Source organism: Schistocerca cancellata, chromosome 2 (genome assembly GCF_023864275.1).
Source record: "Schistocerca cancellata isolate TAMUIC-IGC-003103 chromosome 2, iqSchCanc2.1, whole genome shotgun sequence".
NCBI lineage: Eukaryota > Metazoa > Arthropoda > Insecta > Orthoptera > Acrididae > Schistocerca > Schistocerca cancellata.
This window is the reverse complement of record NC_064627.1, coordinates 672039743-672111831: the sequence shown is the minus strand read 5'-3', so window position 1 is coordinate 672111831 and position 72089 is coordinate 672039743. Positions and strand designations below refer to the sequence as shown.

Here is a 72089-nt window from a genome sequence, read left to right as displayed (position 1 = left end):
CTACAACACTCAAAAAGGCATGTCAACACGCACCTACACGTTTCGAGATTCATGTTCTCATAACCTGACTGACCATGTTTCAATCATAAATGTGACATATTTCATCATCATCATCATCATCATTTATTGCCTTATCGGGCCTTTAAGGCCTACAGCAAGAAGAACAAAAGGAAAAGTAAAGACAAAAAGACTTACAAAAGTACTCTATACAGTAGTAAAAGTTACATATGTACATTACAGCTTAAAGAAGAAACGAAAAAATAAACAGGGCATTCAATCAAAGGTTTAAAAGGCAAGAGGGATACATTACAGAAACAAAAAACAAAAAAAAAACACACACGCAGTGTCTGTCAATTACACGAGAGGAGGGAGCTGTTGCAGATGGCAGTCCATCTCATCCGGTCGTTGGCGTCCTCCTCCACGGCTGCTGGTTCCACTTCTTTCAGGATCGTTGTTATCCTATCCTTCCATCGAGTTCTTGGGCGTCCTCTAGGGCGTTTTCCTGTGGGTTGAGAGTGGAGGACTCTGTTTGGAAGGGATCCGTCTGCCCGTAGGATGTGGCCAAACCATTGGAGTCTCTTCTGCGCCAATATTCGTCCAATGTGTGGCTTTCCATACCGCTGGTATAAATCTTCTTTTTTTCTTCGTTCCCATTTACCTTCCATGGCATTGTAGATGGGTCCATATATCTTCCGAAGTACCTTCCTTTCAAATGCACATATTGCTTCTTCTGCTGTTGCTGATGTTGCCCAAGTTTCACAGCCGTATAAAAGTACTGGTCTCACCAGTGTCGTGTATAGGTGGATCTTGTTCTTCTGCGATATCAGCCGAGATCTGAAAAGATTGTTCAGGCTAAAGAACATGCGATTAGCATTTGTTATACGTTGCTGTACTTCTTTCGTTACTTCACTTCTATTTGTTAGTATGGAGCCCAGGTACTTGAACTCTTCAACTCGTTCGAAGGTATGCCTGTCGACATCAATGGAAGGAGGGAGATCTCGGCGGCGTGATACAACAAGATATTTAGTTTTTTCCTCGTTCACCACCAGCCCAATTTTCTCTGCATTGTGGAGGAATCGGGAAGTATCCCTGCGTACTTGCTCTAGAGTGTCGCCAAGGATCACAACATCATCAGCAAATGCCAAGATTGTGTCTGCTCCCACCATCTCCATCTCTCTGGTTCGACAAGTGTCACGGCTTACTTTTTCCAGGGCCAAATTGAATAATATTGGCGCCAATGGATCTCCTTGTCTCAATCCATTTTGTATACTGAATGCTGGTGATAGTTGATTACCAAACCGCACTTGGGCCGTAGACTGAGAGTAGCAAGCAGCAATTAAGCGGATGTATTTTGATGGGATGCCAAGTTCCTCTAACGTTTCCCATAACGTGGCGCGGTCAATGCTGTCATAAGCTTGTCGAAAATCGATGAAGATGAGGTGTAGATCCTTATTGAATTCGTAGAATTTTTCTATCAACTGCCTCAGAGTAAATATGTGATCAATTGTCGATCGTCCAGCAACGAACCCACATTGATAGGTCCCTACAATTCCTTCAGCCAGTGGTTTCATGCGGTTTAGTAGCAGTGTTGTAAAAACTTTGTAGCCAATTTCAAGTAACGAAATCCCTCGGTAGTTGGATACATGAGTAGCATCTCCCTTCTTGAATATGGGACATATGATTGCTCCCTTCCATTCCTCAGGAATAACTTCTGCTTCCCAGATGGTAGAAATTAATCGTTTCAAAGCACCCACCAGTGTTTCCCCTCCCAAGCGAAGCATCTCAGCTGTGATACCACTACCTCCTGGAGCCTTGTTGTTCTTGAGTGCTTTTAGGGCAACACTGATTTCTTCCTCAGATGGTTCAGGGACTTCAACTCTGTCAAAACGGGCATCCGTCTGTGTTGTCCCTACTGGTGGGTTGTCGGGATTCAATAGGTTTTCAAAATGTTTTTTAAATAGGGTTGCTTGCTCTTCTGGCGGTACAACTTCACCCGTCTCACTCGTTAGGACCAATGTACGTTGTCTGTATGCGCCTCTGGCGAATCTTGAGGCCTGGAAAAACGAGCGTGACGACTTTGCTTCTTCGACTGCAATCAACAGACTTTTGTGGTGGTCCCGTTTCTTCTTTCTCATGAGTTGGTCCGTGTTACGCCTCGCTTCGTAGTAAGCTACCCTTGCTTCTTCCGAGAGTTGCTGTAGCCATTTTATCCTCTTCGCTGATCTAATCTCAACAGATTCTCGACATTGTTCATCGAACCAAGGTTTACTTCTTCGTTTTGCATCGCAAACTAGTTCTTCATTTGCACTTTCTATCACTGCATTCCTCAGCAGCATCCATGCGTTCTCCACACTGGTAGGGTTCTCTGTTATTGTGAGATGTTCTGCAATTTTTTCTTGATAGCGCTGTCTCACTTCTACATCTTTCAACTTATTCTTGTCGAAGCGGACCATCATTTCAGAATTTCTTCTCCACATGGTTGAAAGTTTCAGACGTAGTTTGACTACCACTAAGAAATGGTCTGAATTCATATCTGCCCCGCGAAAGGATCTTACATGCTCGACACTACAATGATGTCTTCGGTCAACAAGAACGTGATCGATCTGGTTCATCGTACTTCCATCTGGGGATATCCAGGTTACTTTATGCACTGCTTTGCGGGGGAAGTATGTGCTTCTAACGATCATTCTCCTTGTATCGGCAAGGTTAATTAATTTGATACCATTCTCGTTGCTTGTTTCATGGATACTATCAGGCCCTATCGTTGGACGATACTGCACTTCTCTTCCCACTTGGGCATTGAAGTCTCCCATTATCAACTGAATTGAGTGTCTTGGGAGTTTGTCTACTACATTCTCTAGTTCTAGATAGAAGTTATTCTTTGTTTCTTCATCGGCATCCTCTGATGGGGCATGACAGTTGACTAGGCAGATCTTATATGGTTTAGCGTGTAAAATCATCCAACAGATTCGGTCGTTTACAGGAGACCATTTGTTGACAGCCGATATCATTTTATTGTGTACAGCAAAACCAACTCCAGAAGTCCAGGCTGGGCTTAGCTCATTGCTGTTAAAGAGCGTGTGAGTATCTCCAATCTTCATAACACCCTGAGGAAGTCTTGTTTCTTGAATTGCTGCCACTATGCATTGATATTTACTCAGTTCTCCTCCAAGTTGTTTCATTCCCCCCGTCATGATTGACCTTACATTCCATGTTCCAATTCTAAATCCAGAAAATCCATTTACGTATCCAGTTTCGTCACCATTTTGATCCGTCCAGTTTTTCCTTTTGTCTTTTTCTTTAACCAGAATCTTTTTTTACAGAGGATGGGGGGTTGGCCCATCCTCTAACCCTCCTCCTTTCTCATCCGGGCTTGGGACCGGCAATGGCGGAGTTAAATGTGACATATTTGCGGAGTTAAATGTGACATATTTGCATATATAAAATAGTAGTCGTACAATATCTTCCAAGTACGCAATTTCAAAATGAGCCATTTTTGTGGAAATAGCTGGCTTGTTCTATTTTATAGTTTAATCACGTCTCTTCATATTATGAGAGCGTGACCACAGTCTCTGTTTGAACAACCTGAGCGAGGTCCGATCTATTTCTTGTTAGTAAAACCTAACATACTGTCCACAAAGGGTGGTTTTGGAACTATGTGTTGTGGAGAATTTTCTTAAGAGTTCGGCAGGAAGTCCAGATTCGTTAGTCATTTACGAAGTTAAAAAAAAATGGTTCAAATGGCTCTGAGCACTATGCGACTTAACTTCTGAGGTCATCAGTCGCCTAGAACTTAGAACTAATTAAACCTAACTAACCTAAGGACTTCACACACATCCATGCCCGAGGCAGGATTCGAACCTGCGACTGTAGCGGTCGCTCGGCTCCAGACTGTAGCGCCTAGAACCGCTATGCCACTCCGGCCGGCTTTATGAAGTTATAAATCTATTGTGGGGCTGTTGAAACTTCCTTCAGATAATTTTATTTCGTAGTTTTGGAATATGCACCAGTCAACTAGTCTACGAAGTCGTCAGTTACAGCTGTTCTTCCCCAGACTCATAAGATTGCCGACCACTGCTACGACTACATCGCACCTGTAGCGTGTCTTATTGGTAAACAGCTTTTAGTGAGATTTTTCAGACGAGCCTATGATTTTCTGGATTTAAAAAACTTGACTGCAATTATTACATGAACCCCAATAGCGTTCCACATTTTTCGAACTGTTCGACAGTTGATAAGCAACAAGCATCGATTAAGACTATTTCCTGGAGTCTGATATGAGTATTTGGCGATCTCTGCTGCAATTTTTATTCTGGCTGCATTTCATTAACTGTGTGACGCACCTCCCACAGTTTACGGGGAGCCTGCAGTTTTTATCACTACGGCACCAGTTTCGGAAATCAAAAATCTAGGTTCTAACAGAATCGCCGGCTAATTTTGCTACTTTGGTGTGGAGCCTCAGTCATATAAAAATTTTTGAAATATATAACCGCCATTTGACTGTACAAGAGGTTTTAGTCCACGGTCTAGATTTAGGTCTAAGGCCGTTATCAAGTGTTCAAGTATAAAAAATCATTGCAAAGATGGTTTTGGATGCTTGTAACACTTGGTAATGGCGTAAGGACGAAATCTAGATTGTGGAATAAAACCTGTTCTACAGTCAAACGGCGGTTATATCTTTCAATAATCAATCGCCAATGATTAGCCTGCCACTCCGTTTGAAACTAGGATCCACTGTCAGTTCTGAGAATATTGTGGCAGACTGCGAGATCCAATGAAACACCACGAACAATGTTGATCATTTTATCTTTCTCTTCCAATTAACGGAAGGACTCGAGAAATGCGTCAGATCCAGCCAATAGAATCGCTTATTACAACGTGGGCTACAATCTTCAAATCGCTGTAACCTGTATCTTCAGTTCCCGCGGGTGACAGTCTTCTTCTTGTCCGAATGAGTCGCCGGCTTATGTTTGTTTAATATGAGGCAGTTCACCCAAAGCATTGCAGCAGCTTCGAGTTCTTGGGCAACTCTGTGTAGGCAGCTTTCAACTATACATAAACTTAAACCAAATCATTCCGTGCCTGATAACAGTATTCTCAGAAGGTTTCCGTTCGAATGGATATCTCAAAGAGATAAAAAAAAAACTTATTTAGAGACACTAACATAAAATTACGATCCTTGTCATTTATTGAGATCTTTTACCTTAAACCAGATAGATTACTAAACTAGCTTCACTTGCAGACTAAGTAAAGAGTAAGAATGTTTACGTCTAAAATACATGTCAATGTAGCGACAAAGAACGATAATAGGTATAAATACAGTGCCAATAACAGAAACAGATAGCGCCAATTCACAACAAAAGAATAGGAGTTGTAGTAAACGAATGTAAACCAGTACAGTCTCTGTGAAAAACTACGACAGAAAGCTCTTGGCATGTGCTTAACGGTTCGGGCACATGATCGTCCATACAAACCAAACGATTGTTATTCGAGTTCGAGACCACCACAAAGTTTGAAACTGTCATGAACTTAGCGTATATGCAACTGTTGGATAAAATATTCACTACTCCAGGTCACAAGTACATCTAATTGAGGTACTAGGATAAGGGTACTAATCCTAAATAAAGGGCAATACAGAAGTTAACTCAGCCTCAATGAACATTCACTACTCCAGGTCACAAGTACATCTAATTGAGGTACTAGGATAAGGGTACTAATCCTAAATAAAGGGCAATACAGAAGTTAACTCAGCCTCAATGAACAAAACAGAATTTATCCAAAATACCTCAAACTTAACAAGAGGGAAATTCTCCAGGAAATTGGTCAATCAAACGCAACGAACTGGAATGAACTTGCAGAAGTACTGAAAAACACTATGAAATTGGGCAAACCCCCAAGAAAGAGAAAACACAGATGGTGGAACAGTGCATGTGATCAAGCAATAGAAGAAAGAATACAAGCTTGGAAAACTTACAGTAGCAACAAAACTAGAGAAAAATGGCAGGAATTTTTGAGAATACAGAAGAGTTCATCAAAGGCAATTCGAAGAGAAAAACGTAGATACGATAAAAGCCGGCTTAAAGAAATTGAACAAAAATTTATCAAGAACAACACCAGAAATTTTTACAAAATTTTCAAAGCATACCTAACAGCGTATCAACCACCTAATCTGTGCTTTCGCCATTCCGATGGATCACTGGAAACCAACCCTAAAAAGAACTGTCAAATTTTAGCAAAATATTTCCACTTACTTCTCAACTGCGAGCCTCCGACAGAACAACTAGATTTCGAAAAAGCCATATGCAATCCCGATTCAAATCCACCATCACTTAAAGAGGTAAAGGAAATAATCAATTCTTTGAAGAACAAGTCTCCAGGGGAAGACGGTATCATAGCAGAAGTATGGAAATTAAATGACAATAATCTCACACAAGCAACCCACAGAATTATATCAAATATTTGGGAAACTGAGCAAATGCCTGCAGAGTGGAAATGTGCACTAATTCACCCTCTCAACAAAAAAGGTACAAAAACTGATCCAAATAATTACTGGGGAATTTCACAGCTCCCCGTGATACACATAATTCTTTCAAAGGCCCTGTTGAACAGACTAGAGGAACAAGCGAGCCAGTTAATAGAGGAGTATCAGGCAGGGTTTCGCAAAGGTCGATCTTGCATCGAACAGATATGTAACTGAAAAACAATTTTGCTTATGAGAAGATGTAGAAATACTGTGGTAACTTTTGTCGATTTTGAAAATGCTTATGATTCAATACATAGACAAACATTATTTCACACCTTAGAAGAGTTCAGGATTGACAGGAAAACAAGGTCAATTATTCAACAGGCATTAACAGATACAACTTCCAAAGTTAAATTCATGAGAGAAACATCAAAAGCATTTCATATCCATACTGGTGTTCGCCAGGGAGATGGAATGTCCGCCATTCTGTTTAACATGGTTCTGGAAAAAATTGTGAGGACATGGGAAAAGGAAATAAAAGGAATTCAGCTTGGGATTAAAAAAGAGCAGAGAATTAGGATGAAGTGTGTGGCTTTCTTGGAAGATCTTGCCATTCTAACCAACAATAGACAGAAAGCCAAACTTGCATTGGAAAAACTACACGAATCTCACAGAAAACTGGGCTACAAATCTCCTACGAGAAAACACAGTATATTTATTTATTTATTATACACATCAAAGCCCTCCAGTGGGAATTATGAAACGCTGTTCTACTCCACTAAACAATAGGGTATTCGAAAAACAGTGTAACTACAGTAGACACCAAGGCAACGAGTGTAATTTGTGGATCATTTTTGTGTACCCATTTCATTCAGATTCTGCGTATCAATACCGTAAACGAAAAACGAATCCCACAGACTTCGGAGGCGATTTCCAAGGACTGACGAAGGCTCGTGGGATTATTAGACAAGATATTCTCTTGGCGCCGACGTTCGTCCACGAAAACGTCATCCTAAAGAAGAAAGGTCACGAATTTCCCGTAGTGAGTTCGCCATTTGTGAAGCCTGATTTGGATAATTGTCCGAAACACAATAAGCACGCTGAGTTTATGAGCGTTGTGTATTTTATATACACGGGATGATTTGTTACAAAAATATTGTAGCTTCATTTTGCCTTCAATTCGAGAGTTTACTTAACAGCTTGAAGGATGAAATGCTGCAGCTTAGTGTCCCAAGACGACAAGGTCGTTGGAGGATACGATGTAGTAGTAGCTCATTTACGTATGGACGCCGAAGGAAATGGCCATGGCTTTAATGTGGAGGTATTGGGAAAAAATCACTGCCAATCTAAAACAGGATATCTGGACGAGAATGTGAACACTGCACCTCTTGAATATGTCCCCAACGTCTTGACCAAAGGATCACATCGCTCGGTTTTTATAACTGAATGTTACTGCAATGACAGAAGCAATGTAGCATAAAGGTCTACAGTAAATGCTGCCACTAATCCTCAGAGCTTCTAGGTAATACTGCTGCATCTTTCTCCATGACGATTTTAATTCCTTTGTCTGTACTTAACCTGTTATATATAACAGCTTCAACAACAACACCGAAAGATTTGGAAAAAGCTCACCCTGAAGAAACAGGTGGACAGGCTATCCGCGAACTTTGAATACACATTACAAGAAATTAAAATAAATTAATGACGTTGATGACAATGGTGTTAACAGGTAACCACTACCACGCCAAAGTCTAGCAAACAGTAAGAGAAGGTCTCAAGAAGCACACTTAACTCGAACGGCGAAAACGAAGTCTGTGATGTTGTTTCGGTAGCGGAGTTCTTGTGCAAACACGCGGCGGTAACGAACCGTTACTCCCAGGAAATGCCATTAACGCGACAACGGTCGGGTCTTCGTCAGGTATTTGCGTTTCTTAGGGAGATCTTGTTGATAACATTCAAACAAGAGGTTCTGCGAGTGCCATCTAGACTGCAATATACAGTGCGTGGTAGCCACAACCTATCCATCGTCCAGAGAGAGGTTAGCAGAATAAGACTTACAGTCCTTTTGACGACGTTTTTCAAAGAGGGCGTTATCAAATTACGAAGCAATTGCTGACCAACATAAAAACGTCTGTACTTTTAAAGGTGACGTATTCCTTCGTCGTTACGAATATACAAAACTATAACGAAGGAAAAAGTGGTAGGTTAGATTAAATGGACCGTGGCAGGGTCTATCGCAAACAACTTGCAGACGTTCGTCGTGGAACGTATATTTACCAGATCCTAAAATGAGTTAATTGTAAACATATTCATCGTAAAATATCTTTCTTATATAACTTTTTCAAAACAATAGGAAAAATTATAATTATGGATGGTTCATTATGTCCACGTTGATATATAAAAAACTCGTTGCAATGCCTCTATGTTTGCTTGCCGCCGATTGGAAATTGAGGGTTTAATTTTAGGGAAATTGAGGGTTTAATTTAATGGTTCAGTGTCTTACTGAACCATTAAATTTCGTACTTTCTCACTTGGTGGCACTACCACAAGCCCGTCTCGTTGGTTATAAGATTTTATATTGTCTTCATGTTGTGAAAACCGATCTTGTTTTTCCCCATTCCACGCTAGAGACAATATGTATTATAACTACAGCTCACGCTATACATTCCATTTTAGCTGTGACGAAATACACTACATTCCGTGTAACGTTTTCGTATAAGCTGAATGCTTGCTTTAGTAATACTGCAAGTACAGCGAAGAATAATGGGAAGATGGCAAAGCAGTTGAGAATAAAATCTGTAATTCATAAAACCTATACATATAAGTCGGCAAAAGATGGAGTACGTCGCACAACCGATAGAACCCCTATTTCTTTTCAAGGTGAATGGGCAGTTTAATGTCACGTGCCTTACTTGCATAGCTAAACAATTTCGTTTTGCTTCTACTTCAATTTACAGTAAAACGTTTTAGTTACCCTAGTAGGACGCTTGACTGAAGTCCTGAAAGAATAGAATGCAGTAAATGGTGCTCTTAGTAATTTCACATAAGATAGGAAAAATCCTTTTTGGAACAACGCAAGAGGATAATCCCGGTCTTGTCTTCCCCATGCTATGTAAGAGGCAATATACGAGTTGAGTGTGCGTGCTTACTTTAGGAACACTGGAACTCTTGGGTTATTATCGTTGAAGAGTAGGTCGTACTCTTTGTGGGATTCAAATTTTGTCATGTTTTGTTGAATAGCTTTGATAACAAGGCGTTCAAAAAAGTTAATTTCTGTTACACCCACTACACGATAACCATCTTTGTGACACTGTCTAAAATGATGTTGGGTAGAGGTACAGACAGAAGCTGGAAGAAGACTTAAGAACAGATCAAAATGGACTTCCTCAAAGGCATGTTACTTAAAATGTCGTCCGATGAGGAACGATATCAAGAGACCTGTCCGTAAGGTGTATAAAAATGGCGCGGTTTCAAAACATATTTACTGCAGTCAAAACATTCTCTTCGCAGTGTTCAAAATATCTCCAAGGCAGTTTAGTAAGGACCATGTCACACTGGCGTCTCGTGAAATTATACGTCAGAACACACAATCCTTCCTGGAAAGAGCGAAAGACGTAATTATGAAAACAAAACATGAACGTAGGAAAAAAATGGTTCAAATGGCTCTAAGCACTATGGGACTTAACATCTGAGGTTATCAGTCCCCTAGACTTAGAACTACTTAAATCTAACTAACCTAAGGACATCACACACATCCATGCCCGAGGCAGGATTCGAACCTGCGACCGTAACAGCAGCGCGGTTCCGGACTTAAGCGCCTAAAACTGCTCGGCCGGAAAACGTAGGAAAGAAAAGGGCAGTGAGCAAAGACGGAACGAATAATGAAGGTGAGGAACCTAGCAGTGCATCTGTCTAGTACTAGAGAAATATTTTTTTCAGCTATTTTCACGAAATAAAGGCCATCACATTTTTACTGCGTAGTTACCAAGACCAAATACAGTATCCGAGTTGCGGGGAGGGGGGCTCATATTACTTTCTCGGTGAACAGCGAAATAGATTTTGAGACTTCCCAAAACCGCTTCTGTGTGCTTGCTACTAATCAGTGTCCATTAAAAGCTCCGCCTTTCTTCAAACTGATACTGAAATGATGTTCGTACCGGAACAGGATCGAGTTCGGCTGATGTAGACTATTTTATTTCGGATGAAAGGGAGTTGCGGCAACTAGTTCCCCCCCCCCCTCCCCCCCCCCCCGCCTTCCCTCCCCTGCTGGGTACGGCCATGATAGTTACTGACATTTACTTCCAATTTTTCTGTATCCGCTTAAATTTCAGTATTAAAATCATTGAAAAGAGGAATACAGATGAGAAATTAAAAAATGACTACAAATACACCATTTTCGGTTCAGTTGGCCGGACGTATTTCGCCGATTAATAGGATAACGAACTTATTCCTTTAAAAATGCTAAAATATAGTACGACTAAGAATGCCTGATGTCTTCGATTTAAACACAATCCTGTAATTTTAGCGGCTGTACTTGTGTACGCACAGTGGAAAGAAACTTCAAAAAATGTTCAAATGTGTGTGAAATCTTATGGGACTTAACTGCTAAAGTCATCAGTTCCTAAGCTTACACACTACTTAACCTAAATTATCCTATGGACAAACACACACACCCATGCCCGAGGGAGGACTCGAACCTCCGCCGGGACCAGCCGCAGAGTCCATGACTGAAGCGCCCTAAGACCGCTCGGCTAATCCCGCGCAGCAAAGAAACTTCAATCCAGAATTTGCATAAATCGTGCATCTCACAATTAAATCAGCTTCAAAATAGTAGTCTTCACAGTTTAAGGGCAAAAAGAAAATAATTTGGTAAATTTAGTGGCTTCAAGTGGCTCTTGAGCACTATGGGACTCAACATCTGAGGTCATCAGTCCCCTAGAACTTCGAACTACTTAAACATAAGTAACCTAAGGACATCACACACATCCATGCCCGAGGCTGGATTCGAAACTGCGACCGTAGCGGGTAAATTTAGTGTTTTGGGACAGTGTGTACGACCTCTCATTACCCACGATCCGTGCGACTTTTAATATTGTGTATATTCTACAGCGCGTCTGGTTAAACTTAAGTATACTCACTGCGCTGTGATACCACGAAGAAACCTTCGCTGAATGACTTTAAAGTAAGACTTGTTTCCAAACAATGGGAATAAAGGATACGCTAAGTGCACAAGGAAACAACGGGGTTGGTGAAAACGAGAAACGCTGCCCGATTTTTGACAGTGTTTGTGGCAGAGCACAGCAACAGCGCTGACACGACGTAGCAGCGAGAGAGGCTTGGCGGGTAAAAAAGGTCTCCGTGGTGTTGTTTACCCGGTCGGCGCCGGCGGCCGGGGTTTTTTCCCGACTCGGCGCCCCTGGCCGGCGGCGGCGCTGCCGGCGGCCGCGCAGCGGAAGGGGTGGGGGATGCTGGGAGCGGTGGTGGGGGTGAGGACATGCGCGTGATTCAGCCCGGCGCGGCTGCTTCAGTTGCAAACCGGCCTGCGGCTGCCACACGACAGTGCCTTAGCGAGCGAACACCAGCGCTCACCGTCTGGACTGCAGATCGATACGCAGCTCTCGCTCCCGTCTTCGACCGTCTTTCTTCACACTCTCCGAGGCTGGAGGTAAGTTTATGCCGCCGTCGCGCACAGCATATCTGCGAGCTTTTTATCAGCATTCTCTTTTATCTATACCTTGTCTTGCATTACAAGAAACTAGCTCCTTCGTTGATTATATATGTAGCTGGTAGCACCTAGCAAATAAAATAATTTAGAAAGCAAAGCGCGAAGCTTTAACAGTTGTGTAAAAATGACATGACTTTTTAGTTTATTTACGAGTATTTATTAGAAGCATCGGTGTTAATTTGTTCCCCGTAACGTGATTCCAACGAAGTACGAAAATGCAACTACATTTCGATCTGTTGTAGCACCTACTATGTGTAAACACAGCGTGGTAATTCAATTTATTTAGCGTTATAAAGCGGTATAAGAAAAAAATTGATGGCACATTGCACTTCTGCTGTAGTTCTGTTGTTAATTTTATAGTTTTTTCCGTAATTTACTGGGCGTGTGCCGTTGTTTTTTCTCTGGGTAGTAAAGGGACATCAATCTAAGCTTAAAGTAGTGATATAAAGAAAATAAATAATTCACGGCTAATTTTGTTGGTTTCGGACCGCAAGCGTTATTAATACAACGTATTAAAACGATTTTGTTTTGGTCTAGCGCATCAGGTGTTTCAGTTAAAAAGATATCGTTGAACTACCACTGTGAGTAATTAAATTTCCTTCTTTACGTTTACATCGTTAATAACTGCGCCAGATTTTTCCAAATATTTGTCTGTGTTGCAATTTCATGAGACTTTTTGCCCTGCTATATCTATTACGTATTCGTCGATCATTTCCCGAATTTATTAGCGATGCGTTTTTACTGTTGCCGATTTTGAAGCATAAAAAACGGCGAACAATCTTTTTGTGTACGCCGTAATTTCATCAGCAGCTATTTTAGTAAAACTACGTTCTTCGCATGCTAATACCTCGTTGATACACACAATCGGTTCTAAGGGTTCGCAAATAAAAACCTCTTGAAATCAGCACATTATTATTGAGACTTGTTGCTAAAAATTCATAGGCTTTGTTACAGATCCGAAAATGATTACATGATGCACCACGTTCATTATGAACTCCGTTGCCATAGCTTCCACGGGATGTCCTTCGTCAGGACTCTTGTTTTCCATACTCCGTTGTTACCTATCGCCCTTTAATATGCTGTCGTTTCGTAGAAGTGTGTTCTGCGTGAGAACATACAGTGTGCGCGCTAACATTCAAGAGAATGTCACAGACGATCAAGAGTGTAGAGTGAATCGTTGACTACATTGAGCTAACAAAGTATATAACTCCGCGGCTGTTTTAGTAGCCGCAGGATGAACGTGTAAACCCCGTATTGAACTGTAAAATAGTTGTATTTAAAGATAATTTATAAAATCTTCGATGTACTGGGATACTTCTCAGTTTGTGAAATTGGAGCGTGCTCCTAGTTTTTGTAAAAATATTTGTCAATTAAGTGCAATAACGACTTCGGTGCAACTTGTCACTGAAGTGCTGGCGTGAGGCAGCATTTAGCAGCTTGAGTGCTACTCTGTATGTTTTCATAATTTCTTACAGCAAGTGAAGATTGTAATCTCGACCCAACCGCGATCAACGTTTTGTCTGTTATTTTCCCGAGTATTTCCTCATGCCATGCCCGTTTGGCTAATGGTGTGGGACGCTTCCTCTGGCACCGGTTGCGACACGTTCAGTGTTGTTTAATCACGTCTCCGCTGGGACGTCGTCTAGAAAAACACTGGAGTGATTTCCGCTGTAAACTTCTGACGTTTCCCGTCTCGGCGCAACGGTGTTACATAATTTTTTTTTTTTTTTCCCTACAGAATACTTCTGCGGGAACTGCTGTCGTTATTGTGAGGCTGATAGTTTTAACCATGTTCTTGACAGTTCGTGCTCATAAATAGTGGCGAAAACGATCGATTTTACGCCGGAGAGAAAATTATAAAATCGGTTGCACGTGTGATTTCACATTAATCTTTTTCTCATTTCAATACGCTGGCAATAGCTGTGAAATTCTGCTATTTCTATAATTGTAGACAACTCTGATATTTAAATATCTTCGAACCGTCCAAGCTTTCCGCCGAGTAGAGTCTTCTCGGGAAGGTAATGCACAGGATATCTGGTAATTCAGCACCCGTGACCCTAACTTTCGGCTGCAGACTTTTTTCCAGGCTGTCATTGCTGACGAGGTCTTCTTAGGTTGGAATCATTTTTCTTAGGTGAAGATCACGGCTGCTTCAGGCAAGTCAGTAATCTGGACGATGACGCTGTTAAGGCGAATTCGTCACTTGGCCGTTTCATAAAGCATATAAAAATTATTTTTGTTACACCTGGTGGTTACGGCGACACTCCCATCAGGTGGAGCGTGCGTAACGAATACCCGTGTCTTGGCGGCTTGTGGGACGTCACCAATCAGATGGTAGAAGTGGAGATTACTGGTTGTAGGTTCAGGTGACTGGAGGAACAGTCGTCACAGAAGGCAAGTGATAGCTTTCTTCTGCGTGGGGAACTGAGTAGAACTCGGTGTGCGGGCCGGCGTTCTGCCCCTGGAGGTCTTTCGGCCAGCACCGGATAATCAATGTTCCAATCGAATCAGCGTATAACTCACAGGTGGCATCAAACGTAACTGTAGCGAGCATGGGCGAGCATTCTTGCCCATGTGTAGAATAATTTTGATCAAGCATTAGGACTGTACTAGCAGTTTGATGCTTGATCCAATTTTGATTAGATTTAATTTTTATTTGGTCATCTTAATTTACACAAAGAACAAAGATTATGCTATAATGTGAACACGTGATAGGATGAAATATTAATTTACACAGGCTTGATATTTTCTGGTATACAAACTAATGCTTGTACACCAATGCTTGCGAAAGCGCACTTGCCTATGCGTGGTTGTCAAGCATACAGTTCCGTCTGACCACCTTAACAGACTGAAAGGGATCTCAAAAATGGGTGACTTCTTATAGTTAAGCACTGTGCGGAGTGTTAGGTACGGTAAGAGAACATGTAAAAAGTATATAAAGGCCTATCTCAGTATAAAAAAGCCTGCGAAATCACGTCGTACTATAGCTGTTAAAATAACCAGTTACGCTCAGACAGACTCCTCCACCATAAGAACACTAACTGCCACTTATTTATGGTTGACGGTCTGTCGTAAATATTTAAACGCTGTAAATCGTCGCCTCCATAAAACGAAAAAAAAATCGATGCTAGACTTATTAGAACCATTATTTTGAAGAAAGTAATAGCTCTTTCGCAACAGTCTAGTACTGAAGCGCCAACTTGAACTATCGTCTTTCGACCTGTTCCCCCACAACTAAGGGTTGCCTAGCAAGAGTGAGGGGATAAAGAAATTCAGGGCATCTGAACAGTCGACATCAAATATTCAGTGCCGAGGACGAAAATATGTAGTATAAACAGGAAAACTCGAAAGCATCGTTTATATGCCTTCGACATGTATGTTTACAGCAATGTACAAAGGAATGAGAAAAATCCACCGTGGTTTGATAGTCATTTTAGAAAACTGCTCTGTCAACAAAGAGTATCACAGACTCAAGGAAAGTCAAAGCCAAGTTGAAAAACAAAAACTGAACGGGGTGAAAATGAGAGTAAAGAGCAGAGAGACAAGCGTTCAATGACGTTGAAAATAATTCTTTCAATCTCTCTGACAAGAAACCATAAAGTTTTGGTCTCCCGTAGGACCAGCAAGCAGTTCTAAAGCATCTAGTAGTGAAGTGACCATAGTAGCACCAAAGAAAGAGAAGACCGATATGCTGGATTCGGTCTTCCGATAGTCTTTCACCGCAGAAGATGGTAATTCGATCCCTCCTTTAAATAGTCGTACAAAAGTCGAAATAGCAGATATTGAGACAGACGATCGCGGAATAGAAAAGCGGGTACAATAGCTTAACAGCGGAAAGGCATCAGAACCAGGCGGGGTACTTGTGAGGTCCTACGAAGATTACGCTCCCCTTCTAGCAGCAGTTCACCGTAGTCCGCAGGGCACCTAGCGACTGAAAAAAAGCACAGGTCATTTACTGTTTTCAAAAGGAATGTAGGGCAGGTGCATGTAATTATAGTCTTATATCGTTAACGTCAGTCTATTTTAAAATTATGTAACTTTATGTTCAAGAGTTGTGATGTTTTCGGAGAACGAACGTTTTCTCTATAAAAATCATGGATTCCGCAAACAGAAATCCGGCTAAACTCGGTTCTCTGCTCCTTCATGACATCCATAACGCTGTAGACAACGGCGCTCAAGATGATAACGTGTTATTTAACATCAGGGAGGTATCTGACAACGTCCAGCAATACCGTTTAGCGAAAAAAATAAGACCTTCCGGAGTATCGGACCAGATTTGAGACTGGATTAAAGGGCTCCTTCCAGACAGAACTCAACACATCGCCCTTCACGGAACAAAATCGACAGATGTAAAGATAATTTCCGGAGTACCTAAGGGAGTGTGATAGGGTTGTTACTGTTTGCAATGCATACTCTAACAAAAAAAAAAACGACGCACCACGTCGGAATTATCCAAGAGGGAAGGAAATCGGTAGATGTGCTGTACATGTGCAGACGTACAAATGATCAGTTTAAGGACAAGTGGATGATTTATTAAAGAGAGCTTCACAAATTTAGCAAGTCAACAGCGCTTTGGTCCAACTCCGATCCTAACGCAAGCGACTGTTGTGTTTGGCACTGGTTGATAGTTGTTGGACGTCCTCCTGAGGGATATCGTGCCAGAATCTGTAAGAGTCCTGCCCATAACGCTCCAAACGTCTTAATTGGAGAGACACCCGTCGACCTTGATGGCCGACGTGGAGTTTGACGAGCACAAGGACAAGCAGCAAAATCTCCCGCCGTCTGCGCGCGGACACTATTTTGCTGAAATGTAAGGCCAGAAGAAAGTCGTATGTAATATGGAGATATTGGCACAAATGGAAAGAAGTACACCCGCTTGATGTCGATAAAAGATCTTTGATGAAATTTCGGTGATTCAAAGCGTACATAAGAACACAAGAAACAAGTGACAATGATGTCTGAGCTAGTGTTTCAGCTCCACATTCAAGAGGGCAGGAATGTCATCCACCATAGCGGTATGCTCACGCATCGGTATTAGGGAGCTTCCACTGCCCCGTCCCTCCTAGTATCGATGCGTGAAGATACCATCGTAGATAACATTCCTGTCCTCTTGAGTATGAAGCTGAAACACTAGGCCGGAGACCATTGCCAATACTTGCCTGGTGTCTTCTTACGTGCACTTTCCTTCGTTAAAATCTAGTATCAAATATATTTTTTCGACAGTATGCTCCTATGACCTTCTTTGTTAATATCATCTCATTTCAGTTAGTCCCCACTTCCCAAAATCAGCCTGTATATGAACCTCAACTCAGGGTGTCAAGAGCCTGTTTTCCGATTCCCGTTACACAGCTGTGACACTCAGACTGCGCTCGGATTTGGGTGCAATAACTGGCATAACACTGTAATCTACACCCGTGCTCCGCAAGCTTCCGCTCTGATTGTGGCGGAGGGTACACAGCAGCTACTCATTTTGCTGCGCAAAATGTTATGTCTACGCGAATTTATTTGTGTCTCCTAGTTCTTTTGCTTCCAGGCTCGCCTTGTAGGTCCGGAAGAAGTGTGTGAGAGAGAGACTGCGTTACGTATCTGTCTTAACAATCCTGTTGTATGGCTCGTATCACACCCGTGTCTGAGGGCTAGTTTCTGCCGGTCCACAGACCACAATGTACTACAGAGGCGCGTGGCGAGGCTCCACTGCTGTCTGCTGCATTCCGACCAAATAAGGGGGAGCGCCGTTTATAAGTCTGCTCCACGTGGGCGGCCATCTTCCACACACTGTCCACTGTAGATTATATGCTTCTAACATCTACACAAAAAGTCACTAAGTCCTGTAGATTGACGGTTTTCACAAGAATCAACGTAGTTCATTTTTCTAAGACTTTTGCAAAATGAAGTAGGTACTGCATTTTTCAACTTCTCGCGGCGTAATTAATAATCCATTAAATTTCGGGCATGCAGCCGCGCAAATAAAATTTCCTCCACTGATATTTCGGCTGCGTATCTTCCGGCCATCCTCAGAATGAGTCACAAGACTCATTCTGTGGATGGCCGGACGATACGCGGCCGAAATATGGGTGGAGGAAATTTTATTTGCGAGGCTGCATGCCTGTTTAAAAGAATTTTCAGGCAAGGCTCGATGAAAAATTTGGTTCAAAATGGTAGAAACGCACTCACTAATTGTTATAAACCGCCTCCAAAATTAGTTTTAGATTTCGAACTACGCTGTATGTCTCACGCATGGGAGAGGCGCGAATGTACAACGTAACAGGTTCTCTACCGATGAGCCCACAGATAGAAATCGTAATATACAAAATTTCTAATAAAGTAAAATTCATGACAGGCGGTAAACGTAGGCAGCGACAATGGTACTGATTTAAAGGTCTATTATTTGGCACCGAACGACGTTGTCAGTAGTGTGGAATGACACTAGTGGCAACATGGAATGTGTAGACGTGTCTACAGGGCCCGACGCACTTCAGGTACAGTCTTGCTTTCGCGTTCGCTGGTTTCGTCAACTCAAAATCAGTCACATTCAAACCAGCGTGATACTAGATAGAAAGCACACAAATTCTTAGCGTGCCTATATGCTAGCTGCGGAAAGGCACTTAACCTAGCTGGAGCCAAGGTTCCGCAGACACTCCGCACAAATGTTCAAACCCTCAACTCGTAAAAGTAAAACTAAGTTGCTCGTTGCATGCGGTGAGCCTCGTGCTGATATTTTCGCGTTGTGGCAGCGTATCCTCGATAGACTTCGTTTTAACAGGCGTCACGTCAGAACCGATAATGGAAGCTGCCGCTCCATACAGCCAATGGTACCGTCCACACGGGTGAGTTTCGTAAATATCGTTTCTCGCAGTCTGTATATTTCTCCTGGTACCAGATTGTTCAAAGACTGGTCGACGACTGGCATATTTACGGCGTTAAACGGTACACCTTCTAAGAAAAAACGACGCACCACGAATGAATTATCCGAATGGATGTTTCTGTACGTATAACTTTCGGTAATATAATGCCCGCCCGCGAACGGCGAGATATCCTATTGCCTGTCTTAGAGCTTGCCAAACATCACAATGACCAGCAAGGTCGCCGGATCTCTCACCAATGTGAACGTCTGGAGCATTATGGGCAGAACCCTCCAACAAGCTCGGGAGTTTGACGATTTAACGCACCAGACGGACAGAATTTGGCACGATATCCCTCAGGTGGACATAGTGACTCTTCATCAAACAACGCCAAACCGAAAACCTGTTGACCAGAGGCGGACCAACGCGTTATTGATTTGATGAGTTGTGAAACTCTCTCTTGAATAAAAGATCCAATTTTCTGAACTTGTAATTATTTGTTTATACACGCACATTATACATACCGGTTTGCTGGGCTCCCGAAAGATCACACGTCTATGTAATGTCAGACCAGTTTCAACACGAGATAGTGGTACAGATGTATTTAAACTGCTTGCAACTAATATTTCCGAAGGCAGCTAATTCAGGGAGCTTATATAATAAAATGTTTGTCGCTGCGTTGTAAGATTTCCTTCATAATCCTGTGTCACTGTCACACTTTCTCGACGGGCTCTGTCGTCAAGGATCCTAATCGCTTTATATTTGTGACATTTCTTCTCTAGTCATAAAGCACTACACCATTTTTGCATTTAGAAATAATTGCTTCGTGTTTTGGTTTCACAGGAACGTTGGGAAAGTCACATTGGCATGCGCTTCCAGTAATCAACTATCCCGTTGACAAAAACAAAACTGTAAATGAACCATTACAAAAACTGTACATGAAACTGTACAAAACTGTAAATTACAAAACTGTAAATGAACCATTTAGAAGTTAACCAGGGTCTGAATGTTGCTCTTGTATGACCATCAACGATAACATTTCCGAATTTGTCGGAGCTGTATTTCCTTGCATTAGCGAAAGGTCTAGGAAAACAATTACATGCTCTTCAATTATTTAAAGATTTGAATGCAACCTTCTTTTCTTACGTGGTTTTGTAACGAAGTTTGCAGATGTCAGGGCTTGTCTTTCCCTGAACAGACAGTAGTCTACCCATCTCGGAACTAAAGTCTTCTAACTACGTTTCGTGGCCAGTTATACGAATCCAGAAGTATTTCATGGACACGGACAGTTACGGACTCCGTTCATTACACATGCGGCAGTTTCTGTGTAAAAGATGTGTGACTGCTGCTCATTGCGTGCGGCGACGAAAAAGGAAAGTTGGAGGGAGGAGGCATAACGTTATCAGCGTGGTGACTAATGTCGCCGGAATTCGTCCTGTGCTTCTTTCCCGTTCCTCACTTCCCTACAGCGGCCATTTTTACTGATGCAATTGTGCACGTTACGTCGCACCGTTCCTCAACTTCCGGTGACGATTACGTGCTGGCATGGCGTCCCCACACTTCGCCTTTCTAGCGTACAGCAGAATTTGATCCATTTATAAAGAGATTGATGCCTGCCAGCTCATCGAAATAGGAAAGCGTTTAGCCGATATGTGTTCAGTCATTCTCGTTTTCTGGGGAGGATTATTATTGTTATAGTCCATCGTTGGCGCGTTTCGAAACGCGTTACAGGGAAGGCGGGGCAAAGGTGCGCACAGGACAAAGATTGGAATCCAGAGTTTTTCCTACTTGTGAATGTAGTGCGGTAGCCCTGCTTCTTCAGTGGGGAGCTTTTATGGTAGAGGATTAATGCGTGTTATTGGTTTGCGCTTCGAAGCTTGAGACATGAGGAGCTTTCGATCTAATTATTTACCTTGTAAATAATGGCTGTCTGCTATAACAAAATGCCAAAGAAATACCAGTAACTCGCACATAGGTACGTAATCTAGCTCAAGCGTTAAGATCGTTTAACAAGTTGTTGTATATGGCAGCTGACACGAAAAGTTCATAATCAGCACCGCGGGACAAAGGTCATATGAACTAACAAGAGAAAAGGTCCGCATGCGTACTGTTGCCCCAACACGTTTTGTCATTTCTTTCTTCGGTTTTCATGCTGAACGCGTAGGATTATTTAACACAGCATACCTGGATGAGCACGTTCAGATCCGTTCTAGAATGATTCAGTGGCAAAAGGGTGGGTTTCTATCGTCGAGGAACTGAAAGATTGGTAGAACGTTCGAATCATTGTTTACAGCCTTTGATTAGGTTGAAAAATAGTGTCATATATTCGTCTCACTTTGAAGTGTAGTGCAGGATTTATTTGAAATGTATATCAGTGTTCAATAAATTACTGGCCTGTCATAACAGTGTGTAAATTATTTTTTGAAATCCCCCGTAAATTCTTCTTGTGAACTGTGACAAATTCAAAATCTGTGGTCTGGCCTGCTTCAATTTACTCCAGTTGCAAGGAACTCTGTGCAAAGGATCTCCAGTGTCTGGTGTATCGGCCTGTGTAGTCAGTTCCGTCCGCGTGGCTTGTAAGCGGGAGATAGCGGTAGATGCAGATGTACCGTTACTGCTCATTAGGTGCGGGAGCAAATCACTCCCGAAAGCAAACTTCGCAGGGCCACGGACACGCCGGGTCTCGCTAGGGAATTAGGCGGCGACATTTTGTACAGAGATTCGGAGCGGAAACTTAATGACACAACATAAATGACGGCAGTACTTCAGGCATAACGTTCGTGGCTACTGTTCAAAAATGTGTGTGAAATCTTATGGAACTTAACTGCTAAGGTCATCAGTCCCTAAGCTTACACATAACTTAACCTAAATTATCCTAAGGACAAATACACACACCCATGCCCGAGGGAGGACTTGAACCTCCGCCGGGACCAGCCGCACAGTCCATGACTGTAGCGCCTGAGACCGCTCGGCTAATCCCGCGCAGCGGTGTGCTGCTAAAATGGCTATTGAGGCAGCAGTTCATCGCATTATATACTGTCCAGTCACGCTGCAAGTTGTCAGGGAACAGTGTCTTCAAAACGTAGCGATGAAATGCACTATACGAACTCTCTCCACGCTTAAATAGGAGGAGTTACCTATCTCTTGCCAACGGCCTTGCCGCAGTGGTGGCAATGGTTCCTTTTAGATCACCGAAGTCAAGCGCTGTCGGGCTGGGCTAGCACTTGGATGGGTGACCATCCGGTCTGCCGAGCGCTGTTGCCAAGCGGGGTGCACTCAGCCCTTGTGAGGCAAACTGAGGAGCTACTTGACTGAGAAGTAGCGGTGTGCTGACCACATCCCCCTCCATATCCGCATCCAGTGACGCCTGTGCGCTGTGGATGACACGGCGGCCAGTCGTAACGTTGGGCCTTCATGTCTTGTTTCGAGCGAAGTTTAGTTTACATGTCTTTTGCAGACTAGACATTAAAAACTAACCTACCACAGAAGATACCTACTGCTGTTGTAGCCTGTAACCATTGCGTCAATGGAGCGAAGTAGCACCTAACGATGAGATTATTTAAAAATCGACAGATGCGAAGCTAATTTCAGGACTACCCAAAGGAAGTCTGATGTAGCAGATAAAGTTGAAAGTACTAGGAGACTAATCAGTGTGATAGTAACGCGAAAAAACCGTAGTGAAATGCACTAACAAGGAAACATCACCAACTCGACGTATTTTGCGGAGCAAAAATACACTTGCAAGATGTCAGATCCAGCAATCGGCCCAACCCCTCCCCCCACCCCCCAAAAAAATTTGGCGCTTAATTTTAATACTACGCGGTTATGACTTCCTGAAGTGACAGCTTATAAACTTTCGCACGCACCGGTTGTCAGTCCCGCCACCCCGCTGCAGCCACCCAATGCCCGAGACAGCAGTACTATACGGTGAAGTTAAGAGGTTTGTAAAATACATTGGTAACAAGCTTTGTTCACTGTGCCAAAGTATGCGGTTTCTAGCCTGTAGCTGGTGCCAGAGATCTCTTTGCTATGAACAGTTTTATGCTGCAATTCACAAATAGCGTGTAAATGAATTGGCGTGTATTTATTGACGTCGCTATTGCGCGTCACGTTCTTTGGGTTTTAAAGCTGTACTGTTACAGCAATTTAAATTTGCAGGATATGAGCTATTCTTGAACGTGATCGGCATGGTTAAACTATTAAGTCGTTATCATTTCGTAATTAATCTTCATTTACGTACGTTTATTAATTTTGATTTTTAGTAGTATACACGGTGTGATTCAAATTTCTATTTCCGGGTTTCTATGGGTAGCAGAGGAGACTTAATAGACGAAATTTTTATACGGAAGTCGTGACAGGGCCGCGGGGAGTGGCCGTGCGGTTTGAGGCGCCATGGTTCAAATGGCTCTGAGCACTATGGGACTTAACATCTGTGGTCATCAGTCCCCTAGAACTTAAAACTACTTAAACCTAACTAACCTAAGGACATCACACATATCCATGCCCGAGGCAGGATTCGAACCTGAGGCGCCATGTCACGGACTGTGCGGCCCCTCCCGTTGCAGGTTAGTCCTCCCTCAGGCATGGTGTGTGTGTGTGTGTGTGTGTGTGTGTGTGTGTGTGTGTATGTACGTGTGTGATTAGCAAGTTCGTTTAAGTAGTGTGTAAGTTAGCGACCCCCCCCCCCCCACACACACACACACACACACACACACACACACACACACACACACACACACACACACACACACACACACACACACACACACACACACACACACACACACACGCGCGCGCGCGCGCGCGCGCGCGCGCGCGTGACTGTAAACAGATCGTTCTGATGTAAAATAAGTGTGAAGATCGGATGGACTTTGAACTCTCTCGTCAATCCCTGTTGCAAATATAAAATCGCATTACCCTTTCGTCCGGCTAAAACAGCTGCGAGGAACTTAAGTTCGAAACTAGGAGCGTTGGCTGTGGTTCCCCACGGACGCGCTGCGCTCTAGACTTCGAAGAGGACGTCCTTCGTCACTTACGAGAGAATCCGAGGACAAGCACTCGAAACACTGCCCACGCCATGTACTCCTACAGCTTACAGGTCAGAGCTCACCGTCTACGCTGTATGAGTACCGCGAAGCAGGAGATTCGAAAGTAATCCGATCCTGAAACAGTTTATACATACTAAAGCTACATTTACGACATTGCTTATCAAAGCTTTAAAGCTTTATCTAAAAAGCCTCCACTGGAAGCCCTAGAAGCCTGTAATAGGATTTTGAATTAACCTGTATAGCTGCTGTATAGCAATCCGTATCCGTGAATATTGTTAAAATTTTGAAACTATGCATGCGTGAAGTTGACTTATTACATACTCATATTATTTCTAATGTATTGTGTAGAATAACAAGACTGATTTCAAAACACGATGGGCAGAAGTGTATCCACCTCTCCCTTCCTCTACCCTCGCCTTCCCCGCGAATACCAAGGATTGTCATGCCGCTCTATAGTATTTCGCGCTCGGACATTTGGAGGCTGCCGTAGAGCGGAGCGAATGGCAATATGTGCACGCGAAAGTTTAGAAGTTGTACTTTCAGGAGGTCATAATTGCGTCCTATAAGAATTATGGCTCAAATTTTCGAGCGGGATTGATTGCTTGGGCCGATATCCTTTACAGTATTCTTTGTCTCCTTAAAATATTGGGTCGAGTTGGTTTCCTCGACAGACGTGCAGCGCTGCGACAATTGGCGCAGTAGCTGACTCTGAACGTAACAGATCTAATGTACTGCGCACAAGAGATGCTGTGCTGTCACACTATTGGCGACAACTCACTGGAAGCAGTAATTAGTACAATATACCTAGGAGTAACAATCCGGAGCAATAAATTGTAGGGAGTAGTAGAGGACGGTTTGCGTTCGTTGGGAGAGTTCTAACGTAATTTATTCACGAAATACGTGCACCAGTCTTCCTCACATGTTCTCGAATGGAACTGAGAAAACTGTATCAGACCACACAGCGTAAGGTGGCCTTTGCACCGTGTTTTACAATGGCCGTTAACGCTATTTCCCGGGGGCGTTAAAGCGCCGAGTAGAGTGACGCGGTAGTGGCGTTAGTTTTTTTGTCGTCGGCACGCGACGCAGACAAATGACGTTGGCGCCGAGCGGAGCAATCAGCGGAGGGCCCGCCCCTCCCCTTCCCCTCGCCGAGCGGCGCTCGCCAATCAGGACGGAGCGCGCCCAGCTTTTTGTGCTTTTTACCGCGAGGCGGCCGCACTGCGATGGAGGCCTCCCAGCGCACTGACTCTAGACCGATAGCTATCCTTTTTCTCCTGCTGTACGACAGCGAGAGTGGCCGAAACAGTATCTTACACCAAATAAAAAACTTGTCTAATCAAGAGCATCATACTATATAACTAGACATGTGTTCGTACTGACTTCTTTTTATATTATGACAACTCGGCAGCCAGTTTCATTACAGATTGTTGCAATTCCTTAAAGACGGTTAAAATAGTAGCAAAACTATCAAATAGGCCGATTTTTTTGTTTGTCTGGAGTCCGACAACATCATTCACATTAGTTTGCAAACATGAAGGTCAAATCTATTGATTTGTTGAAATTGGCGGCTCTTCCAAGAAAATTTCTTTTGGCTGCTCTTGGTACAAATGGCTCTGAGCACTATGGGACTTAACAGCTTAGGTCATAAGTCCCCTAGAACTTAGAACTACTTAAACCTAACTAACCTAAGGACATCACACACCCATGCCCGAGGCAGGATTCGAACCTGCGACCGTAGCAGTCCCGCGGTTCCGGACTGCAGCGCCAGAACCGCTAGACCACCGCGGCCGGCTTGGCTGCTCTACTTCCATCAAGGTGGCGAAGCTAAAAGCGTAAGAATCACATTAAGTCGTGGGTTGGGCTCTGGTAGGACGGCGTACTTAGTGTAATGTTCAGTTTTCTGTAACACCGACGTTGATGAGACTGATTTAGCTCGATTCGGAGTATCTCGCGGTGGAGTTTAAACGAACACATTTCGCAGAGCATGTGCGCAATACTGAAGCGATTTACCATCATCAAATTTGCAGAAAAATTCGTCGTTGCCATATAACGACCGTATAGTAAATCTTCATTCATTTTTGTTTCAGCGTTAATCCCCGGTCCGATGGCCCTAGTAGTCTGGTCCCTTCAATCCCACAAAACAACCAACCGTTAATCCCGTTTAGTACGGGCTCCGCTGTATTCACGATCGGACATTTTTTTATTCATTAAAGTTCGCGGCCGGGTGTCCTTCCTGTTACCTAAGGGAGGGAAGTCGTGTGCGCCATCTCTGAGAATTGTGTAAACCATTAAAGCTGCCCGATGTGCAAACCGGTGGGTAATCCGTCACGCGGATACGACACGAGTGTAACCATCCTGTCTCGCAAGCTACCGCATGCGCGTTATGCTATATGAACAGGTGCAATATAGCTCAATTGCAGTCCTTCTCAGCTGTATGACAATACTGATGCAGAGAAATACTTAGTCCGGAGTTCCCATTAATTTGTTACATTTTTATTGAACTTTTTATCACTTTTCCAAGAAGAGAGGAAGTGTTAACAAACATCGCAGCGATTAAGCAAGTCGTAAAACTAGTTCCCCCGCGTTGGTAAAAAACCAAAGCTTTTTGAAATAGGGCGGCAGAAAGCAACAGCTAGTTATGATTTAACTTCAGGTACTCACTTTGGTCCAGAGTGGCTGTAATTATTGTACGGCAGCGAAACTTGGTAGATATTCTAATGCTTTAATGCAGAACCGATTTACGCTGAAAACCAGTTCCAATATTGGCCACCAGGGCAAATCTGGCGCTGTGACTACAATAAAGATGTCTAGACATATTTGCATATGTAATGAACTGGGAACGGAACATGGGCAGAGGTGGTCGACCAAGTGAGAAAAGCATAATACTGATTATATTATATTTACACAATTTGTTAAATATGAGCACCAGAGACGTTGGTGAGATGCTGTTCAGCGACAGATTTGTACGTGCTGACCAAAATTGGAACTTTTTTTTCTGGCGTTAATTGGCCCCGCATTATCATACAAAGTTTCGCTGCCATACGATGATTATCGCCCACAATGGGCCTCTGAGTAGCTGCACTTTAACCATGCGGTATTTCTGTCAATGATAAAGTCCTTCATAAGAAGCTCGAATGGAATCACCTAGTGAGCTGTCAAACTGGTACCCAAATCTAAGGCTTTTTTTTTCCTACGAGTAAAAACTTAACAAAATATTTGTTGCGGGACACAGTAGGAGCTGTATTTGTGTTGTGACAGAGTACCTGTGAAGCACCGTTGTCGACATTCTCGGGAGAAAACATATTATGCTCGCCCCAGGCGGAAAAACACTCGCCGTAAAACGTGAAAGCGTTGTCGGCGGGACGCCGAAGGATGTCCACACTCTGAAAGATATGAGTAGCTTTCATAAACAGCGCCAGAAAGCTGGCTGGAATGAAATGTTTGGAAATACTGCTCCACCGACTGGCTGCGTAACCAGTGCGTTAAAAAGTATCGGCTAAAGCAAGCATGGAGTCGCTTCTCCAAGCAGTCCACCCTGCCGCGTCTCCCCACAATGTCCTGGAACTCAGCACTTCTTAGTCTCTTCTGTCTTCGTAGTCAAAGTAGCACTCTTAAAATTTTGCTCCTCATTTTCTATGTAAAAACTATTAGCGATACTGTGCATGTTCAAACCGCAGCGTTCTTGCTAATACCAGATGTTGTATTGGTAACAAACTTGCGTTAGCTAGCAACAGCAACTTCTGTGGTATACTCGGGGTAGGGTGACGTCACACAATGGGTGTTGGATTCTATTGTCTTCTGTGGTCGAGAAGGTAACATGACTTGCACATAGCCGGCCGGAGTGGGCTTGCGGTTCTAGACGCAGCAGTCTGGAACCGAGCGACCGCTGCGGTCGCAGGTTCGAATCCTGCCTCGGGCATTGATGTGTGTGATGTCCTTAGGTTTGTTAGTTTTAATTAGTTCAAAGTTCTAGGCGACTGATGACCTCAGAAGTAAAGTCGCACAGTGCTCAGAGCCATTTGAACTTGCACCTAAGCAACCCGCTGGACGTTTAATTTCACCGAGACTTTACTTCGCGGTGTCACGACAGTTTCCTCGTTGCATCTTCAAGGTATTGAAGTTTTTATTTTTAAAACTGTGATATAACATAGCTTCAAGCAGGGCGTCTGACGTAGAGAACTGTACGAAAGTAACTGGCACGTCTTTCTCACTAAACAAATGTTTATCAGAAATCCGCTCGCCTGGTATGGACACACGCGTACGATGATGATGATGATGATGATGATGATGATGATGATGATGATGATGATGATGATGATGATGAGCCATCCTCAGGAAAGATGACCAACGGTCACCTGGTTGGATAGTGTAAAAGAGGTCACGAGGAAAGGAAAAGAGAAATAGGAAGAAACGACGTCCAACCATGGGAAGATAGAAACCGATGGCGACAGATCTGTTGGATGCGGCGACAGCTATAGGAACCCCACGAGAGAGCGAGAGGGAATATGAAATGAAGAAAGATTTTCAAACTTGATTTCAGATTCTGACTTTTATCCCTTTTGCGTCACTGATATAACTCGTCTCCCAGAAAAGCAGTTCCGAATGTAAAGTTTGCGGCAAGGCACCACAGAGTTCACCTAGGAAAGGATGAAACATACCGGTGTGGAACAAGTTAAGGGAAGCAATTCGTGCAGCTGAAACAGGAAGGGAAAAGAAATATAGTCTTATCGCTTTGAGGCGGAAAAAGAGCAATTATCACACTTTCAGGTTTCGTCGATATCACGGTCACTACAGATCGAATAGCGTTTAAATTTGACGTGCTATCGAATGCAGTATGCTGGTATCGCGCTCACAGATGTCCTGGAATGATGTACAGAAATTAAGATAGATAGTAGTCCTCATATTAAAATTGCCTGAAGTTTTCCCCCACTGAGCCACACGTCTGATTTGACTACAAAGGTGTGAGTTCAGTGATTTCTTTCTTTTTTAGGGTTCCGTAGTACCTCAATTGATAAAAATTGTCTTGTTAAAAAACCTATTTCTCAGGAATGGGAGACGTAACAGGTAGAAATTTATGCGACATGCTACGGTCTACGGTTTCTTGGCGGTGTAAAATAAAAAGCCACTTGTCACATAATTTGAGACTCACACTCGAGACATGGAAACCTATAGATTCACGTATCAAGACCATATGGTATTTTCCGTTGAACCGGAACCATGAAATTTGACAAGGATGGTTTCACAGTAAAACTACAGGAAAAATTCGGAAATCGTTAATTTGTAATTGTAACACACACACAAATATTTCTGTTTTCATTTGTTATCCGACTTAAGATTTCAAATTCTCTTTTGTCTTGGAATTCCCGGAAGTGATATCTTGCCAGTATCAATGTCGATAACAGGAACAATCGTAAGAGATCCTCGATTACTGGGATATATGAAATATCAGTACATATGATGGTTTGTACGTTAGTCAGTGACTGAGCCATACTCGCACTTACGCGTTTTCCAAATGCTTTTATGTAATGCAGAAGGAATGCACGCTGTAGTTTTCATTTCATTCGTTTATTTTTATCTTTGAATCTGCGCCGTTGACTATCTGAAATATTAGTACTTAAAAAAGTGTACACACTTGAACGAAAGCTCAACTCTGCCAAACAATACAGTACCAAAAACGCGAGAACTGTATAAGGGGAGAGACGTAGCGACTAGAGGGCTAGAGCAGAGCGGATGTGCGCGCACACTACGCTGGCCGTTAGGCATCGTCGTATGGAGGTCAGCCAACACGGCATTCGGGGAAAGACTGGCGGGCACAAAAACTGCCACCACAATGGCGGGGGAGGTGGGGGCAGTAAAGGGTTGGCACGTACCTGGCCCAGCTGGACACAGCCCCTGCCGCAGGACGCACAAAGGGCGCAGAGGCAGCTGCCTGCCTCCCTGACCTGTCTGCACCACTGTTCGCTGATGATCCAACTCATACGACGTCACGATGTGCGCAGAATGGACTTTACTCAAAACTGCAACGCCATCAGCAAATAGGAATAACATACAACTCGTAAGAATTGCGATTGATTCTATCCCTCTGCGTTACGCTGAGAATGTCAGATAAAACGGTAGTCTCGAACGTGAGTTTTCACTGTCGCGTGAAACGCGTATTCCGAACCTCTCGAGCACGTCTCAAAGTTTGCGTGAAGATCTCTTCCACTTCTTCACAAATCGCACCACTTAAATGTTGCACGGACATCAATTACAAACTGAAACATGACGGAAAGTACACCGTAGTACTACTAATAGTGAAATGGAGCGAGGGGCAAACTGTGTATACCTCCGTATGAGCCCTAAGTTCTCTCCTATCTTAGAGGTCTTTAAGCGACGTGTACGTCGCTAGCATTAGAATCGTCAGCCACTAACGCTGGTTCTCAAAATTTTCTCACTGTTTCGCGATAAGAACGTTCTCTTCCGTCCAGGAACCCCATTTGAATTCAGAGCATCTCCGTAATACTAGAGTGTTTTTAGAACATACCGGTAACAATCTAACAGCACGCCGCTCAATTGCTACGATGCGTTCCTTTAACCTGACCTGGTGGGGATCCCAGATACTCACAGTACTCAAGAATGGGTGGCGCTAGTGTTATATCCGCGAACTTATTTATAGATTAACCACACTTCCCTAAAATTCTTCTAATAAACACGAGGTCAACCATCCGCCCTCCCTACTACCGGTCGTATCTCTGTGCAACGTTACGCCTAGATGCGTAATCTACTTGGTTGTCAAGCACCACACCGCCAATAAAGCTGTTTTTCGAACACTTGAGTATTGCTTTTCTTACTCAGCTGCATTAACTTCCATTTTTCCACATTTAGTGCAAGCTGCACTTCGTCACACCAATTATAAATTCTGTCTGTTCTAGTATTCTCCTGCAGTCACTCAACGACGACACCCTCCCCATCACCACAGCGTCATCAGCAGATTGTTGCTCACTCTGTCCGTCAGATCATTTATGTTCACAGAGAAAATGAGAGGTCCTAAAACTATTCCTTGACGATATCGTCGTCCAGGACAACGTATGTTTCCATTACTTCAGTCGGTAACTCAATCTGGGAACTTATCCGTAATCTTCCGATCTTCGTTAAGTCTGCATTGGATGACTGTGTCAAACGCTTTCCAGAAATCTAGAAAAATGGGCTCTGTATGTTCCCTTTGGTGTATGGGAATTTAAAGATGAAGCGATACAGATATTAACGTCCTGCGAGACAAAAATTGGCACACACCTTTCATTTGTTTTATATTTTATGTGAATAAGACTAGAGGGCGCCCTAAGTGTTGTAATGTTATTTCGAATGTAGAAAAAGCTAAACGTATCTATTAAATAAAACATAACCAGTATCACGATTGTTGGATTAACATCCCACGCCCGGGTTCCCGGGTTCGATTCCCGGCGGGGTCAGGGATTTTCTCTGCCTCGTGATGGCTGGGTGTTGTGTGCTGTCCTTAGGTTAGTTAGGTTTAAGTAATTCCAAGTTCTAGGGGACTGATGACTATAGATGTTAAGTCCCATAGTGCTCAGAGCCATTTGAACCATTTGGATTAACAAATTATTGCTGCTTGTGCTTTACTGAGTAAAAGCACGGTGTTAATAACAAAGAGTGAGATTATGAGCTGAACTGAGTTAAGCTGTCGTATGCAAATAATGGAGGTAACACATGCAGTGTTAGGATATTGTGTACCTGCAGCCCGTACATTAGATTGCTAGCGAAATGTTAAGGTTCCATTTCTAAATATTACGACGGGACGCGGAAACGTTGTGTTTAACAAATAGAGGAAACCGAATATTAACATAGCAGCGGTAAACACGATTCTATCAAACCGTGGGAAAGTAGTAACGAAAGCTTGTATGCCCTTGGTGATTCGCAGAGCAAAAATGCAAGAGTCAAACCTAGGAAATTTACCACTCACAAAATTGTCGAAAGGGGATGCCTCAATACCTTTAACATCGCTGACACTGTCGTACCTCAACAATGAACAGCAAGCACAATGCCTCGTAATTTTAAACCGATCTTCTATGCGCGTTTAGATCAATTATGACAAGATAAGTTGACTACTTTTCACGAAGAATAGTCAACGGATATTATGTGCGTTATGCTGTAGCCAGCTTCAGGCGGTGGATTTTTAGTAGACTGGCGCCACGTACGTCCTACATATCACGTTAATCTTGAAGTAGAGGGCACAAATTTCTGGAAAGCTCTAAAGACTACTAATGGTATTAGTGGTAGCTGATCTCAGCAGTTATAGAGATGAGCGTCTTTCATATATGCTGCTGGTCACAGGATAGTATAATTAGCTTTATCGCCATATGGAGCAGAAGTAAGGGGATCGAAAGCTAACAAACTAAGAGGACGACTGCACAAGAAACAGGAAAGTCCTCTCTCATATGATTACAAAATCTAACTAGGCAGCTGATAACGCTGCAGAAGTTGGCCGTAAAAAAGCTGGGGAAATAAAGCAATTCGTGAAACTTCCTGGCACATTAAAACTGTGTGCTGGATAGGGAGTCGAACCTAGGATCTTTGCCTTTCGCGTAAAAGTGATCTACCAACCAACTGAGATACCCGAGCAGGACTCACGGCCCCTCCTCGCAGTAGTGTGTGTGTGTGTGTGTGTGTGTGTGTGTGTGTGTGTGTGTGTGTGGGCGCGCGCGCGCTCATGTGAAACTTAATGAAGCGCTAGTCCCACAAGTTTCGTACGAAAACGTCTGTGGAATTAATGCCAGTCCGGCACACAGTTTAAGCTATTAGGTAGTCTCATATCAGCGCACACTCCGCTGCGGAATGAGTACTCATTCTGAAAAGTAATTCGTACATATCCAGTTCTCGTTAACTCTGGCTTGTGTAACGGAACTCTACGGAACTTTCGTTACCTGCTTCTTGTTACAGGCTTATGGATGTCATTTAACTTTCTAATAAAATTTCGGATTTTGTGGTTACACTGATTCAGAGCGGAAGAGGAGGGTTGCGCAGGTACAAAATTCGTCGCCGCTGTTTCATTACGGTAGTATGCCTACTGCGAGCAGACGTAATACTGAATTGTTGACCGCGATGTTTGCTTGCATCTCGAAGGAAGTAATTAAACTATATGTACGATCACCTAGCGTACATGTATGCCTTGTTTCTAACGTCACCCAGAGAGCTGTTTTCAAGAACTCGACGCTGCCAAGTTCGTCGGCGACGCTGTAGAAAGCTGGGCGCGGAACGTCTTTGAGCGGCCTTGTCGCACGCTTGTCAGGACCACAAAACTGGTTCTGCAGGGCAATCGCATTACGTGCCAACCTTAACGGCCTCTTTTCTTGCCTGTGTTCGCAGAGTAGGCTGTCATCTCCTGTGAAGCCATCACATAAAAAGACCGGTATCAGATCGACAATCCACCGCTACTATCGCAGTCCTTAGAACTAGGCGCGACATAATTATCTTGTAGCGTATAGCGGTACGATGAAACGGTCAGTCTATTACAATCGTCCCATCAAAACAAAAGTGTGTTTGTGATGATGTAACTGCCTATTACATCCAACTTCGTCATAGTCGGCTTTATCCGGCTTCGCTTCGAAAACTGGCAGACCAATTGCAAATTACGTTACACTTTCGTAAGATTATGTAAATTATAGAGGTGCACAAAAGGCATCACAGAAAGAAGTCAACATGCCGATAATTGGTGAATGAAAATCTGAAATGCCGATAATTGGCGAATAATCTGAAACAAAAAGCACATTTAACTATATTTTACGTTCATATGTATTATTTTTTTTATTTTTGCTAGTGGCTGAACACAATCACTAAGAGCAGAGAGGAGCGGTTTACTGCTGTTACGTTCCATACATGTGTAGTCATGTTAAGGTCTTTGTGCCAAATATCGCTTGCACAAAGTAGCATATTCCGTTCCTAGAAATGAAATCAGAGACATAGGTGGGGTTTTAAATTTAATTGTATAAAACAAGTTTTTAGCTTGTGTTAAATGGACATTCATGCCCCTTTCTCAGCCTTTCGTCGTAGGTACCTGCAGTAGAATATTGAAGTGACACGATGGTTAAAAGCGTAGATTTATAATGGGAACACGGTTCCCATTTCGATATGGTTGCTCAGTGCATCTATAAATTACTTCCGGTAAAGGCCACGACTGTTCCTTGAGGAGGCCATCCATCCTTTCCCGGCTGCTTTTTATTAGATACTCCAGGAATCTGAGACTTCAAACAAATTTTCATTAATTGTTAGATATGAGTAAAGGACGACACTATGCTGCCACAGAACCAGCGTGGATAGCTGGTCTAGGGGCTGAGGACTAAAACAACGAAATATTTATGTTAAAAAATGACTTAATTCCGCCAGCTGTATTAAGGTGTTGATTTTACTGCCAATAAAACCAACACCTTAATACAGCTGGAAGAATTAAGTCATTTTTAACATATTATACCAGCTGACGTCCCAAGTCGTCCGTTTTAATTATGGATATGCGGAAAAAAATTTGGTGAATGCCATCGATAATAATTTCAACGAAATAAGCCTAAGTTTCCGTTAAGCCACAAAATCCAAAACTAGGATGGGCCATCATTATTTATCCCACTCTTGTTCAAATGGCTAGTGAAACATACAAAATACACACTCTACTAATTAATAAAGAGCTAAGTGTACTATTTGATGCCACTGGTGTTGAAAAATGGGTTCAATTAGCAGTATTAAAGCTCTGTTCTTTCCTCGGCTTTTTGAAGGTACGTAGTTCTTTCGCCTAAATAATGACTCATCAATCACCTTATTGTTAGATAAAGTTTATTACGGATATTTATAGCTTATTTTATTGAAAAGTTTGCATTACCGCGTGTATTTTACCAAACACCACTGCCTGCGTGTTAAAAGTACGCTGCCTTAATCGCCATACAACATGATCTTTAACAGTCCACAATTTAAAATTTCGCACGACAATGTGAGCAGATGACGCGAGAGACAATAGGCTGGGACTAACGGAAGACAATAGCGACAATAGGAGTCAGACCGATGCGACAGACAGCAAACGGCTCGCGCTGACCTCGCCATGTGGGGGTACCACGGCTCCGTCACCTACTATCAGGTAAGCACCGGCGTTTTGTTACTAAACAAACATCGGTGTCGTATAAAGTACGTGGAGTGAGCATCCATAATTTTGCAAATAATGCAACGCTTGTTGCGCCTGCCTAAACGGAACGCGAAAGTTTCCTAGCGATAGCCGCCGCGCTAAAGTTTAGTGTAAATATTGGTTGTCCCCTATCTATTCTGCCAGTATAGCTGCGCTCAAGAAGATAATACCCGTCCAGTTTCTTACGGAAAAGATTATTTATTTAGAAAGATTTTATTTCTGAACGTGAATAATTTTCGTTCTTGTCTACCATCATTTTTTTTTCGTGTACTGCGTATTAAATTGTTTGCTACAAAAGGTCAACGCATGATTGAATCAAGCAGTGCCTTCAATTGAAATAGAGGCGTTAACGAAATTATTCGTGATTTTTAGAGACGGAGAACAAATGTTAGGCTCAAAAAACACGGATGTGCTAAAGTAGATGTTGATTTGCTTGTTTGTTGACTACACTTATCTGCGCTCTCTATGTAGCTCTCCGCGGATAAATGAAACAAGATCTGCATGAGGGTTATCCGCATCCGGGAAGCTTTTAGCCGCATCTGCGGATATAAAATATTTGTAAACAATTTTAATCCTTTTCGTACGCCGGAGAACCGAAGGTAGGATTAGCCCAGGTCTAAATTTTCGTCTGCTGAGATTGAACCGCGTAATTTGCATGAAATTCATTAAGAACGCAGCGACCAACCGTGACCACATTTTAACACAACATAGCATTCCACAGAAAATTTCCGTCAGTTACAAATATTTCTTAATTAATGAAACGGAGTTTGTTAAATTTTCGCAATACTTTTGAGTGAAACGAAATCATGTTCTCACATTGCATACTACTTAAAGCTATAGTTCATCAAATGGACATTTCTTGAACAGAGTTATATCATGTTGGGGTGCAAAACCTGTCAGTGTGTTAAGCCTTGCATTGTAAATCTATAAATATATTTAAGAGAAGCGTTGACGGTGTCCTGATCTTGTACCGTACGTCATCCGTTCATTTGTAACGAATGTAATGCACAAACAGAAGAGACCACAAAGTTGGCTCGTACCAGAAGCGCTGGATTTAACACAATAGTTCTGCAAATTGAAAACATTGTTCTGCGGCACTCCCACATCAATGCTATAGATATAGAACTGCCTTCTTTAAACAACTGTGCGCCTCGCACTGGTAGTCAAAGCGCGAAATCTGTACGTAAATGTACTACAGGGACTTTTAATCTAAAGGTTCAAAGAACATTTTTATTAGTCCAGGCAACGGTAATATCCAATTATTTCGGAGCTGTAAGAGATTTCTCAGGTCCGTGCTGTTAAATGTTTAGTCAGTTGGTCTTCCCATGTTCAGTGCAGTACACTGAGATGTGCGATCGTAGGCTTCCACAGACAGTGCCATTTTATCTCAGGTATGTTAAAGCGTCTCGAAAAAACAGCTACTGTCAGTAAGAACTGTATATAATCTCCAAACGACTATGTGCGAAAAATCCAAAGGCACTTTCCTTTCATACTGAACGAACAAAAACGTATGCGCCAGAATAGGTATCACAATAACATTCTGGTACTCTGGATGGAAAATTGATAGCGGTTGTCTGTGGCCAAGATAAGGTTACCGGTACGCCTTGTGCAATTTCTACAGAAATTAAAACGTCAAACAATGCTTAGCTCCCTGGGAACCGATTCTGTATATAATTTAGTTTGTAGTGCTTATACGTCTAAAATTCTTAAGTTGGATTAACCATTCCTGAAAACAAAACACCTCTGCGATACTGAAATTGCGATCACATAAATCTTTTGCTTCCAGGACGGCAAATGCATGTACGGAGTTCGTAGTGAGGATGAAGTTTAGTTTGCATGTTTTCACATGCACTGAGGTACTTGCACGTCATTATTTCCAGGTGTTTGTTTTATTAGCTCTTAAATTACTGGAAACTGTTCCGTAATTGTGAAATTCAGAACTTTACATTGGCTCCATCCTAATGAACATGAAATTCGTTGTTGCTGGTACGTGCTTCCAAGTCGTATGTTTTATTTTAAAATTTACGGAAGCTTTCTGTGCCCTATTAAATTGCTTGTTATTAAATTTAATAAGATAGTCCTTTGAACTGAACAGTTACATCAGGACCATCGTAAGGGCATATTAATCCCGATTTTGAAGGATAGGAAGTTTATCTTTTTTATTTCTTCACTCGCCTTTAGGACTCTACCTATAAAACTTATCTGCATGATTACTAATCCTCAGTACTTAACCACAAATTTTTTTATAGTCTGTTAGCTTACGTATGTAGGCTGCATAATGCATATTTTGGATAACTACCTGGAGAAAGTAAGAAAGAATGTTCAGAATCGCAAAAGGACGGATATGGTATCACCCTACATCAGTTAAAAGCGAAATGAAACAAAAACCATTATGTAAAACACGCATTAAGCAGCTAGATAAATAGGACTTACATAAGCGATGTAACTACAGTATGCATTATAGATGTTGAGTATCTGTAGCGTTTGATGTTTAGCCAGACGAGTAGTTCACGGAGGGTTGTAGTTGCCTGAGAAATAGTTTCCTTTTCGACCTTTTATTTTTTAGTGTGACATACATGTAGCCGACGCATTTGACCAATCAAAGCTACAGTGTATGTACTGTTGACGCACGATACTCTTGTCACCTACATGAAATGTCCAAAGTTGCGAGGTTGCTGCGAGAAGTAAATTATCTGTAAGTAGCCGCTACAGCGCTCAGCTACATAAAAAAAAACACGCAAAAGTCGGAGATTCACATACGTTATAGATCTGTATCTCTCTTCTGTCGGAAAAAGTCTTAATTTTATTTAGGGCAGACGTATTCCTTAATGTAACTAAAAGTTTCACGGAAGGAAATGTTTTTTGCTGCTATCTGTCAAATAGCAGCTGTTTCAAATTTGATCACAGATGTGTTCACGCTTTAGATGGTTCAGATGGCTCTAAGCACTATCAGACTTAACATCTGAGGTCATTAGTTCCCTAGACTAAGAACTACTTAAACCTAACTAACCTAAGGACATCACACACATCCATGCCCGAGGCAGGATTCGAACCAGCGACCGTAGCAGCAGCGCGGTTCCGAACTGAAGCGCTTAGAACCGCTCGGTTACAGGGGCCGGCGTTCACGCTTTAAATGAAGGTCAAAACCAGGAGACGCATAAGACATTTTCGAATAACTCTGTATCTAGCAAAGTACAGACTTGGTGTTTCTTTATTAATTTCGTTGTAGCGATAAGCAAATTAACTCAAATAAATCGATAGTTAAGTAAAATAAATTTGTTAAATGTATGCACTACAATTAAGTGCGTTAGTACAAACTAGTTTTCCGCTCATTACATCGAGTATTCTTGATACAATAAAATATACAACATGCTTTATTATTATTATTATTATTATTATTATTATTATTATTATTATTATTATTATTATTATTGAGATCAGTGCCTAGATAAAAAAATTGCAATTCAGGGAAATAGAAAGTTTTAAGAAAAATACCGAAATACTCACATCTTTGCCAACGCTGTAATTTAGAAACAACTGTGAACACAGAATTTCTGTGCACTAAGATTGTGAACGTAAGTGTGCAGACCACAGCTACGTGAGTTTGTATACGGTAGAGAATGCTGATTCTTTCAATCGTATCCGCCTACGTTCGTGAATGCATTTTTTCTTAGTGGAGGGTGTTTTCCTTTCTGTCTTCCATTTTTCAGCGTCCTGTGATCTGCCAATTTTGATAACGGCTTCTCGACCCGTGTGGGATTTCTTGTCGGTAGCACTTAACGGCCAGCCTAGGAGTAAGACTCTCTCCCTAGGTGGAAAGTTGCTGTAGCCGGCCAGGCCATAAGCCCATTCAAGCATGCTGTCACGAAACGCAGGTTTCCAGTGTAATATACGTGTAATTTTCTAGAATCCCCACTTCCAAGCCTCTTAGGTTTCATGCTAAATTATTCTCCGAAATCTGGCTAAGGAATTATGGAACTGACATAACGTTAAATTACATCCACATCACTACTCTGCAACTCGCAATTAAATGCGTGGCAGAACGTCCACCGAGCCACCTTAGAGCTATTTCTCTTCCGTTCCACTCTCGATCAGCACGCTGGAAAAATCAAAACTTTAGTCCTCCTGCGTGAACCCCCATTTCTCTTATTTTATTACAATGATCATTTCTCCCGGCTTAGGCTGGCGATAAATTGCAGTCTTTGGGTAGCGTTCCCCACAACACGGTCTGTGATAATGGAATTTTGTGAAGCAGGCCTGCCGCGGTGTGCGTCGTCTTTGCGTCCTCTCTCTGGACAGTTGTCCGACTGCTTAGCTGGATGCTAACGTGCTCGCCTCACATGCAAGCGGGCCCGGGTTCGATTCCAGTACGGGTTGGAGATTATCTCCGCTCGTGGACTGGGTGTTGTCCCCACCATTTCATCCTCATCTCGTCGCGCAAGTCGCCCAATGTAGCGTTGACTGAAATAAGACTAGCACTTGGCAGCTGGACTACCCCGAATAGGGGCCTCCGGCCAACAATACCATACGCTCATTTCATTTTTTTCTGGGAAGTTTCTTCAACGTTCCGAGATTCTCATACTGACTGAACAAATCCGTGATTTTGTTTGAATCTTTGCTCTCTTCAGTTAATCCAGCTTTTCACAATTCCAGACCTGCAACAATAATCAAGAATTGGGCAAATGACTATTTGTAAGCGACCTCTTTCGTGCGTGATTTGAGCGGGGTGGCGCAGTGGTTAGACACTGGACTCGCATTCGGAAGGACGACGGTTCAATCCCGCGTCCGGCCATCCTGATTTAGGTTTTCCGTGATTTCCCTAAATCACTCCAGGCAAATGCCGGGATGGTTCCTCTGAAAGGGCACGGCCGACTTCCTTCCCAATCCTTCCCTAATCCGATGAGACCGATGACCACGCTGTCTGGTCTCCTTCCTCAAAACAAACCAACCAACCAACCAATCGTGCGTGATTTACACTTCCTTAGGATTCTCTCAAAAAATGTCACCTGTGTTCCTCACGGCTATCGCTACAGTGCGGAAGCTGTAAATATTCCCGATGTTTGAACAGGGCCAGTGCAGAATGGCAATGCAGCAGCGGGAGAGGGTGTGAGCGTTGTTGTTGGTGCTCGGTTTCTATTTGAGGTAGGAAGACGTGGTAAAAAGTTTTTGGTTTAGGCTGGATCAGCGCCTATTTGTATAGCCATTCGAACATCTGCCTCACTGTGTCTTTGTTACAGTATATTAAGCAATGTTTGAACGATGAATCGGAGCTGCCCCCCACCAAATTGTCCGAATAGATTGCATCTTTTTTGCAAAAGATGTTAATTGGGCTGAAACAAATGTCCAGCTAATGACATCATTTGTGTGTGCCCTTGCACCACTCAGATTTTACGTGAAAAAGTTTTTCTGGGAGGTTTTTGAAGCATGCAACTCAAATGTTCGACTTTTCGCGGACCGGTTCAAGTTTTGTAAGAAGGTAGACAAATACATGTTAATTAATGGTCGTCCTGTTTTGTGAAAGCTTTGTCGTTGCCACCATATAAGAACCATCGTTCGAGAGACAGTAAAAACCTTTACCGGATTAGTCGTCGGCCGAGTCAACAGATATCTACTGGCGGTCTAATGTCAAAATTATGGTAGAGTAAAAGCTGGGAACCAGAATGAGAAATGCTCCTACCACAGGACAAAAAAGGCAAATATGCCCTGGACATAGTTAGGAATGTAAAAGAAGGGAATTAGCTTCTCGACTTCTCTGGTAGCTTGAAAGACTAACCAAAACCTCTTACATATTCGCGCTTTTTTACGAGATAACCTTACTTCCCAGAGCAGTGAACTCTTAGCTGCAACGTGTTGGCACAACTGCATCTTGCAATTTATGGGCTCTGCCAAAATGCAGAAGATTCGCCAGCCACAGTAAACAATATATATCATATGGCTCACGACCAATAGCTAAAAACATGGCTAAAAACTTTTTTGTGGGGAGGTAAAATTTCTGAGGATTTGTTCCTAGGGGGGTTAACAGCATGTAACTTTAGTTGACACGATGCATTATATTACATGACGTAGGTACTAATACCAACAAGTAAGAAAGCGCGAATGTGTCAAGATGTTTTGATTTAAATGTGTTTGAAGCTACCAGTAAGTTTGTGTAATGTCCGATAATTTATTATTTTTATGATTGCGGTATGGAATGGGCAATACAGTTCAGACGAAATAGAAAGGAAGCTTTTGGAATGTGGTAGTGTAGAACAATGCTGACGATTGGATAAGCGCCGGCCGCGGTGGTCTAGCGGTTCTAGGCGCGCAGTCCGGAACCGAGTGACTGCTACGGTCGCTGGTTCGAATCCTGCCTCGGGCATGGATGTGTGTGATGTCCTTAGGTTAGTTAGGTTTAAGTAGTTCTAAGTTCTAGGGGACTGATGACCTCAGAAGTTAAGTCCCATAGTTCTCAGAGCCATTTGAACCATTTGATTAGATAAGCAGATCGAATAAATAACAAGATATTCTATCGAACTGGGGTAAATGCCACGGCTTGAATAAGTGAAAAGATCAGTTGATAGGACACACCCCGTGGCTTAGCAGGATCGTCAGTTTGGTAATGGAAAGTGTGGAGTGTAAAAATTGTAGAGGGAGACTTCTTGAATGTACAAGTAGGTTGAAACGGCTGTAGGTTGAAACGGCTGTAGGTTGCAGTAGTTACGCAGATGATAGGATAAACTAGTGTGACGAGTTGCATCGAATCAGTCTTCGGACTGGAGACAACAATGGGCGATGAAGCAGATGAAACAGCAATGTGCAGGTTCTAATTACAAAATAAAGTAATTTTAGCTGCAGTATCTCAACACCATTAAAAATAAATCTCAGAATTCTAACAGTGTGCGGTTTTGTAGCAAATTCAAAAGCACGTCACTGCGTACATACTCCCGATCTTTAAGGTTTGAGAAAGGAGCTTGTTGCACAAGTAAGATTGGAAGTTGGCCTTCCGACATGATCGATAATAGTTAAATGTCACGCATTTTACTGTAGTGTGCAGAAAGTTCTTCTGTGGAGGGAGCTGATCCAGTTTAGACTAAAACATACACTATGCATCAAATTCCGTTGCTGTGATAAACTGTTGTTTTGCGTACCTGTGAAGGTAAATGCTATACGAAAAACGTTAGAAATCACAAAGTTCTAAATATTCGTCCATAAGTTAGTTCTTGTACTCAATCCCCTCCCCCAGATAGTTTTCGATTTTTTCGAACACTGGCGAACGTTTCATTAGTTCAGAATAAAAAACAGCAGGTTAAACTGACAGCGATGTCTATTCATTTGAAATGGACAGGGCTATTGTAAAAGACTTAATGTAACTTGTAGGATGAGGTGAACAGTGAGCCAGTTAAGTTAAAATTCTTTTATTGTATTATTTATTTATTTATTTATTTGTTCTGGTAACACAGGCTATATCCCGGTTTAGACTTTTTAGCCAGTCGCCCGGTAACATTAGAGATATGTTGGGTGGCAAGCGTTCGCTGACTATATTCGGGAGGAGCCAATTGGCAGTTGGCTATCCCAAGTGCACACATTGAAAATACAATAAAATAATTTCCTCAGCAGACGGTCACTGTCTTCCCCTTCGGCAGTATGCTTGTAGTCACATTACATTAGTTGGCATTTGACGGCGAGCGGCCTACACCAGCGGTAACTTGGCATTGTCGTAGAGTTGCACAGTGTTGCCACTGCCTCCGAGTATTGTATGTACCAGTTGTCAAGTACGTAACTTCGAACGAGCTTTGATATCAACTTAGAGCAGATTTTTGAAACGCTCGGAGACGCTATATGGAATAAACTAAAGGTGAATTTCAGGATTTTTACACGAGTTTTGTGGGAGATCATTCGTAAAAAAAACCTTTGTATTCGGTGAGAGTTAATTATGGTCCAAATTGTAAACATGCAGTTTTCTGAAGCTAATACATAACAATTTGATTTTTTTTTGTGTGGGATAAACCCACTAGAAACGATTTTCTAACGCCACGCAGATCAGTGTCTGCCTCTGGGCTAATGGTTCCCAACCTGGAGTAATTACTCCCTGGGGTAGAATGTAATTCTGTGAGAGGTAAAAACGAAAGGGGGTCAATTGTTTCGGGTACCACACTAAATTATTGAGAACACTACTATTATCAATATTTCATAAGACCTTAATACTGATTACGTAAGTTATCAATAATTGCTTTTTCATATCCTAGCATTAACGCGTGACCGAATGTGGTGGTTACACTTGTGAAATGAATGTATGGTCATCTTCCTCACATAGTCTACCCACTACATACACACTTCGTATCACGAATTTAATAGTAAAACTGGGAGATACAAATCACATATTCTTAAACCTCTCATGAAAATATCTTGTAGATAGTTTCCGCAATGAACTTGGAAATGCTTCATTATTCACTTTGTAGCACTGAACAAATTAACTGATAGCATAACACATCAGTAACTATGGAATGGCAATTACACTGCAGTAGGGCCTACGCGTTGTGATTATTATTAATATTACTACTACTACTACTGACGGGGGAAGAAGACAAAACCACGGCAGCCTCAGTTTTCTAATTTCTGCCAATTCAGAAGTATTTTAAATGGGGGTCCGAGAGAGTGAAACAAGTGTCGCTAGGGAAAAGAGTGCTGCAGAGGAAGCATGGCTTCTAACCCTAACTGTGGATAGTTAGCTGTCTTTTCTGCGGAATTAGTATGTAGCACTAATAATCCACTGAGAATTGTATAAAGTCTATAAAAATTATGTTTAGAAATAAGCAGGACCAGTCGTCTTATTACTCACTAGTTCGTGCTTAATAAACTACATACAAAACCTAAATACCATTCCTTTCATTTTAAAAATGAGCGCTCGAAGAGAATGTTTTCTCACTTGAAGTTTTGTTAAAGCGCCTATGTTGATGGTGATTCCGGGGTGGGGGCGGGAGGGGTGAGGAGGAGGATGGTGGGAGGGGGGGTTACAAACAAATATGATTGTACTCAGGGGTAATGGCCTCCGAAAGGTAGGGAACCACTGTTTTGACAGCATTTGTCTCGACGACGACGCAACCTAAGCGTCAGATCTCAACTAATTTACATCGCATTACAGTCTGTCGGTAATAGTAGGTCTGACATTTTCTGGTGTGATGTTGCAGGAGGCATGCAGTAGCGACAACATCGTCGACATGAACACGACAGCCGCCGCCCCCGCACCTCCGCTCTTTCCTATGGCTGTGTCAAGTGCGGGACCCGCCTGGCATCTGCCGCACTTCTCTCCCAGCACCACCGCCCACGTCGTGAGTATCTCTCTCTCTCTCTCTCTCTCTCTCTCTCTCTCTCTTGTGTGTGTGTGTGGGGGGGGGGGGGGGGCGCGCGATCTTTTTTAGCTTCTCGCCTCGCCCTCTTTTCTCTTCTTTAGCTTCTCGCCTCGCCCTCTTTTCTCTTCTTTAGCTTCTCGCCTCGCCCTCTTTTCTCTTCTTTAGCTTCTCGCCTCGCCCTCTTTTCTCTTCTTTAGCTTCTCGCCTCGCCCTCTTTTCTCTTCTTTAGCTTCTCGCCTCGCCCTCTTTTCTCTTCTTTAGCTTCTCGCCTCGCCCTCTTTTCTCTTCTTTAGCTTCTCGCCTCGCCCTCTTTTCTCTTCTTTAGCTTCTCGCCTCGCCCTCTTTTCTCTTCTTTAGCTTCTCGCCTCGCCCTCTTTTCTCTTCTTTAGCTTCTCGCCTCGCCCTCTTTTCTCTTCTTTAGCTTCTCGCCTCGCCCTCTTTTCTCTTCTTTAGCTTCTCGCCTCGCCCTCTTTACCCTCTTCTCTTTAGCTCCTCGCCCTCTGTCTGTTGTGTGTGCGGTTAGCTTGACGCATTACTTTGTTTGCCAGAAGCAAGAGCCTTCTGATGGCGAGGCCGCGGATCGGCACGACGACTCCGGCATCTCGCCCGGGCGCAGCGCCAGTGCCAGTGGCAGCAGCGGCGGGCCTTCGCCAGAGCGCGAGGATCCCGGACCCTCGCAACATCACCACTACTTCCAGCACCAGCAACACCTGCTGTCGTCTCCGCCACCCAACCCGAACGGCCACTACTTGGAGCGGCTGGACAATACGCCGTCCCAGACACAGCACAACGCTTACTACTATAATCACCACCACCAGCAGCAGCAGAATGGCCGCGGACAGCCCCTGCCGCAGGAGCCATACTACCAGCAGCAGCAACAGCTGCTTCAGCAGCAACAACAGCAGCAACAACAGCAACAGCATGAGCAGCAGGAACAGCAGGAACAATCAGACAGTTCTGCACAATTCCAGCTTGGCAGGTAAACATTCAAACCAACAATAGATTTTTTCCTCTTTCGTCTACTTGGTTCAGCTGTTTTTCCGCTACAGATACGCTTCTTTTCCTCCGTTTGTTTTGTGTATCTCCACTGTTCATTAGCTGATCCTCCCCTACGCGTGTACAACGTGACTTTCGTGTGTTGCAGCCCCGCACGCGAGCCGCTGGTACAGGCCGTCCCGCAGTCTCCGCAACTGCGGACGCCGCCGCCAGCGGGCAGCGCGCAGACCAAGCAGGAGCCGGCCAGCCCGCTGGAAGGCAGTTCATCGCCTGGCCAGCCGCCGCAAGCGTCCTCCGCCGTCTCGCAGGCTGACGAGAACTCGTCTAGCTCGTCACACTACTCCACGGAAGGCGAGGGCGCCCTGCGGCGCCTGCAGGCGGCTGTCGAGACGATGGGAATGGTCAACGGCAGCGCAGACGGCGGCACCACCTACGAGTGTCCCGTCTGCACCGTGCGCACCCAAGACAAGTACGTATCAACCAATAAAACTGAGATATTCATTTTCTTCTACAATCTGCTTTGCGTTTGGCGTATAACTAATCACTTGAGATGCGAACCTTTGGTTTTTCTCGACCGAGTTGAGATATTGATTCCATATTTATGTACACTACTCCAACTGGCTAAGCCGCTCTCTTCAGGTGCTGCTAGCTGTGTACTTGGTCCGTAGCCTTCAACCAGATTCTGAAATATTGGTGCTGATCCGTCCTGCCCACCCCTGTTTACAACAGAATTAAATTCCCGGCGCTCTCTACGCTCTTTTGCCAGCCGGCGTGGCCGAGCTGTTCTAGGCGCTTCAGTCTGGAACCGCGCGACCGCAACGGTCGCAGGTTCGAATCCTGCCTCGGGCATGGATATGTGTGATGTCCTTAGGTTAGTTAGGTTTAATTAGTTCTAAGTTGTAGGGGACTGATGACCTCAGATGTTAAGTCCCATAGTGCTCAGAGCCATTCTACGCTCTTTTGCGCTCTTCTGAGCCCGCATTACTAATCTATGAAACGCACGCTGCATTCGCATTTTCCAGTTCTCGTGAATCAGGTTCTCGGCGATTTCTGAAAATTGAGTGGCGGACCCCAACATGAGACGACCAGTATCTTGTAGCATACACAAACTTTCTGGGACAATGTAGTTCAGGAGTCTGTCTACGTAATAGTCGGATAACCTAGTAAGCCGACAGGGAGGTTGCCGCTTATGCGAAACTTTCGGTCCGTCACTCTATTAGCGGTCAGCTCATTCACCAGAACTGGAAAATGCTGATAGTAGTGCGTGTCATGAAATAACAGTGCGGGATCTGAAAAACAAATAAGAATCAATGGTCGTAGCTGGTGCTGGAAGTGGAATTTGGCTACAAAAAGCAGTGCCACACCAACAATGCTTGTCTGTTTAGAGTTGAGGCAGCGAGTACGCACAACACAGCTCGCGCACCTGAGAACTGCGAGTTGGCCGGTAGGCAAAATTTGAACATAAAAATTCAATCAACAAGTAAACTGAACGCCCGAAGACACACTATTAATCACTCGAGAGTTTAAATCTGGAGAGTGTAATTCGTGAGAATTAGACGTAATTGTTAGATACTGTAGCAGCGTGGACAGAGCAATGTTTATCTGTGGCAGGGAGCAGTTCCAAGCTCACCTGGGAACGCACTACGAGCCGCGGTGTCCTTCCTGCGATCACGTGGCGTCCACTGTAGAGAATCTACGCGCACACATGCGTGAGGCGCACGCGCTGTCGCCGCCGCAAGATGACCCAGCTGAGACCAAAATAAATTCACAGGTAAGCCAATGCGACGGTCCTGACCATAGACATCGCAGGATGACACAAATTTCAGTCTTGATTGCTTTTATTTATTTGTACCATAAAACTTCACGCGTATCATCTTATCAACCACATTAAACAAGACATCGATACACCAAACCGACGCGCAGTCCTATACTACTGATCTTTTTCAATGTGAGTCTCTTGCTGATATAAAGCAAAATGCGTGAAGTTGTACGGAATATGTAAATAAAAGCTATAAAGATGAAAATGTGTACTAGCGTTATGATATGGATTCATATTGATGTATCTTTTTATGACACAATTGTTGCGTCAATCTGCTGGTAGTTTTTCAACTACCAACTCTTCGTGTGAATATCAAGACTAAAGAGGCTTTTCTTAAAGTAGACACCCATATGCAGGATGCCCCCCCCCCCCCCCCAAACAATCACGAACAAACTTCAGGGACAGGTTCCTCATACAGAAATAAGTAAAAAAAGTCTACAAAAAGAGCTCTAAAACGCATACATTACGAGGTACGAGCACTTTTTCATCTTCGTTAGTGCGAAACACCTTCCGCCGAACAAGTGCTCATAGCTCTTAAATTATGGATTTTAGAGAACACGCTTCCTTGCCTTTTTTCTTGTTTTGGTCAATACTTCTCTTCCTAAAATATGAAAAGCAAAGAGCTTGCAGTAGAAGAGATGTTTCATAGTATCTAAGATGAACCAGTGCTGATCTCTTCAGGTATGCGCTTAAGAGGCCTTGTTTGCTAGAGTTTTTTTTCTTGTTTTAGTATAAGGGAACTGTCCCTGAAGTTTAACACCCCGTACTGACTTCAAAAGAGATCACATTGTACATGCCGCAAAACTGCATGCAACATTAGAGGATTTCTTTTTTCAATGAATACAGATCAAAACTGCACAGCTCTTTAGATTTTCGCGGACACCCCCCCCCCCCCCCGAGAAAAGGTATGACTTTGACCAAAATGTGTGACGTGTGTAAGCAGTACTGCAAAACACTAGCATCACGGCTGTATCAGTCATATTCACTTCGATGCGGTAAGTTGCCGGTATTATCTACCACAAGGGTGAAAACAGGAATAAAGCAAGCAATAAATTTACCAATACATTTTTGTATATTTTAAAGTTATTTTAATGATTCTAATAGTGATATCTCAGATTTTATTGGCGTAACTGATTAATGGTGTTCTGTTGTGTTGTTCGCATTTTATGTATAGTATTACTACTGTCGACCCAGCCGTCTTCAGGTGCTGAGAGTTTTTCTGTTGTGTACTCACTACATAGACTCAAACAAGCCCGATAAGCAGCGAGTACGCATAACAGCAAAACTAGGCTGGGTCGGTAGTCGAAATATTTTACATAAAACGGTAACAACTTGGCAGAACACCAGGAAGCACACCTTATTGACTGCTCTATGGTTCCTGCAACCATCATCTATGAAAATGCAGCTCTTTCTACCCCACCCTGTTACTAATATCGCTTATTACCTTCTAAATTGTGATTATCCGTACTTACGCTGCATTCAACACTTCCTGATTAGAGGTTAAAAATTCTCGTATATTTTACACACACGCTGCGACATAATTTTAAAACTGGATGGCTCAGTACTAAACTTGCTACGACTGAAATGAGAAGTTGGCGAGTCTGAAAATAAACGATAAATTTGTACCTGCCGTTAAGCCAGTTGTAAAGAGGAGTAAAATTCGTATTTGCACAACAGAATTACAAATAAAGGATGGTGTGATATTGTTTACAGTGAGAAATACAGAGTTTCGATGCCAAACCTGCTGTCCACCATAGGCAGTTACGCACACTTCTCATATGCCTCGAATAAACGTGAATTTAAAACGTTTGCTTTCAAATTTGTTTCATGATAGCTGAGCAGAATACATAACATACTTTCCAATTCAGTCACCAGCAGCACATCATCATTGGACGATATACAAATATTATCACTTCCCCCGTTAGTTGTGTAAGTGTCGGGAAATGTTACGTCGGTCCACTGCACTTAATCAAACCCTTGAAGCAGGAATTTGCGTCCTTTCGCTGTACATCTCCGGAAATGACAAAGTAATTTCATATTATGAAGACGAACATATTATGCACATACTTACGAACTGTTTAAAGAGGAATACGGACGACACAGTCCTTTAGTACAGAATTGTCATTTTAAAGTATACATGGATTTCGTGTGCTACTTTATTCTTTTAAAGAGTAAAAATAACAGCTCCGAAGACAAAGCTTGTTGTAATTTCCTGAACGGTGGCGTTTTCGGCAATAAACGTTACCCTTTCTGCGGAAATTTTGCTACGTTTCGCATTCTTCATATGTACAGTCGACGATAAAACGCAGTGAATTAAGACTGGAATTTCAACGTGTACATAAACTTAAATTTTAAGGAATTTTTTGGGGGGTCTCAGTATTTAGTTTTTCGCGGAGAACTGAGCTTAAAAACTAATAAATTCTTTCCATAAAATCTTTAGAACGACACTAGTAGCCACAAGATAGAATAATCAACGAATCATTTAATATAACAATAATACCATAAAAAGTGAATGTTGATCATTTTATAATTACTATGAGAGAACTTTATGAAACGCAAACTGCAATGAATAAATGTCACATTTCCCGAAACTTTAGCACAACAAATTGTAGCCTATCAACAAAGATGATGCGGTTAAGAGTTTTGATAACAGGCTTCGATGAAGCAATATATTTTCGTATCAACGAAGGTTAAATATGAAAATCACTAATAACGGTAATTTGCCTTCGCAAACTTATAATCTAACATGCCACCTCTTACGATAGTTTCTTGCAGCCAATCACAGCACAGGAAACGTGCGCCATACAGACGAGTTTCTGGCGGTATAACAAACCAGCGAAAACATTTATTCAACATTACTATATTGTATTGCGAAATGAAATTTGTAGTGGCAGTCTGATCTGTAGCGTAGGCCGATGATAGGTTGAAAGGCAAAATTTAGTTTGAAACAAGGACGTAAGATCAACGATAAATGTACCATCGATGCCATCATTAGACACGAAGCTAAATCTCGAATTGGGAAAGGAACTCGTTAATGTTCTTTCGAAGGAACCACCCATCATAGGCCTTCATCGATATAGGGAAATAGCAAAAAACTTAATCCTGGAGCACCGGACGGGGATTGGAACCACCGTCCACGGGAATAAGTCCAACGTATTAACTAACAGCTGCAGAAGCAGAATATTAGACAGGAGCCCTTTGAAGATAGCAAAGGGTGTTGAATAGGATTCGGGTAAAGCAAAAAGTGTTGTAGAAGGAGTCGTCACTATCCAGTTCATCCAGGTGTCTCGAAGATAATGATTGAGTGACGTCGCGTACGCTGCGCTGGAATTGGCAGATAGAAGCAACCGAGCAGGTGCCTTTTTGGATTACGTTTCGTGTGAATCTAAAGTGCCATATTTGATCGTTTCATTGTTTAAAATTGTATATAACGAAAACCTAATATTTCATTGTTTTACTGTCATTTATCACTTCTTTCACCAATGGCATTGTCGAACTGCAGAGCGGTTCGGATTCAAAGTTAAACTGTGTCAAAACTGCAATTAGCTAGGTAAGTCAGTTGAGGCTGGAGGAAAGTACTGAATATTTTCTCCAGTAGAATCATGCCTAGTACTAGGTGTACGAACCGTCATACGTGTTGACAGCTTTACGGTTTTACTCACTGAAAATCTCTCATTAATGCATCGCTTTTGGGAAGATTTTGCCGGCCTGGGTGGCCGAGCGGTTCTAGGCGCTACAGTCTGGAACCGCGCGACCGATACGGTCACAGGTTCGAATCCTGCCTCTGGCATGGATGTGTGTGATGTCCTTAGGTTAGTTAGGTTTAAGTAGTTCTAAGTTCTAGGGGACTGATGACCTGAGAAGTTAAGTCCCATAGTGCTCAGAGCCGTTTGAACTATTTTTTTGGAAGATTTATGCCAAATAATCGAGAAATATAACGTCAATCCATCGTAAGGTTACCCTTAAAGTTCTTCGTTTGGCGGTCCCGTCTTCCTACTAGTGTACTAGATAGCGTCACTGGATTGGTCAGTTTTCAGGGTTATGACAGGAACGATCATTCGAAGAAAAAGGTCTAGTAAACACGCGCTCTGAAATGCATACCTTTAGAAGTATGAGTAGTTCTCCAGTAGATGACGTTCCACAATAACGAAGATGTCGTGCTCGTAGCTCTCATGGTATGCATTACAGAGCTTGCGCCGCGTGGGATTAGCCGAGCAGCTAAGGCGCTGCAGTCATGGACTGTGCGGCTGTCCCGGCGGAGGTTGGAGTTCTCCCTAGGGCATAGGTGTGTGTGTGTGTGTGTGTGTGTGTGTGTGTGTGTGTGTGTGTGTGTGTTCTTAGGATAAATTGCTCTGAGCACTGGGACTAACTGCTGAGGTCATCAGTCCCCTAGAACTTAGAACTACTTAAACCTAACTAACCTAAGGACATCACACACATCCATGCCCGAGGCAGGATTCGAACCTGCGACCGTAGCGGTCGCGCGGTTCCAGACTGTAGCGCCTAGAACCGCTCGGCCACTCCGGCCGGCTCTTAGGATAATTTAGGTTAAGTAGTGTGTAAGCTTAGGGACTGATGACCTTAGCAGTTAAGTCCCATAAGATTTCACACACATTTGAACATTTTTGAACAGACCTTGCAATAGAAGAGATTTGTTTTACGGTATTGAATTAGCAGTGCTCACAGCTCTTGAGGAACGCATTTAGCAGCCAATGCTTATTGAACACTTTTGCTTAGAATGATCGTTCCAGTCATATTCTTGAATAATAATTACTCCTCGCAGAACACCCTGTATTTTTAGTACTGTCGACTTTTTTGCATCCTGCTAAAAGTGTGGGTCTACACTGTTGCAGGGCCGCGTGAAGACTTTCCGGTGCAAGCAGTGTGGCTTCGTGGCTGTGACGAAACTGGAGTTCTGGAAGCACTCTCGCTTGCACATCAAAGCGGAGAAACTGCTGACGTGCAACCGGTGCCCCTTCGTGACTGAGTACAAGCACCACCTCGAGTACCACCTGCGCAACCACTCGGGCTGGAAGCCTTTCCACTGCGACAAGTGTGACTACCAGTGCGTCAACAAGTCGATGCTCAACTCGCATCTCAAGTCGCACTCCAACATATACCAGTACCGGTGCGCCGACTGCACCTACGCCACCAAGTACTGCCACTCTCTGAAGCTGCACCTGCGCAAGTACCACCACACGCCGGACGTGGTGCTCAACCCGGACGGCTCGCCCAACCCGCTGCCCATCATAGACGTGTACGGGACGCGGCGCGGACCCAAACAGCGGCCTCGCACCACCACGCCGAAAAAGACGTCTGCGGCCGCGGCCGCACCGCCGTCGGCATCTGCGCCCTCTCCGGCGCCTCCGCAGCCGCAAGCAGCCGTCCAACCGCGACAGCCGCTGCCGCCGCCTCCAGCTCCTCGGGCTGCCGCGCCGCCCCAGGGTGCGGCTGCACTGCCGCCGTTCGCGCCCGCAGCCTTCGCGCCGTTGGTGCGGCCCGGAGGAGCCGTCTTCTCGTTCGGCAACGTGGGTCTCGTGCCGTCTATGCCGGCCTTCCCGTACAACCCGGTGCCGCACAACGCGTCCGACGCCGCCGGCTACGACGCCTACTACGCCGCGGCGCACAGCAGCGGCTTCCCGTTCTTCGTCAACAATAACAACGATAACGAGAGCCCTCAGGACGCAGAGGCCAAGATGCAGGACTACATGGCGCGCATTCTCGTGGCTACGCAGCTGCAGGTTCCCAACGTGCCGCTGCCGCAGGCCAGTACTCCGCTGCCGGACCCGCTGGATCTGACGAAGCCTGAGTCTCCCTCGCCGGCAGCTGTCAGATCGCCGACACCGACGCCGTCCACGTCGACGGCTGCGTCTGCCCTGCCACTGGAGGATGAGCCGACGCCGGTGCCCGTCCCGGCGGCTCCTTCCGCGACCAAGCACCGCCGGAAGGGCAAGGCTTACAAGCTGGAGCGCATTGCCATGAAGCTGCAGTACCACGCGGATGACGACAGCGCAGAGGACGAGCCAGAACGGAAGCTCTTAAAGGCGGAACTCCCACTCGATCCCGAGCCAGAGAAGGAACCGCAGCCCTCGAGCGACCGTCCAGATTCTTCGGAGGCAGAGGCGGACGACGGAGAAGACAGTTCGGAAGCTCAGCGCGACTTCTTCTGCGAGCACTGCGAAATCACTTTCCGCGACGTCATCATGTACTCTTTGCACAAGGGCTACCACGGCCTCAAAAACCCTTTCACCTGCAACGCCTGCGGTAAGGAGACTGCAGACCGTGTCGAGTTCTTCGTTCACATTGCTCGCTCGCCCCATTCCTAAACGCTAGTGTCCAGCAAAACAGCACCGTGAAATCATCAAGTGCTGTACACCTTCTAATACAGACACCTCCATCGCGGCATAATCGGACCAATTAGCTTAGCTATAAACAGTGCAAGCAGTTACAGTGCTCGTATTTACAGCACTCGGAGGATATACTTAAATATGTGCGCCATGCTGCGGGCACTCCCTAATGTAAGGTACCTACGCTAAGACTGAATGGACAATGGACAAGAACAGTGCCTTTATGTCTTTAATGAACATTGCTCAATTATTTTGAAATACGTCTAGTCATTCCATTTTTGAGTTACCAACCAGATATAGCTTCGAATGCATCTGACGCTGATCGACTGTCGATTGGCTCTTTAGTCAGCATGGAAAGCAATTTAAATGAGTGCAATTTATTATATTTTTTATTATTTTAGATAGTTTTTTGATGGTCAGATATAATTTTGTTATAGTATAATAGACGTATTTTCAGCAGCTGCAACAGTTTGTCAGGTCACTGACCTTAGAATTTGTCTCCCTCCTTGAACGATATTGACACTAAATGCACCAAAGAGAGAACTTTCACTATGTAATAAGAGTGCTGCAGACGATGAAGTGGTCTAGATTTAAGATTAATCAGCTGAAAGACGACGAATATTATCAGTTTCTCAGTGTTCCAAAACTGTAAAATGCATATCACTTGCTCTGATTGTTAATGGGGAACAAAGTCACTTTGTAGTTGACAGAATTTTTTTTTTTTTTTCGAAGTTGTATTTCATTTGGAGAAACCAGACTTAAAATGTATAAGAATGAGAAGTCGAAGCAATAACTAGATAAATGAGCACGTAGTTTTTGAATACGTGCAAATGTATTTTTAATATTGGAGTCAAGAGAATTTTCTGTGTTTTCATACAATAAGACACGCCAACTTAAGAACAGCATGAGGGGCGGACACTGAATATTTTTATATGGCAATGGAAAAAATTTGAGATGGAAAAGTCACTTCTTTGAAAGATATTAGTTGTGCTAGAGGAAAGTTCAATTTGGAATGCTGGTTCCACTGAGATGTTGATAAAGGACTGACTGAACCAAGAGGTGTACGTACATGTAAAACCCTATTTTGATATCAAACTAGCAATAAGCCATATTTTTATATTAAATGTGATATTTATGTTCTGTTGTATCTCATAAAGATAAGATATTATAAATGTTGGTGTGTCTCTTCTAGAATGTATTGTCATCTGTGTAACAATAAAGTACATGACAAATGACATCTGAAATTTATATTGCTTCCTCTCCATTCCATTCAAAGTTATCTTCATGTAACTTGGCACTTCGAGTGAGAAATGTGTGCAGATCCTGAGAATGGTTGCCAGTAGGATCTAGTATGATGTACTGTTTAACCCCTTTACCTTTGCTTATATTGCCAGCGAGTGAAAATGCACTGTTCATCCTGTTCAATGCTAGTTGTGAATACATTTTACAGCAACATTCACGTTGGCTCACTGCTTTTCAACGTGGACACGTTTTAAGATTGGCTTTCAAGTAGTCAGTGAGGTAAGCAATTGTCTCCTCCAGTTGATTTGCTACTTTCTAGACAGTTTGCAGTATTGCAAATTTTTAAGAAGTACTATCATTAAATAAATACATCTCCATAGTGAATTTACATTTTTCCTGTGACTGTGGTTAATGTTGATCTACATTATTCAGTAACTTAGCATCTATTTAAAATTTTATGATGTTGCTCATCAAACTGTCACTTGCAACTGCTGTTTTTTAACTATTGCAATCGGCTTCGGATCTGTTACAAGGAGTGTACCCAGGATCTGAGCAGGAGAGGGAGCAGTCGCCGCCCCCCACCCCCAACCCCCTGGTAGTGAGCATGCCTGTTGCCCTGCAACATAGCAGTCTGTTTCCCTTCATACTACATACAAGAAACAACTTAACTGCAACAACACTCACTAATCCTCACAATATCAAGGTGGGGAGGAGAGATTTTTATGCCCACTTTTTAAAAATACTGTAATCAGCGTAAGTTACATTTAAAAATTTTGAAGAAAATATTTGTTTTTATGATTTCTTCCAGCAAATTCTGTAATTGTTTCAAATTTTCCATTAAAACGTAACCCAACAATTTGTCTTGATAGTGGATGTGACTTCTCACAACAAATGCCATACAGACATTTTCAGGATCCTTCCTACACATCAAGAGATTTCAAAATTACGCTGTTAATTAAAAAAATTAATATTTTTGTGGTGCTCATAAACTTCTACTACTTGAAAGTAGATGTTATGGAAAATGTGTTGATATTGCTAGGGTTAATATCTGACAACGATAAACAGTCTGAATGAACACAACACACTGTAAGAAAAATGCAAACTGACCACTACACATGTCTTCTAAAATTCAAACAAGTTCACTGTTTCTAGCAACCTCTAAAGCCTGTACCATCTGGGAACGCTCCAAAAGTGTCAAAGGCTCTCGTCATCCGTATTTAACTTCTTTTTCTAGATTGTTGATGGTAAATTAAAATTAGCTACAATAGATCGCACAATAGCGTAATTACACACACAAAACAAAACTGAATACTTACCAATAACAACCCCGCAAGAAATTACGCAGTCATCCAACACAATACGAAAACGATGTTCAGCGTAGCTATATGTTCCTTTTCAGAACGGAGATGTAGTAAATTGTACTGGCCATTTTAATATAAAATTGTATATTTCATGTGAAAAGTAATAAATTTATAACACTCAGCGCAATACGTACTTCTAACTTGGTTAGTACCTATCCCGATCTAAAAGAATGGGAAGTATGTACTTTATTTCATCACATTCACTGGGGAAACATTCATGATGGAAGTAAATATTCTCTTGAAGTATGTAAGTGACGTGGACTGTTTATTATCCGTACAGCTACCTGAGGACGTGATTCATCTTTACCAGAAGGCTTGCTTTCAAGTCTACCATGGTAATTTCAACAGATCGTATAGCATCGTTGACATTTCTGGTGCTAAGGCCACTTAAGCGCTGTCTACTTCGCGGTTATGACAAGTGGATGGTAAGCTAGATGTTTATCTGTATTACATCAATGAATCGTGCTTTGCTTGTAATGCCTTGTATTGGAGATGAAAGCACATGAATCACGTCATTTTTCCCTCGAAAAAAAAAATCCCTGATAGCTCCACACCCCATCCAACAGACGGATTACCATAAAGTGACGCATTCCCTCAATTTACGAGACATGAGTCCGATTAGTATCCAAACAAATACATACGATGTGATAAGCAGGAAATTCACGCAACAACTTTTCTCACAGGCGCCCAGATACTGATAATGTAAATACTTTCTGCTACTCAAATTCTAACTGGTTATCTGTATCAAGTTGGTCCATACCGGGGCACTTTCACCACCTCATCCACGTAGGGTTTTTAAGCAAAATATTATTTATTCTTGGTACTGAATTCCATAATTTCGACAGACCGCATTTTTTGGGTTTTCTCGTTCAAAATTATCAAATCTGTAACTTTTCAAACATTTTAAGTGATATAACTGAATTAAACAAGCGACAACAATGTATTTCACATTCATCTACCAAATTAACTAATTTAATCAGTCTGACTTAACATCCGAAAACGTATCAGGAGTAGTCCTCTTTGGATAGGAATTCCACAAACCAGTACCAGAGCATGAAAAAATACCTGTGCTATTATTTCACACCTAAATAAATAGAAGCGATGGTGCGGTGCAGAAATAGGAAAAAATGAACTGAAATTTCTCTTATGATTTAAGACACAATTTTCAAAATTTATAACACATCTGAAAATTTTGCCAATTCTAAGGGAAGATGAAACGTGCATTACTGTTTGTCTTGTCGAAACCGAAGTCATTGTAGCTGAAGCATGAATTCTGACAAAACTAAGGTGGTAGAGAAATTTTAGACAGATAAGCCAAAACATTATTACCACCGCCTAATAGCTTGTTTGAATGTGGTATTAGATGTCGCCACACAGATCATGTAATTCGCGTAACGGGCTGCTGGACTGCGTACGCAGTGATTGCGCCGAGCCAAGTAGGTTCCATAGGCTTTGCATCAGGTGAATTTGGTCGTCGAGACATCAACGTGAGTTCACTGTAATGCTCCTCCAATCTGTGTCCATGAAGGGATGAAGGTGATTCGCAACTGTCAGCGTGTCTTAGAGTACTACCACAGGTCCCACGCAAGTGCTGGAGCATGTCACCCATACCATAATACTCTCCCTCCAGCCTGCCTCCGTGGCGCGCTGTAGGTTTCGAGCCACCGCTCACCTCGACGACGGCATTTGTGGAGACGACTATCGATCTAGTGCAGCAAAATTGTGATTCAACCGCAGAGACAGGTTTCCAATGATCGACGGTCGAATCTCTATGGTCCCGTGCCCAATGCAATCGTAATAGACAATGTTGGGTCAACATGTGAAAACGTAAGGCAGTCTGATGGGGAGCACCATGTTCAAACAATGTACGACGAAGGGTGTGCTCCGAAACACTTGTGTGTGCACCAGCATTGTTCTGTTTCGGCACAGCCTCCACATATCACCATCTATCCTACTTTACAGGGTAGACCAGCCCACGTTCTGTGAAGAATCCTGGACGTCCAACCATTTAGCGCCTAGGTGCAGTTTCACTATCCTCTTGCCCCTTTCCGTAAATACCCTCGACAGCAGCATGTGAACATTCGACGAGCTCCGTTATCGAGATACTCGTTCATAGGCTCTGCGTAATAATAATCTGCCCTTTGTCAAATTCGCTTACCTCAATGGATTTCCCCATCTGCAGACCCTTATCTTTGCTTGGGTTGCTCCCCCGTCCGTGTCTGCTCCCCTTACACAGAGGGTGACAATTACTGAACTACACTATGTGATCAAAAGTATCCCGACACAGGCTGAAAATGACTTACAAGTTCGTGGCGCCCTCCATCGGTAATGCTGCAATTCAGTATGGTGTTGGCCCGCCTTTAGCCTTGATGACAGCTTCCACTCTCGCGGGCATACGTTCAATCAGGTGCTGGAAGGTTTCTTGGGGAATGGCAGCCCATTCTTCACGGAGTGCTGCACTAAGGTGAGGTATCGATGTCGGTCGGTGAGGCCTGGCACGAAGTCGGGAGTTGCAAAACAGCCCAAAGGTGGTCTGTAGGATTCAGGTCAGGACTCTGGGCAGGTCAGTCCATTACAGGGATGTTATTGACGTGTAACCACTCCGCCACAGGCCGTGCATTATGAACAGGTGCTCGATTGTGTTGAAAGATACAATCGCCAGTCCCGAATTTCTCTTCAACAGTGGGAAGCAAGAAGGTGCTTAAAACATCGATATACGCCTGTGCTGCAACATGCCACGCAAAACAAGGGGTGCAAGCCCCCTTCATGAAATACGGGACCACGCCGTAACATCACCGCCTCCGAATTTTACTGTTGGCACTACACACGCTGGCAGATGACGTTCAACGCGCATTCGCCATACCCACACCTTGCCATCGAATCGCCACATTGTGTACCGTGACTCATCACTCCACATAACGTTTTTCCACTGTGCAGTCGTCCAATGTTTACGCTCCTAACACCAAGCGAGGCGGTAGCGTTCTCGCTTCCCGAGCACGGGGTCCCGGGTTCGATTCCCGGCGGGGTCAGGGATTTTCTCCTGCCTCGAGATGACTGGGTGTTTGTGTTGTCCTCATCATTTCATCATCATCCAGGAAAGTGGCGAAATTGGACTGAGCAAAGGTTGGGAAATTGTACGGGCGCTGATAACCACGCAGTTGAGCGCCCCACAAACCAAACATCATCATCACACCAAGCGAGGCGTCGTTTGGCATTTACTGGCCTGATGTGTGGCTTATGATCAGCCGCTCGACCATGAAATCCAAGTTTTCTCATTTCCCGCCTAACTGTCATAGTACTTGCAGTGGATCCTGATGCAGTTTGGAATTCATGTGTGATGGTCTGGATAGATGTCTGCCTATTACACATTACGACCCTCTTCAACTGTTGGCGGTCTCTGTCAGTCAACAGACGAAGTCATCCTGTAAGTTTTTGTGCTGAACGTTTCCCTTCACGTTTCCACTTCAGTATCACATTAGAAGCAGTGGATCTAGGTATGTTTAGGAGTGCGGAAATGCCTCGTACATACGTATGACACAAGCGACACCCAACCACCTGACCAGGTTCGAAGTCCGTGAGTTCCGCGGAGCGGCCCATTCTGCCCTCTCACAATGCACCTAATATGAAAAATGTATGTTTTGGGGGGTGTCCGGATGCTTTTGATCACACAGTGTATATGAAAAACATTTAAATTAGTTACAAACTATGACGTACACACAATTAATTCAACATGTAAACGTCACTACAGATATTCGGATTTATTTTTTTTTATTTTTTTTTATTTGAGTGTGTACTCAATTCAGCCATCGGCAACACATAGCAACAATGTACACATAATTGAATAAACAAATACAGAAATGCATATTTACAAGAATAAAAAGCTTAACTGTTACAGTTTTGTACATGCTATTTTAAAAATTGAATTGCATTGAATTGGAAAATAATTAAAAGTGTCTTGGCTTACAATTCACACCAATTCTGAAATATCATTATCAGTAAGACATATTTATAATTTACGTACACCATTAAAACCTACAGATTGTAACCAGTGCTCTTGATGAAGTTAACTATCACTTTATATAGACGAACGTCTTTAGTACACAAAAGAGAAGAAGCTGATTGAGGAAGATGGTAGCCCATACTCAGCAATGTCTTCAGAAAGACCAACCGTTCACGGTCAAATTTGGGGCACATAAATAAGATGTGGTTGACATCAGCTTCCGACTCACAATCACACTCACATGCTGGTGAACTGTAAACGTTGCGTCCGCAGCTCGTGGTCGTGCGGTAGCGTCCTCGCTTTCCGCGCCCGGGTTCGATTCCCGGCGGGGTCAGAGATTTTCTCTGCCTCGTGATGACTGGGTGTTGTGTGATGTCCTTAGGTTAGTTCGGTTTAAGTAGTTCTAAGTTCTAGGGGACTGATGACCACAGATGTTAAGTCCCATAGTGCTCAGAGCCATTTGAACCATTTTTTTGTAAACGTTGATCCGATGTAGATGTTGTGGGAAAGAGGCATGATTGAAGCGGAGTCTTATGATGATAAAAATGGTGGATCGGTCCAGATGTGTCCTCATGAACCACGGCTGTGAAGGAATCCGAGGTTGTAGCACTGCGTAATAACCGCCTTTTGTCTGTTGAGAAACGTTCCACATTTCCTGCCATTGTTGTCTTGCGTGATCCTTGACTTCACGTAAGTAGTCCGTATAAGGAAGGTGCAGATCCAGGACGGTGCCTAAGGTTGCCGCTTGTTTGGCTAATGCATCAACTTCATCATATAGAGGATAACAGAGTGGGAAGGTACCCACAACAAATGGATGGTCCGGCCCGTGCGTGTGCTGCGAATATATTCAGATATCACATCCAAGATATAACTGTTGGTTGTTTTGTTCCATCGACTGTACTGAATGTTTTTAAGAACGCTTTGCGAGTCAGATACTATCAATATCTTGGGGAAGGAAGTGCTAGAGACAAACTTAAGTGCCTCCAAAACTGCCACTGTCTCCGCCGTAAGTGCTCGTTGGCGGTTTGAAGGTTTTGCGGATCTGGATCTGAGGACAGAAAAAAGCGCATCCTGTACACTCTTCTTGCGGTATTTTGGAGCCATCGGTATATACACAGAGAAAACCCGGCCATTGTGCTTCATTCAGACTGACATGTTCGATGTGTCTGCCATTGTTGGCAATGATATGGTGCAGACGAATAGCGAAATTCTGCATCACCCGAAGTGTCGGAACATCGATGCTGTCGACGACCTGAATGGCTGCTTTTAGCTTAGCAATGGTTTTGGGGTTATTGCTGTACACACTGCCTTTAATATAGCTCCACAAAAAGGAGTCTCATATGTCCGGAGAATATGACGGCCACACGAGGCTCATGCCAGTGGCCTCTTAGTACCCCAAAGTGCTCCTCCAGGACATCAAACACTCTCCTGCTTCGATGGGATCGAGCTCCGTATTGCACGAACGTCATCTGTCAAAATCAGGGTCACTTTGGATAATGGGATGAATTCATCTTCCAAAATATTCACGTACCGTTCGGTAGTCACCGTGCCATTAAAAAATATTGCACAGATTATTTCGTGATTGGAAGTTGCACACCACACAGTCACCCGTTGAGCGTGAAGAGATTTCTCGATCGCGAAATACGGATTCTCGGTCCCCCAAATGCGCCAATTTTGCTTATTGACGAACCCATCCAAATGAAAGCGGGCTTCGTCGCAAAACCGTACTATGCATGCGCATACTAATTCCCATCATACCCCGCGGCCAATCGTGCAGTTTGAACGTCCTAACACAAACCGTTCAGAAGTTATGATAATTTTATATAGTTCAATAATTGTCACCCTGCACTTAATGTTACCGCGTCACCAGGCTCAATCCACATTGTTTTGGCTTATCATTGTACTGTGACCGTTCAATAGGACCCATGCCGACATTCGTCTTAACGCTTTACTGATCTTGTCGGAACACCATTTTCAGTACGGTTTGTTGTACTGAAGTGTCGGAAAATGTGACGTTGGTGGATAAACATGCTACTGTTTAGTAGTTTATTTTGAAGATACAGCCTGCAAAGTTTTTTTAGATAGGCTTGACACCATACTTCCGATTAGTAAATGTCGCAGCTTTCCTCAAAAGTTCCTTTTTATACACCAGTGAAACATAGCCATCGGCAGAGCCAGCACCGAAAGTAACTAACATAAACTGTGTTAGCCAGTCAGTAACGCGAATTATTTTTTCCTCACGTATTGTATTCTTCCCACTAAGTTATTTCTTGGTCAGGCGATGAAAGTTCTAATCATTGTCGCTTTTCGAATCTCTTTAATGATTCTGTATCGACGCAGCGGTATACACTAATATACCTTATAATTATAAAAGAAGGTAAAAAGAAAAAAAAGTTTATCTGTTGTTAACAAGTCGCAAATTATGATTGTACCAGACACAAAAGAAGTAATTTACTTGTTACACAGAATCAGGAAATGGAGGAAGGTAATGGCACATCACCTTCAGCAAGACTATGCACATTCAAGCGTTGTGGTGTTCAAACCGGTCTTCGGATTGATGTCGCGTTTACCTTTTATAATCATGAAATACAAGTTATACCGCACAAAATATCGACTTTATGTCGATCCGTTGTTTACACAGGACACTTCTGTCCATATTTGCTTTCGAAGCATTACTTTTTGTAATGGTTTCGTAATTAATAAAAAATGAAATGGTTGTTCTGCATTATTGGCCAGGAGAGAAGATCCCGTCTAAGGTAGTTAGGCCGCCTAGTGTAGGTCCTTGCTTTTAACGCCACTTATGTGACTTCTACGTTGTTGATGATGGTGATGAGGCGAAATGCTGAGAACAACACGCTCAGTCCCCAAGAGGAGGAAATCCCTGACCTGTCTGGGAATCGGATTGAGGATCTCAGAATCTAGAGGCAGCGACTAAAACAACTTGACCGCAAGCAGCAGACAATTATTATTCCTTTAACTGTTTCTTGATCACAATAATTTAGTTTACTGAATGATCGTGTACTTCGTATCAAGGCCATATTGCCACTTCCTTACCCAATCAAGGCAGATAGTTGTTTTAAAATATCCACTGTCGTACCTGAGTGCTATCTCTCAAACATTTTCAACACTGCAGGGATTCGAAATTTTTAGCAGTTACCACAATGTTGTACCAGAAGAAGGAAGTCATCTGCCCAAAGAACTTTTTTTGGCTGGGAAACTTTTGGGACCTTCCTCCTCCAGTTTTCTGCTAGTGTACTTTTCATAATAAAATGAATGTATACAGGGTGAACATCGGGAGTTACTTGCGTGTTGCAGGCTATTTGATTGGCGCAGCGTACTGTAAGCAGCAGAATGGTCCGGTATTCATGCCGGGTACAAGCCGAGATGGTGTTTGTGTACCAGATGGGAACGGTCGAGAGGCAGCACAGCTATACTTTAACAAGTACCCTCACAGACACCAACGACATCACACAACATTTCAAGCTCCTTTTTTGGGAGTTTGTGTGATCTGTCTTTCAGACAGATGAACGTTCAGGGAGGCGGCGGACTGTGCGTACACCAGATTTGGAGGACCGGGTTCCACAGCATATGGAGATGAACCCCAGTATAAGCTCCGGGCAAGTGGCGAGCCAACATGGTATAAGCCAACGTACGATTATGTGTATCCTGCATGACAACACGCGCAGGATGTAAATCATGTTTGCTTTATAAACACGCTGTGACGCTCGTAAGCGTTATTTATCTTTGAGATTAGACGTGGTGAGTTGATATTATTCAGGAATGCCTTTATCGTTTTCAGACCCTCTGACTACAATTGTGTACATTAACTTTTACACTCTTGTTAGCTGCAACAAAAGTATTTCTTCCGTATGCGAACCTGAGCTACACACTTGTGAATGTTCAACCTTTTCATCACGCGCAAGTGTTGCCAACCGTTGGGCATCACTATAAAAATATAAGCAAGTCAATGCAGCAGTGCGCTGCAACTCGTGACCACCATAATACACGGTTCGCTATATTCCAGTGTTATAATTGAATATTGGTTTTGTTATTTTGCATGGAAATTATTGAATGATCATTTTACTATTTATTACAACAGAGAATATTTCATAATTAGTTATTTTAGTCCTTAAAGTGAAGCCAAGTGAACAAAGTATGTTTTGGAAACGGGCACATATTTTTGTATAAATCTTGCTCCTAAAATCATTAAAAAAACCACCTAAGACCACTACCACATAAAGAAAATTTTTTCTTCCTCCAGAAAAATTTCGGGTCTGAAAGGGTTAAGGCAACAAACACGCCATTATCAACACTTCACTGAGTTTGAACCAAGTCGTGTAATAGGGCTGGATATACCTTCTGCGACATTGCCGAAAGACTTGGCAGGAATGTAGCTACTGTACATGGCCGCTGGCAGCGGTGGTCACGGGAATGTACGGTCGCAAGAAGACCGGGCTCGAGACGGCCACATGGCACTACCGAGAGGGAAGACCATCGAGTTTGGCGTATGGCACTGGAGCATCGTACTACAGCTGCAGCAGCAAGCTCAGCAGCCGTTGGCACCACAGTGACACAATGAACTGTTACAAATTGGTTACTTCACGGTCAGATCCGAGCTAGACGCCAAACTACCGTCATTTGCGACTTCAGTGGTGTCGTGTTTTTCTGATGAAAGCTGGTTCTGCCTCTGTGCCAGTGACGGCTGTGTGTCGTTTAGAGAGAGGCCAGTTGAGGGCCTGCAGCCAACATGTCTGCGTGCTAGATACAATGGAACTACACTTCGAGTTTACGGTCTGGGATACGATTTAGTGTAACAGCGGGAGTGTTATCCCACGCATTATTGATAAACAGCATTCCAGGGGGTGTTTTCCAACAGGATAACACTCGCCCACATACCGCTGTTGTAACCCAACATGCTCTACAGAGTGTCGATATGTTGCCTTGGCCTACTCGATGACCAAACCTCTCCAATCGAGCACATTTGGGACATCTTCGGCCAACTCCAGCGTCATCCACAAACAGCATTAACCGTCCCTGTATTGACCGAAGAAGGGCAACAGGCATGGAACTCCATCCCACAAACTGAGATATGGCACCTCCGCAATACAATGCATGCTAGTTTGTATTCTTGCATTCAACATTCCGTCGGTTACACCGGTTACTAATGTACCAGCGTTTCACATCTGCAATGGCTTATCTCGCGCTTACATTAACCTGCGATCTTGCAATGTTAATCATTTAAATATGTCACCTAGACAAATTTATTCCCGAAATTTCATTACTCTACATTAATTATTTTTTGGTGCAGCGACTTTTTTTCGTAAGGATAGATGTCTCTATTAGTTATCCACATCAAGCGCCGAACTGGTGGAAGGTGTAAGTTTGGAAACAAAATTGTGTGTAGTTTTCTCGATCTTGTTAAAATAAAAGCCGTAACGAATTACACCTGCTGGCAATAAATAGACCCAAATGTTTGGATTCAGTGAACGCAGAAATAGGAATCAGTAACCACAATGCTCTGTACGACAGGAAAACCACTTGAAAATGTCTGAAAGGCCAGTAGTAAACATTCAGCTCTTCAAGGCAGCGAATGAAGGACTATAAAACAGTCAAATAATCAGAAAGGTCTGCATGGCAAATTGAGACGCAGCTGAAGTTTTGCTGAAAGATAGCAGCTGAAAGAATTAAAAAGAAAGCGTAAAGACAATTACACAAGAAGTTTTTAACGGATTTTAAATAAAGATAGTACCAACCGAGTTGTCACAAAAACCTTAACCCAGTATAGTATACATCCGTGCACAGTCGTCATGCCTCCAGTGCTAACGACATGCATATGCGACAAGACCTGTGCGTGCCAGGAGTGCGAAGGCTTTCCTAGTAAATGCACGCTATAAAACACACGCTATATGTGGGCAAATTGTACACAAGTCCATTTCTCTTCTGCTATTTGCTTGAGAAAAGAACATATGTTGCAGGAGAGTTCACATGAACAGGAATGCTACACCAAAAGTTAAAGCCAAATTGCAAAGAGGTGAGATGTAATTTAGGTAAACAGACACTATGATGGCTTTGAAGTAGTATGACAAAAGAGGTGTATGTTTCTCAACGGGATGCCATACAGCTGCAATGAAATCAGGTGTGAAAATGGACCGCCTATCTAATACCCGAAAAATGTATACCAAAATGTATGTTAGATTGCAACGAGTGGACATCACATGCTACTTAGCCCAACGGAATGTTTTCGAAAACACTCATATGGTAGTACAACGCTTTTTCATTCTTTAGACGTGTGCGTGCTAAATTATGTCATTTACAAGATTCATACCGGAAACAATACTTCAGTCACCGAATTTACTATCAGCCTCATTCGTGAGATTTTCAGAATCAGAAGAAGAAAGGGAACCTCCTAGGGCCATTGGATCGTCATCAAATAAACATCATACAATATGATCCATTATACACAGCAAGAACGAAAAACGAAAGGAATCGCGTTAACAACGTGAAGTGTGACTTTGTTGTGTGCGTTGTTTCGAAACACGTCACTCAAATAAACTTTCTGAAATGTGCTTCTAGCTATTTGGCTTTCGACAGTACAGAAAATTAAAATTACAATTTATTTTAGGGACTTATTGGTGAGGACAAACACAGAAAAGCCTGCGATGACAACTGCAGGCGCCGCAGCACTCAGCGTCATACAATGCCCAGCTCGGCGGGGGCACTGCCGTGTGGAACGACCCGACCACGTGCGAATGTGCGGAGAAAATTTCGTCTTCCAAATTTTTTTCAACGAAGAAATCACAAGATACTAAATTTACTTTAGACCAGGCGTTTCCTATCCGCGGGCCGTATGCGGCCCAAGAAGTGAGCATCTGCCACACGATCGAAAAAGAAAACGATAAAGTTTCGTTTATGTCAAGTTATGATAAAGCGAATATTTTCAATTTAAGCCGGCCGGTGTGGCCGTGCGGTTAAAGGCGCTTCAGTCTGGAACCGCGTGACCGCTATGGTCGCAGGTTCGAATCCTGCCTCGGGCATGGATGTGTGTGATGTCCTTAGGTTAGTTAGGTTTAATTAGATCTAAGTTCTAGGCGACTGATGACCTCAGAAGTTAAGTCGCATAGTGCTCAGAGCCATTTTCAATTTAAAACTCCCGCCACACGATGTCATTCTCTCATTGGTCCATCCAGTCCTTAACATTGCCGCCCTTGCTATGCCTGAACCCGCAAAGTCTCGTTCTTACAACAGGCCAATTCAGACAGATTTGGAGACGTATAATGAAACTAATTTATCGAAATACTGTGTCATTTCTGTGTAGTTGTTATAAGCAACCTTTTTCACCTCTGATCACTACAATTAGGTTAGAAATCTTCATGCGGATTGCAATTACTGACAATGTTTGCTATCTAACAGTATCGTATTGTGTTATAACAGGTTTAATTTAATATCATTACTACCAACACTTTTTAATACGATCGTCTCTGTAAACGGCTTTCAGGAAATGTTGTTAATCCCGTATGTAATTTCTATCATAGCTTATGATCTGTACGAAGAGATGAACTTCAGTTTCTTCATTCGACAAGAGTTGCTCTAGCTTCCTAGGGGGTACATTATCGTCAGTTCCAGGAATTCCTCAGAAGTCTGATTGATGAATATGAAGATATCGAATATTTGGCAGAAGCAAGGTGACTCAGTCGAAGCCAGATGTTTAAAAATTTTTGTAGCATAATTAATGAAATCAAATCGTTCATGACATCAAAAGCAGAATCTGTGCCAGAACTTGACGATGCCAACTGGATGGCAGATTTAGAATTTTTGTTAGAACTGACTGCTCGTTTAGGTGATTCAAACATGCGTCTTCAAGGTAGAAACCTATCTGAAAATCGCTTGCCGGATTTTCGAAAAAATAATCAAATTTTTTGCATTTATGTGACACATTTTTCCAACATTATAGATACGTTGCCAGAAGATTTCCAGATGGAATGCATAAAGTTGCAGTCTGAGTTCCTGCTAAAAGACGAAATTGATTATACATCTTTGTTGGACTTTTGTAAATCATATTTGTTCGAACACAAATATCCCTCGCTGCACAGTCATGCGTTATCTTTGCTTGGAAGCACGTACGTCTGCGAACAGTTATTTCCAAGAGTAAGCGCACACAAAGTAAAAATAGAACCGGAATCTCATATGAACACCTCGAGAATACCCTCAGACTTGCAACCACCTCAATAGAATCTGATACTGATACATTAGCTTCCCAAATTCGAAATGAAATGTCACATTAATTCTATGATTTCTAAACGTCCTTTTTTCAGCGGTTACTGTTAGAGGTAAGTATGTTATGCCCGGTCCAAAAATACTCGTCTTCTTCCAGCGTAGCCCAGGTAAGCCAATACGTTGGGCATCCCTGCTTTAGACTATCACAACACGAATGCAAAAATGAAAAATATACAAGTGAACTGGGAATTGGGAAACAGCGGATGTCACACGATGTGCATGGGGCATGAAACCTGGTGATGAGGAATTTTCTTGACTGTATATCACAAATGTAGAGGAATTTGCTGTTCTTCTAGCAACACTTGCTAGAACCACAGTGCGTTTCCACTGGAAAAATAACCAAGTGGTTTTAATCTTCAGAATAGTCGCTGGTCGTGCGTAAAACGACGTGCCTAGCTCAATGATTTCGATTATTATAGAACTTATTTTGTGGTTGTGTACGATAAACTGTTTAGAAACTGAACAACTACTGTGCCTGGAGGCATCGCTCGGGTCCACAAACCAGTACTTTGTTCTATATGTGGAGACATCTGTTTATAACGTTTATAATGCAATCAACATCGCCAACACTATTTTCAGCAGCCCTAGAGAAAGTCGACAGATCTCGATTCCGGATAAACAAGGAATAAGTATTATGAAACGTATCTGAACCACTTTCGTTGTTATGATGTTATTACACTGCCTCTACAGAAAGCTGACTAACACAAGCAATGAAAGAAGTAGACCGAAGCAATGGGTACCAACATACCGAAAACAATATCGTACAAATTAACGATGAAGTCATTGAACTGATGGACGAGTTCTTGTATTTGGGACAATTAAAGACGACGATTGAATTGACACAGAAAGAAATAAGAAGAAGAACTAAAATGATCTGGTGATCATCTGGAAAATGATACAGAGCTTTGAATCGTGGAATGACCACAATTGTAAAATTAGAGAAATACAGGCTAACAATTGTTGTTTCGGTCACCTTTTCTTCTCTCTCGTCAATCCAAAAATGCAATACGAATCGGGAGAAGTGATTTTGGTTCACATTGTAGCTTCCGCTGCGCATTGTACGGTGGTTTGTGAAGAACAATTGTGGATGTAAATGTCACAATCATTTCATTTGAATTTGAGATATGCCGAGAACCTGTTAGGTCTTCACATCACGGTGATGTGTAGGCCGTAAAACGAGGAGCACACGCTCTCTCCCAGTGCCTTGATTATTGGCTCTTTTTGCTAAGTTTCATTCTAGAATGCATTTCAAATGGAATCATTTTATCTCGTAGTCGTTTTGGTTTCAAACATCATATTCATGGTAATATTGCAAATTATCATTCCTTGGTAATTTACACTTTCACGCTCTCCCTAAAGTTCATCATACTGATGGTCTTTCTATCAACTCCATTTCCAGTCGAAGTTGCCAAATCGTAGTCATGAGATGGCATTCGAATAAAGATCAGAGATCAGTGTGGAACCGTATCCATTATTTTCACCGTCATAAGCATTGTTTACCAGCTAACATATCGTATTTGGTACATTTCCCAGTTTTACTTGCGTATTACTTAACTATGCAGTGTAAGTGGTACAGCGCATTAAAGATCTTGTCAAAACGCATCCTTTTCAGCACGGTTTGTTCTGCAGAACTATAGGAAAATGTGACGCTTTTTGGTAAACATGCCATTGTTTGGTAAGTTATAATGGAAATACTGTACACTGTTTTAGATAGCCTTTGCACCATATTTCCGATCAGTAAATGTCGCCGTTTTCCTCGAGAGTTCGTTCTTGTACACCAGTAGCACACAACCACAGATAATTCCAACATCAAAAGACAAAAGCTTTATTAACCAGTGGGTAACATTAAATGTATTTTTCTTGATGCTTTACTTCTTTGCCCCTAAAATAGTGCTTGGTCAGGTAATGAAAGTTCGTTTTCTTTGCACCATATTTCGACCAGTAAAGGTCGCAGCTTTCCCCGAAAATTCGTTTTTGTACACCAGTGCAACATACATTATGTGATCAAAAGTATCCGGCCACCTGGCTGAAAATGACTTGCAAGTTAGTCGCGCCCTCCATCAGTAATGCTGCAATTCAGTATGGTATTGGCCCACCCTTAGGCTTGGTGATAGTTTCCACTGTCGCAGGGATACGTCCCATCAGGTGCTGGAAGGTTTCTTGGGGAATGGCAGCCCATTCTTCACGGAATGCTGCACTGAGGAGAAGTATCGATGTCGGTCGGTGAGGCCTGGCACGAAGTCGGCGTTTCAAAACATCCCGAAGGTGTTCTATAGGATTCACGTCAGGACTCTGTGCAGGCCAGTACATTGCAGGTATGTTATTAACGTGTAACCACTCAACCACAGGCCGTCCATTATGAACAGGTGCTCTATCGTGTTGAAAGATGCAATCGCCATCCTCGAATTGCTCTTCAACAGTGGGAAGCAAGAAGGTGCTTAAAACATCAATGCATGCCTGTGCTGTGATAGTGCCCCGCAAAACAACAAGTGCAAGCCCCTCCATGAGAAACACGACCACACCATGACACCATCGCCTCCGAATTTTACTGGTGGCACTACACACACTGGAAGATGACGTTCAACGGGCATTCGCCATACCCACACCTTGCCATCGGATCGCCACATTGTGTACCGTGATTTGTCACTTCGCACAACGTTTTTCCTCTGTCCAATCGTCAAATGTTTACGCTCCTTACACCAAGCATTTACCGGCGTTATGTGTGGCTTATGAGCAGCCACTCGACCATGAAATCAAAGTTTTCAAACTTCCCGTTTAGCTGTCATAGTACTTGCAGTACCACTAAGTAAAGGATGTAAACTGTACTGGATAGGGAATGAGAGGGGAAGAAATGGAGTGGCAATAGTGGTCAGAGAGGGTCTGCAGGAGGAGGTGGAAGGTATCAATGATCGAATGATAAAAGCCAGAGTACGAGTGAAAGGAAAAAGCATTGAAATCATCCAAGCATATGCCCCACAGGTGGGGTGTACAAAAAAGGAGAAGGAGGAATTTGAAGATGACATGCAAAAGCAGCTAAATGGAGGTAATCAGATTATAATAGGGGACCTCAATGCACATGTTGGCACAGACAGGAAAGGATTCGAGGAGATAATGGGACCAGAGGGCTGGGGGAACCGAAATAGAGAAGGAAAATTGTTGCTGGAATTCTGCAAGAGGAATGGGCTGACGATCGCAAATTCCTGGTACAAGAAGAGAAGTAGTCACAAAATAACTTGGTACAGTGGGGACTGGTCCCAAACTTCAGTAGTAGACTATGTACTAGTGGATAGGCAGATGATGAGCAGCCTCACAGATGTTAAGGTCGTTCCATCTGAGGCCTTAGACAGTGACCATCGGCTGTTGGTAGCCACCCTGAGAGAGAAAAAAGATAGGAGGGCAACAGATATACAGGAGAAAAGGTTGAAGACATGGATGCTGAAAGAGGATGAACGGAGGACCCAGTACCAGACACTGATCAGGAAGAA

At 43.1% G+C, this 72089-nt stretch overlaps 1 protein-coding gene across 1 annotated transcript; it reads left to right on the top strand.

The window, feature by feature from the left end:
- Positions 1-12026: 12026 nt before the first annotated feature.
- Positions 12027-53762, top strand: LOC126147730 (protein hunchback). Its single transcript, XM_049915713.1, has 6 exons — positions 12027-12128; positions 44404-44544; positions 45114-45544; positions 45710-46030; positions 47173-47332; positions 52234-53762. Exons 2-6 carry the CDS (start codon positions 44434-44436, stop codon positions 53704-53706), a joined length of 2496 nt encoding a protein of 831 aa, XP_049771670.1. The 5' UTR covers positions 12027-12128; positions 44404-44433; the 3' UTR covers positions 53707-53762.
- The last annotated feature ends 18327 nt before the right edge of the window (positions 53763-72089 follow it).

Coding starts and splice junctions, on each gene's coding strand:
- LOC126147730 (XM_049915713.1), top strand. CDS start 44,434: ATGAACACGACAGCCGCCGCCCCCGCACCTCCGCTCTTTCCTATGGCT. Junction 44,545..45,113: donor CCAGCACCACCGCCCACGTC/GTGAGTATCTCT, acceptor TTTGTTTGCCAG/AAGCAAGAGCCTTCTGATGG. Junction 45,545..45,709: donor GCACAATTCCAGCTTGGCAG/GTAAACATTCAA, acceptor CGTGTGTTGCAG/CCCCGCACGCGAGCCGCTGG.